The sequence below is a fragment of the Lolium perenne genome, chromosome 2 (assembly GCF_019359855.2).
Source record: "Lolium perenne isolate Kyuss_39 chromosome 2, Kyuss_2.0, whole genome shotgun sequence".
Lineage (NCBI taxonomy): Eukaryota > Viridiplantae > Streptophyta > Magnoliopsida > Poales > Poaceae > Lolium > Lolium perenne.
The window spans coordinates 146,061,445-146,133,533 of record NC_067245.2 but is presented as its reverse complement, the minus strand read 5'-3'; the positions used below and the strand labels follow the sequence as shown (position 1 = coordinate 146,133,533).

Sequence of the window (72,089 nt, the reverse complement as noted above, 5' to 3'; positions counted from 1 at the left end):
AAAACATACTTTGACGGACGAAACCAAGGAAACGTTAGCTCCTTTATTATTAGATATAGATATAGATATAGACTAGGAAGAAGCCCGTGCGTTGCTACGGCTTAATTTCATTTTAATATAGATTTCCTTATTTTATGTTTCCTTTTTTCCTTTTGTCCTCGCCTAAAAGTTGCACCAAATTGAGACATAACTGGCACGTTGCAATTCAAAACTCAGCATGGAGACCAAATGTGTAGCGGACGGACTCGAGCAAATATTACTTCACACGACACATGATTTATAATAAGTGCGATCCAGCTCAATCTCTGAAAACACGTTGGTACCAGAGGCAAGTTAGATACGTGTGGCTGAATAATCTGATCTGATTTACACCTAGCGGAAAATACCTCTTGCTCCTTGACTTTTTTTTTCCAAAGCACTCGAATCTCCAGGGGCTACCAAAAACAATCTGATTAAAATAAAGAGAAAATAATATCACAACAACGCTCAATTCTTCAGAAAAGCAGGATCGTGAACTCCAGCGTGGCATGGATTGTTTTGGCCGCTGCTCTAGCCTTGTCAGGGCCGAGGTTCCCCTTGCTCTTTCATGCCACTGTTACCATAATGTTGCCACACCAGCTGATCTTCCATCAGAAGTGCTGCTTTCGTCTGCACGTATGTGGAGCGGTGAGACTACCATGCAAAAGGGCCAGCTCCTGGTGGTGTGCTGCATATACCCAGAGGTCGTGGCAGAGCGAGCAATGGTGCCTCGGGCGGCTAAAGAGGCACACAACTTGCTCTGTCGGAGAAGACAGGGTGTTCTGCGTCATCGCGCGGTTGTCCATGTCGTCGAACTGCCGAGGGCGCTCGCCGACTCTACCAACGTCGTCTCCCAGTCCGTTTCCCCCCTTGTCCCTATGGCTCTCTCCTGGTCGGCATCTGCAGTCGGCTTCTGCTTTCAGGGTCTAACGCCCTGGTCACCCTGGTCGTAGCCTCGTAGGCTGCAGCGACGAGCAGGCTTATGGCAGCTGTTCCTTCCATAATCGATCTGTGGCAAATCGGCAACGAACGGTCTATTTCTTCCTCTCCTCTTTGTCAGCTCACATGGTGGTTCTCTGTCCGGAAATTGAGGGGATCAGGCAATGATGAAACACTTTTGCTTTTATTATTAGGTATAGATATGAGGTTGGTATCTATCTGCAAGGTGTATCACTTGTGTTTATGTTGATCTTGCGAATCCCTAAGGTGACATGTGGGAAAAAACAAAGGTGAGATGTAGTAATTTCGAGGGTTATGTGTGTTTCATGAATCTTAATGCTTTGTTTCAGACTATTCGGAAGGGTGGACCTTAATTGCTTATAGTTCCAAGTTGGCCCCGGTGAAATGGTCAAGCTGGACAAAAGATGTTATGCAAATTCTCTTAGTTAGTACGTGATGTCTACGGGTGCTTCTATTCTTGTAGACAGTGTTGGGCCTCCAAGAGCAGAGGTTTGTAGAACAGCAGCAAGTTTCCCTTAAGTGGATCACCCAAGGTTTATCGAACTCAGGGAGGAAGAGGTCAAAGATATCCCTCTCATGCAACCCTGCAACCACAAAGCAAGAAGTCTCTTGTGTCCCCAACACACCTAATAGGTGCACTAGTTCGGCGAAGAGATAGTGAAATACAAGTGGTATGAATGAATATGAGCAGTAGTAACGGCGCCAGAAAAGTGCTTGCTGGCGTGCAGTTGATGGTAGTAATATTGCAGGAAGTAAAGATGCAGTAAAACAGTAAACAAGCAGCGATAGCAGTATTTAGGAACAAGGCCTAGGGATCGTACTTTCACTAGTGGACACTCTCAATATTGATCACATAACAGAATAAATAGATAGATGCTAGACTCTACACCCTCTTGTTGGATGATGAATACCACTAACTGTGTAGGATTACACGAACCCTCAATGCCGGAGTTAACAAGCTCCACAATATTCAATGTTCATATTTAAATAACCTTAGAGTGCATAACAGATCAACATAACCAAACCAAGTACTAACATAGCATGCACACTGTCACCTTCACACTACGAAAGGAGGCATAGATCACATCAATACCATCATAGCAATAGTTAACTTCATAATCTACAAGAGATCACAATCATAGCCTACGCCAAGTACTACACGATGCACACACTGTCACCATTACACCGTGCAGGAGGAATAAACTACTTTAATAACATCACTAGAGTAGCACGCAGATATATTGTGATACAAAACACATTGCAATCATAAAGGGATATAAATAAGCACTTCACTATGCCATTCATAACAGCGAATAAGTATTCTATGAAATATAGCCTAAGAGACCCACACGGTGCACACACTGTCACCTTTACACACGTGGGACAAGGAGTCTCCGGAGATCACATAAGTAAAATCCACTTGACTAGCATAATGACATCTAGATTACAAGCATCATCATATGAATCTCAATCATGTAAGGCAGCTCATGAGATTATTGTATTGAAGTACATAGGAGAGAGATGAACCACATAGCTACCGGTACAGCCCCGAGCCTCGATGGAGAACTACTCCCTCCTCATGGGAGACAACAGCGTTGATGAAGATGGCGGTGGTGTCGATGGAGAAGCCTTCCGGGGGCACTTCCCCGTCCCGGCGGCGTGCCGGAACAGAGACTCCTGTCCCCCAGATCTTGGCTTCGCGATGGCGGTGGCTCTGGAAGGTTTCTCGTACCGTGGCTTTTCCGTATCGTGTTTTAGGTCAGGGACCTTTATATAGGCGAAGAGGCGGCGTCAGAAGGTCAACGAGGTGGTGACACAGTAGGGAGGCGCGGCCCTGGCCCTGGCCGCGCCGCCCTATCATCTGGGCCCACCAGGGCTCCCCTCTGGTGGCTCTCGGGTGTTCTGGAAGCTTCGTGGAAAAATAGGATGCTGGGCGTTGATTTCGTCCGATTCCGAGAATATTTTCTTACTAGGATTTCTGGAACCAAAAACAGCAGAAAAACAAGAATCGGCCCTTCGGCATCTCGTCAATAGGTTAGTTCCGGAAAACGCATAATAATGACATAAAGTATGCATAAAACATGTAGATATCATCAATAATGTGGCATGAAACATAAGAAATTATCGATACGTCGGAGACGTATCAGCATCCCCAAGCTTAGTTCCTGCTCGTCCCGAGCAGGTAAACGATAACAAAGATAATTTACGAGTGACATGCCATCATAACCTTGATCATACTATTGTAAGCATATGTAATGAATGCAGCGATCAAAACAATGGTAATGACATGAGTAAACAAATGAATCATAAAGCAAAGACTTTTCATGAATAGTACTTCAAGACAAGCATCAATAAGTCTTGCATAAGAGTTAACTCATAAAGCAATAAATTAAAGTAAAGGTATTGAAGCAACACAAAGGAAGATTAAGTTTCAGCGGTTGCTTTTAACTTATAACATGTATATCTCATGGATAATTGTCAACATAGAGTAATATAACAAGTGCAATATGCAAGTATGTAGGAATCAATGCACAGTTCACACAAGTGTTTGCTTCTTGAGGTGGAGAGAGATAGGTGAACTGACTCAACATAAAAGTAAAAGAAAGGTCCTTCAAAGAGGAAAGCATCGATTGCTATATTTGTGCTAGAGCTTTTATTTTGAAAACATGAAACAATTTTGTCAACGGTAGTAATAAAGCATATGTATTATATAAATTATATCTTACAAGTTGCAAGCCTCATGCATAGTATACTAATAGTGCCCGCACCTTGTCCTAATTAGCTTGGACTACCGGATCATCGCAATACACATGTTTTAACCGAGTGTCACAAAGGGGTACCTCCATGCCGCCTGTACAAAGGTCTAAGGAGAAAGCTCGCATTTTGGATTTCTCGCTTTTGATTATTCTCAACTTAGACATCCATACCGGGACAACATGGACAACAGATAATGGACTCCTCTTTAATGCATAAGCATGTAGCAACAATTAGTGTTCTCATATGAGATTGAGGATATATGTCCAAAACTGAAACTTCCACCATGATTCATGGCTTTAGTTAGCGGCCCAATGTTCTTCTCTAACAATATGCATGCTCTAACCATTAAAGTGGTAGATCTCTCTTACTTCAGACAAGACGGACATGCATAGTAACTCACATGATATTCAACAAAGAGTAGTTGATGGCGTCCCCAGGAACATGGTTATCGCACAACAAGCAACTTAATAAGAGATAAAGTGCATAAGTACATATTCAATACCACAATAGTTTTTAAGGCTATTTTGTCCCATGAGCTATATATTGCAAAGGCGAATGATGGAAATTTAAAGGTAGCACTGAAGCAATTTACTTTGGAATGGCGGAGAAATACCATGTAGTAGGTAGGTATGGTGGACACAAATGGCATAGTGGTTGGCTCAAGGATTTGGATGCATGAGAAGTATTCCCTCTCGATACAAGGTTTAGGCTAGCAAGGTTATTTGAAACAAACACAAGGATGAACCGGTGCAGCAAAACTCACATAAAATACATATTGTAAACATTATAAGACTTTACACCGTCTTCCTTGTTGTTCAAAACTCAATACTAGAAATTATCTAGACTTTAGAGAGACCAAATATGCAAACCAAATTTTAGCAAGCTCTAGGTGTTTCTTCATTAATGGGTGCAAAGTATATGATGCAAGAGCTTAAACATGAGCACAACAATTGCCAAGTATCAAATTATTCAAGACATTTTAGAATTACTACATGTAGCATTTCCCGATTCCAACCATATAACAATTTAACGAAGAAGATTCAACCTTCGCCATGAATACTATGATTAAAGCCTAAGGACATATTTGTCCATATGCAACAGCGGAGCGTGTGTCTCTCCCACACAATGAATGCTAGGATCCATTTTATTCAAACAAAACAAAAAAACAAAAACAAACCGACGCTCCAAGCAAAGCACATAAGATGTGACTGAATAAAAATATAGTTTCAGGGGAGGAACCTGATGATGTTGTCAATGAAGAAGGGGATGCCTTGGGCATCCCCAAGCTTAGACGCTTGAGTCTTCTTAGAATATGCAGGGGCGAACCACCGGGGCATCCCCAAGCTTAGAGCTTTCACTCTCCTTGATCATATTGCATCATTTTCCTCTCTTGATCCTTGAAAACTTCCTCCACACCAAACTCGAAACAACTCATTAGAGGGTTAGTGCACAATAAAAATTAACATGTTCAGAGGTGACATAATCATTCTTAACACTTCTGGACATTGCATAAAGCTACTGGACATTAATGGATCAAAGAAATTCATCCAACATAGCAAAAGAGGCAATGCGAAATAAAAGGTAGAATCTGTCAAAACAGAACAGTTCGTAAAGACGAATTTTAAAATGGCACCAGACTTGCTCAAATGAAAATGCCCAAATTGAATGAAAGTTGCGTACATATCTGTGGATCACGCACGTAAATTGGCATATTTTTCTGAGCTACCTACAGAGAGGCAGGTCGAAATTCGTGACAGCAAAGAAATCTGTAACTGCGCAGTAATCCAAATCTAGTATGAACCTTAGTATCAAAGACTTTACTTGGCACAACAAAACGCAAAACTAAGATAAGGAGAGGTTACTACAGTAGTAAACAACTTCCAAGACTCAAATATAAAACAAAAATACTGTAGTAAAAATATGGGTTGTCTCCCATAAGCGCTTTTCTTTAACGCCTTTCAGCTAGGCGCAGAAAGTGTGGATCAAGTGTTGTCGAAAGATGATGCATCTTCATTCTTACCAGGGGTGTTGGGAGTTTTCTCAACCATGCATAGTATATTGGATACATAAGTTTCAGCGGCTCCCTTTTCATTAGTCTTGGGCTTGCTACTCTCATCAAACAAATTTTCAGGAACAAGCCAAGCATAGTTATTTTCTAGCGCTTCATTCATCGCTAGGAGCTTACATGGTATTGGTGCTTTGATCTCCCCACCATCATTATTATTATTAGTGTACCTTACTCTATCCATGTCCATCTTTTCAAGGATACTAACAAAATTGGTGCAAGAACCAAGCATCTTATATTTAATAAGGACCTTTCTAGCCTCTCTTGCTATACTACCAAATTCTCTAAGAAGGGTTTCTAAAACAAAATCTTTCTTTTCCCCTTCTTCCATATCACCGAGCGTAAGAAACATGTGTTGGATTATAGGATTGAGATTAACAAATTTAGTTTCCAACATGCGAACTAAAGCAGCAGCAGCAATTTCATAAGTAGGAGCAAGTTCTACCAAGTGTCTATCTTCAAAATTTTCAACGGTACTAACATGATTGAAAAATTCTTCTATATTATTTCTCCCAACTATAGACCCACGTCCTACCGGTATGTCTTTTACGGTAAAATTAAAAGGAAACATGTTGAAATAAGTAAGCAAATATAAGTAACTAATTTTTTTGTGTTTTTGATATAGAGTGCAAGACAGTAAATAAAGTAAAGCTAGCAACTAATTTTTTTGTGTTTTGATATAATGCAGCAAACAAGAAAGTAAATAAAATAAAGCAAGACAAAAACAAAGTAAAGAGATTGGATTGTGGAGACTCCCCTTGCAGCGTGTCTTGATCTCCCCGGCAACGGCGCCAGAAAATATGCTGTTGCCGTGGGAGTTGGCAATTTCTGTGGTGTAGCTTTTCTTCAGATCCCCGGCAACGGCGCCAGAAAATAGCTTGATGTCTACGGGTGCTTCTATTCTTGTAGACAGTGCTGGGCCTCCAAGAGCAGAGGTTTGTAGAACAGCAGCAAGTTTCCCTTAAGTGGATCACCCAAGGTTTATCGAACTCAGGGAGGAAGAGGTCAAAGATATCCCTCTCATGCAACCCTGCAACCACAAAGCAAGAAGTCTCTTGTGTCCCCAACACACCTAAAAGGTGCACTAGTTCGGCGAAGAGATAGTGAAATACAAGTGGTATGAATGAATATGAGCAGTAGTAACGGCGCCAGAAAAGTGCTTGCTGGCGTGCAGTTGATGGTAGTAATATTGCAGGAAGTAAAGATGTAGTAAAACAGTAAACAAGCAGCAATAGCAGTATTTAGGAACAAGGCCTAGGGATCATACTTTCACTAGTGGACACTCTCAACATTGATCACATAACAGAATAAATAAATAGATGCTAGACTCTACACCCTCTTGTTGGATGATGAACACCACTAACTGTGTAGGATTACACGAACCCGCAATGCTGGAGTTAACAAGCTCCACAATATTCAATGTTCATATTTAAATAACCTTAGAGTGCATAACAGATCAACATAACCAAACCAAGTACTAACATAGCATGCACACTGTCACCTTCACACTACGAAAGGAGGCATAGATCACATCAATACCATCATAGCAATAGTTAACTTCATAATCTACAAGAGATCACAATCATAGCCTACGCCAAGTACTACACGATGCACACACTGTCACCATTACACCGTGCAGGAGGAATAAACTACTTTAATAACATCACTAGAGTAGCACGCAGATATATTGTGATACAAAACACATTGCAATCATAAAGGGATATAAATAAGCACTTCACTATGCCATTCATAACAGCGAATAAGTATTCTGTGAAATATAGCCTAAGAGACCCACACAGTGCACACACTGTCACCTTTACACACGTGGGACAAGGAATCTCCGGAGATCACATAAGTAAAATCCACTTGACTACCATAATGACATCTAGATTACAAGCATCATCATATGAATCTCAATCATGTAAGGCAGCTCATGAGATTATTGTATTGAAGTACATAGGAGAGAGATGAACCACATAGCTACCGGTACAGCCCCGAGCCTCGATGGAGAACTACTCCCTCCTCATGGGAGACAGCAGCGTTGATGAAGATGGCGGTGGTGTCGATGGAGAAGCCTTCCGGGGGCACTTCCCCGTCCCGGCGGCGTGCCGGAACAGAGACTCTGTCCCCGGATCTTGGCTTCGCGATGGCGGCGGCTCTGGAAGGTTTCTCGTACCGTGGCTTTTCCGTATCGTGTTTTAGGTCAGGGACCTTTATATAGGCGAAGAGGCGGCGTCAGAAGGTCAACGAGGTGGTGACACAGTAGGGGGGCGCGGCCCAGGCCCTGGCCGCGCCGCCCTATCATCTGGGCCCACCAGGGCTCCCCTCTGGTGGCTCTCGGGTGTTCTGGAAGCTTCGTGGAAAAAAGGATGCTGGGCGTTGATTTCGTCCGATTCCGAGAATATTTCCTTACTAGTATTTCTGGAACCAAAAACAGCAGAAAACAGCAACTGGCCCTTCGGCATCTCGTCAATAGGTTAGTTCCGGAAAACGCATAATAATGACATAAAGTATGCATAAAACATGTAGATATCATCAATAATGTGGCATGGAACATAAGAAATTATCGATACGTCGGAGACGTATCAGTACGCATAACTATATTTGGAGCACACACCTACACACAACTGAATTAGAGATGAGTGCTATGTCAGTTGAATTATATTACATGATTAATATCATCCACATATCACCCCATTGCTGCCTCATGCCTATGATTTTAGCCAATGCAAGTTTCACATTACTACTTCTGGTGAAAACTGGAAATCTGCTGCTTTTATTTACTATTTGCTTTTACTGCTTTGAATCAACTGCTATAAAATCACCACTTTCTTTGTGAGTTTATTGATATACATGTGTGTTTGAGAGTGACGTCTCAATTGCTAAAGTCTTATTGGTATTCTTGTGTTCCCCTTGAGTTGAACTATAAATTTGGGTAATACTTCCCATCGAAGATTTCAGCGATCCCCTGTATTTGTGGGTATCAGATGCCCATATGAATGTGTATCTTACTCATACTAGTTGAATGCCCGTGCGTTGCTACGGCTTTTCTAGTTTTTTTCTCAACGGATGTAAATATGATGCATGTGAACTCATGTTGAACTTCTTCGTCACGGAGAGAAGTTCGGGAGACAGGTAGCATGCGAGTTGCGCATTGCAAACTGAAGGACAACTGATAGGAATATTTACAAAAAAAAAAGACATTGTCCTCTTGTTGTTTCTATGCTCGGCTGGTGTTGCGGCACTCGATTGATGCATAGCGCCCGACGGTGAGGGCCATTCTCTCAATTGCGCCAGCATAGTTGTTCTGAGGCAACATACTTGAGTAACAGGCTCCGCTAGATTTCCTCCTTGTGCAATGGTTTCGCCGGATCAAGCAAAAAAAAAATTTGAAGAACCATCCGAATTGGCAATCATCTGAAATTAATACCTCACATCCTCGGGGATCAGCGGACACTCGTTGTTACCTCCTTCGAGATAATTAAGGGCGCACCACATGAACTTCTCCGGCATACCTAATCTTGAACCCTTTCCTTTTTGCCACCTGCACTTCAGGATTACATAAACCTCCATGCATGACCATGAAGACACCGAGAAACATACATTATTTTTAAAAATTAAACACACCGATCTTTCCTACATTTGATGTAGGATCACAACCATCAATATATCCTAAACCGGACTGAAAACTTGAATAAGCGGGATGAACATAAGAAGTTCAGAAGCTAAACAAGAGATCCTTTTTTTTTAACAAAAACAGGAGATCCCTTTCGTGGTTACCTAAAGAACATACAGGGCCATGAAGAACTCCATATCAACGTTGCTGGGAGGAAGGATGAGGATGACAATGAACAATATTGGTGGCATGGCAATCAATTTAATCCCCGCCAGGCGCCACACCAGATCTTCAGCCTACGGTACAGCCCTAAGGCCATGATAAGATCCATTCAAATGCTCATACGTTTTTTCTAGAAGCACAAAGAATGGGCGGCATAAAAAGAATCTTAAGAAAATTACCAAACCAAAAAGCGCAAAGGATAAAGTGATCTAAACCCGAGTGCAATACCTCTAGAAAGTCATTGAATTCCACTTGCATCCGAGGAGTTTTTTTACCTTAAGCATAAAAAATGCCCACGACAGTGCAGCTATAAGCAAAGCTAATGGCTTCAGTCATAACACAAATAGCTCAAGAAAAATTGCAGACGAAATAGCAGAATGCACATATTTTCAAACTTGTCCTTTGTATAAGAACCACCATGGTGACCAGGATGCATGAATAAAGATCAATAATGCTTAAGCGTCACCTGGACAAACAAAGTATCTTAACAAGGTAAACAATTTTGTAGGTGCTTACCTTTTCTACAAAGTTCAGAGTACAGAGGTAAAAAGCAGTGGTATACTTGAGCAGGACAAAACTTCAGATACCATGTTTCAATTCGATGAACATGAATGATGTGCATCTTCTCGATCCCTTGAATGTTAACCATAGTGAGTACAAATATTTTTACATTGTGACGAGATCATACTGGAAAATGACCTCCATCTCTTGTATTCTTTGTCCTAATAAAGCTCAAAAGCAATGAATTCCCATCGTCTTCAACACATTTGACAAATCGAGCAACTGGTGACTTGCACAAAGGTCAAGATAGCACAAACATTAATTATGTCAAAATATTTTCTTTAATAATACATCGACGGTATAGATGTTCCTACGAATGAACAACATGATGAAGTTTGTGCTAACCGATCGTCTAATTTTCTTATCAACATATTTGAAATCAATCCAGATTTGTATAGATGATCATGTCTCTGCTTAATAACCATGTATATCTTCTATTGAATTGAACCCAGTCAAATTACAACTATATTCTTATTGGACAAATATAGAAAGCACAAGAGGATTAAATTTTAACAAAAGGTCACCTGCTTAATTTAGTAGAACTTCCAACAGATTTAAAACAAGTTCAACTCCGCAGATTTGTGATAACGTGTATGACTCTCCCACGATGTAGAATTAATTAATTTAGACATGGGGGAATATATTGAAACATCCTTTAATAGCGTTAGTGCAACAATAAGAAGCTGGAATAATAAGAAGGAGAAAAAGGGATAACAAAGGTTACTGTTAATGCTATCTCTGCATACTGTATATCTACTATCTTCAACCATCCAGCCACACGTAAACTGGAATTTTCTTTTTCTGGAGTAAACTAAAAATTACCTGCAAGTTGATAATAAAAAACACTTTAAAATTGTTTGCAAAGAAGAAATGAATTTAACTGAACTAAGATAAGATACGTAAGGTGCGCCAAATGCATCCAAATAAAGCTAAAGCTAGGATCGGTGAAATGAACTTTCTGACGAACCTGTTCCAAATAATGGTTGTATGTGCACCGTCGCACCCCACCTCCCTCCATCATTGACCAAAAAAAATCAGACAATCGAGGGAGGCAGATCTGATCGGACTTTGCCCAGGAAAACTCTGCTTGTCAGATCAACCGCTCGTGTGCGTGGTTAATTCGTCCGCTCGAGGCCCAGCATCTGCCGGGAGCTTGCACGTAGCCGAGTCGTCTATGGTGGTCGCGGCAGCCGTCTTGGGGAGCTGAATTGCGGCAGCTTCAACGCACACGGAGACGGCACCGAACGCTGGCCAGGCGTCCGCGGTTGCCTTCACCTAAACCACCCGTGACGGCGTGGCGCGTGGTCCTCGCCGCGGGGCTTGGCGAGCGCCAGATCTGGGAGTGGGCGTGGGCGTGGGCGTGGTGAAGGACGTGGGAGGCGCGGGGCAATTGTGCAGGCGGAGGAGCTCCGTTCCCATGCTAATTCAATCCGGGCTTTTCTTTCCCTTGCGGCGGGACGGGATCGATGGATGAAGGGGCGAGCGGGATGCAGAGGACGGGGAACACGGAAAGCTCCATCTAGCGCTATGATCAGTTAGGAAAGCATAATTAATTTTCCATTTACTGTGTATCAAATTCCTGATTTCTTGGAATTGTTTAGATCTTACCTCTTTTCTGGGTGAAACCTGTCTAATAGCGAAAGATTGGACGTTCGAACCTCCTTGTGAAACGCGTTGTACAACCTCAGATGGAAATAAGCAGTTATTTGGCTGCCCTGATTCTTTTACATATGATGATATCTTTCCGTTAGCTAGGAGATACTATTTGTAGCGATTGGAATTATAAGATAGCATTCCTTTTACTGAATGCATGCAGCCTCTTAACATATATATGTGCTGCCAGCCAATACGAGAGGATATCGGACGGTGTGGGTTTGAGCGAAAATGTTGAGGATGATTAGACGGACAGGATGCTTCTAATGACGACCACCAAAGTGCGTTGAGCGTCAAACGACCAACTCCCATTTAATAGTAAAGATTATTTTTCTGCATCCTCATATCTCACTGATGAATTACTATTCCCCCCCGACAACTTAAAAGAGAGAATAGTCCAGTGAACCCATGAACCCCGGTCCATTTTTTATCATAAGAAACACCTTTATATTGCTTTTATCTTGTTTTCTATTTGCTGCATTATTTTAATATGAAAGTAAAAAATATTTACTTCTGTTATTTGCATCCAAAACACCAAAAACAATCAACCCTTTACAGTTTTCACTTAGTTACTTTATTTTATCTAGTTTTACTCGCTTTATTTTTAGTTGTGTTTATTTAATTACGTGAAATCTTGTGCTTGACAACCACACAGTGGAGTTAGGGACACAAGGATTTTATTTTACTTGCAGGATTACTAGAAGAAGAGAGAAGAGAATACTCTTTGCTCCATTTCCCCAGAGTTCTATTTAAACCCTCGAGTCACCCTTTTGGGGAAAATACTCTGTTGATACAACACTCTGCACTTGGAGTCCCAACGTATCAAGATCTTTTTGGCGTTGTTGCTGGGGAGTAATCAAGACACTTCATCAAGCCTGTCGACCGTCATCAGTTGTCACTAATAATTATATAGCACATGCATTCACTTTATCCCTAGTGAGGTAACAAAAGAATTGGTAAAGATGTCGTCGTGGTGAACAGACAGATGCCATAGGATGGCTTAAGTTGGGGCCGAATGGGCGCTAGAGGATTCGGGGGAGGATTTTGGTTATATGGGATGGATTTCCGGATAGATTTCCAGATGAACTAGGCCTTGGCCAGAGGTAGAAGAAGAAGAACACAAGAACTACTTCCCCCTCAGATCTTTCTATTCATTGATCCAAAGAGATTACAGGTTTCTGGATACAAGGCAGCACATATCATAACATATCATCTCATGCCCGCGATGGGGTGTGCCCCCTCTCCTTATATAGGGGAGAGGGTGGCTTACAGGGGAAGAAACCCTAGGAAACCCTAATGGCATCTTTGACTAGACAAACTACTTTACAAAGCCTCTTTGGCCACCGGTGACGTCGGTATCTCTTTAATCAGGAGGGGTGACGCCCTCCGGATGCTTTTAGCGTCATCTTCTTCTTTAGCGTCAGGGCTTCGTTTAAAGCTACTTTGCTTAGCTCATCCTTGTCCTCTAGCTCTTGAGAGAATCTTTGACCAGTCTTGCCAACGTACTACAGTGCACCTCTTACCGGTAATCCGGTATCTTCTTGGCTCATTCCGGTATATCCCTCCTGGGGATACTGGTAAAGATTTCCTTAGCCAAAACCTTAACTTCACAGCCCGGAATAAACTTTAAACCGGTATCTTGATAGCTCAAACCATCCGGTTTGGCATGCCTTTGGCATACCGGGGGTCATCCCCCCAACATTAGTCCCCGAAGCTGGTATAGTCCGGTGGATCCTATCCAACGGACCATGCCAGGTTCACATCTCTCAAGGTACCGGTTTAACCCTTCCGGCACCCGGTTCGAACTCTCCGGCATCTCCGCCAGACTTCCTCTTTCTTTCCGGATCTCTCCGGTATCTTTGACATTTAAACCTTCCTCGGTGAAGTCGAGAATTTCTCGGGTACAGTGCCTGTCAGAGACATGCGCACTGTTTCTGACGCGCCAGTGCCAGGGGTCACTTCCCTTCGGCTTCTGCACCTGCATTTAATGTGCCGCAGCGGATCCCCACCGCCGTTCTGGATCCGTGTGGCCTCCCTGTGGCTTTTTGGTTTCTTTGCGTGTACTTCCGTGCCACGTGGCGGCCCTCGGGACGAACCGTCGCGGCCCAGCGGTTGTCGGCCCACTACCTCTTCTCCCTATTTAAGGGCGAAGCGGTTCCTTCTCCACTTCTTCTCCGCATTCACAACCTGTCACGCGCTCCAAGCCCCTTGCCCGTTGCGCTCCGCCGTCGTCGTTCGCCGTCAGAGCATTGCGTCCAACGAACCTCCTCAACAACTCCATCGAGCTCCGCCGCGCAGTGAGTCTCTGCAGCGCCTCCGCTGTTGCTGCGTCGGGCGCCCCTCGGCAACCTCTGTTCCTCTCCTTCGTTTTTCGTCTTCACCGCCTGTAACTTTGCTGCATCTCCGGCGACCGTCGTCCTCAAAGTCTTCCGCCGCCTCAGGTTAGCTTCAATGCCTCTGAACCTTCTTATTTTTGCCTTCTACTTCTTGGGCCAGCAGGGGATTTACTTTTCCCTTTTTCTTTGGTTTTTCTCTTACTTGTAGATCTTCATGCGAGGCTAGATCTTGGGAAAACGGTTTGTGGGTAGATTTGGGCCCTCTTAGACTTGAATGTCCAGCGAAGAGTATCTGTCCGAACCAACCGCCAGCAGCCCTCACAGCGAAACCCCCTCCGTATCTTTTGGGGAACAAACCTCTGCCGGCCAGAATTCCGACGGATTTGAGACCGAGCTCACCCGGATGGAGTCTTCCTCAACTGCTCCTAAAGCTGATACCGGAAAGGGCCAGGAGGTCAGCGGTTCCGGCCAAGGTTCCGGAGCGGACTTGCCCACGATCACCCGCGGAGCCTGGAAGGGCTCAGATGTGACGCAGCCGGAAATCGACTGGCTGTACCGCTCCCGAAGGATACCGACACAGGTATCTTGCCCGCGCCTGAACCCGGTGAGTTCGTTGTTTTCCTCGCTCACTTCGAGCGTGGCTTCAGCCTTCCGGCTTCTGACTTCTTTCGCCAATTCCTCGACTTTTAGCAACTCCAACCTCATCACCTTCCTGGCAATGCCATTTTCTATCTGTCTTGCTATGTCACTTTCATGGAGGCCTACATCGGTCTCCTCCCTACAAAAGAAGCTTTCGCTCGCTTCTTCTGCCTTCGGATCAATTCGGTCCAAGGCAAAAACATTCCTAAGCCCAAACCTCCCATTCAATGCGGGTCTTGCATCATCGGCTCCCGCCAAGGGAGCCCTTTCTTTAAATTCTCCGGTCTCGAGTCATGCCGGGCATGGCAAGAGACATTCTTTTATGTGAGGAACAAGGGCGCCACAGATTTTATCAATCTGCCGGCCTACAATCCGGGGACACCCACGAAGGCCAACTGGAGCTACAATCCGGGGATTAACCACATCGAAACCAACCGGATTGTTCGCTTCATGGAGAAGCTCATGAAGGACACGGACATCTGCTCCGACGACATCATCCGCGCGTTCATCTCACGCCGAGTGCTCCCCCTCCAGCGTCGGGCTCACAAGATAAGCCAGATGTGTGGCCCCCGTGATCCCACCAAGATCACCGGCCTCACATTAAGCAAAGCGGACGTGGTCCTCAAGGCTAGGCAAATTTGCCAAACTGACATGCCGACGGATTGGGAGTGGGGTTTCCTTCCCCTCAGCTCCACCAACCCTCCAACTCCTGAAGTAAGAGCTTGTGCAATCTGGATTGTTTTTCCGGTAGCTTCTGGTATGTAGCTAAATATCTTTTTGTTCTTTTTCAGGCCCGCAAGCGCTTTCCTCGTATTGCCGCAGAGGAACGAGGCCCTTGCCGCAAGCGCGATTTGTACGAGGTGGATCCGGACCCTTACGTGCCCTGGACCCAACTCAAGATGGGCGGGACCCACGCTTCGCGCCCCGGTAACTTTTCATCCAACGACTCCGGTTCTGACGATGAGGTCACTGTTCTTGAGGTATTTTACCCTTTCGCTTGCTCATACATTGTCTTTCTGTAGATGCTCCCTCAGCCAGCGCCAACCCACAGGTTGTGGAACACGCTGCTCCGCTACAGGCTGAGGTTGGCCAGGAGTTCCTGGACAAACTCACCTCTCGGGGCCAGAAGAACAAGGCACCGGCGCCCGAAACCGGTACGAGCCACGCTCCTCCCACCAAGCGCCCCAAGAAGGGCACCGTGAAGCATTACCGGAAGCGAGAGATGCCGGTTACTTCCGGGTAAGCTTCTGTTTCTTCTTTCCTTTTGTTATGTGAACCTCCTTTTTCCGATTGCTTTTTCCAACTCGTTCTTTTTCTCCGTTCAGGGCTGCGCTCAAGCTTACCAAGAGCGCCACTGGCATGAGGCCGGAAAGCTCCGACGAGGCCGCCCAGGCCTCAGCTCCTCCTCAGGCAAGCCCGGTACCATCTGGTGCTGGCAAAACTCCTGCCTCCCCTTTGGGGGGCAACACAAATGCGGGGTGCGCGGCCCCTGATCCTACTCATCACCGCGTGGAGGAGGACCTTGCTTCCCCTCCTGAAGCTCAAGACACCGGCGCCAGCAACCTCAGCGCCGGCACCGAAGATGCCGGGACGGCGGGACCTTTGGTTCCTCCAGTCCCCAAGAAGAAGAAGAAGGACACTACTTCCTCCCCCTCCAAGACCATGCCGGAGCCTTCCGCTCCGGCAACCTCTCCTCCGGCAAAGGACGCATCAGAAGCTCCTGCGCCATCCAAGACCACGCCAACGCCTCCTCCGGCAAGCTCAGCCAGAGAGCCCGCTACGGCCAAGCCACCAACTCCACCGGTTGCCTCTACCGGCAAGCCAGCTGCCTCCAAGCCAACTCTGCCAGAAGGTGCCAAGCTCACCGCCCAGCAACTTGCCGCGGTGGTCACAGCAGCAAGCTCCCCTTCCTCCGGCGCGCAGTCACTTGTACTGCACACCGGCCCCGCCACCGTTGTTGCCGGCGAGACGGCGTCAGCTCAGCTGCGCCGGATCACGGAGCTCAGCCGCGGGGGAGCCGACCTGGGCCACCTGCTTGAATACGCTAAACAGAGGAATCAAGCAGATTTGTCCCCAGCGACGCTTGGCCTTGGCAAGGACATGCTGCCGGTGGTGGACCCTGTAGGCTCCCGGAGCATTGGGCAGCACTTTGGCCGGCTAAGACGTGCGGTCAAAGAATTCGACACCGCGTGGCACGATGCCAACAACAACGTGGTGGTAAGTTGCACAAAACTTCCAAGCTCTTTTAAATCTATGCCGGTTTTCACTCTTTCAAGATTATATATATCTTCCCAGTCCCCGAGTCTCGGGTTGAGAACGCAGTTCTTAGCGCGAAACTTTCTTAGAAACACAAAAAACCGGCATAGCCAGTCCCCGAGTTTTGGGTTGAGAACATAGCTCTTAGCGCGAAACTCCTTTATACCGGCATCTTCTTACCGCAAATTTTTACTTGAACAGAGCATTCTGGACGCCCGAAAGCGCCTCTTCGAGGAGCTTCTATGGGAGCACCGGGACCTCGCTGAGGCTCACAACAAGTGCCAAGGTTAGTTTCTGCGCCTTCGGCTTCTTTTTTCCGGGATTTCTTTCCATTACTTATAAATTTTTGCACTCCAGCTCTTCCGGAAGCCACCTTCGAGGACCTCCGTGGCCAGATCTCCGTGCTTAAGGGTACGAATCTCTTCTCCGGTTGTCTTGCCTCTTTTTTTTACCGGTTATTTTTCTGTTGACACTTCTTTTCCGGATTCCAGCTGACAAGGAGCGGCTTGTCCTGGAGCACCGCAAAGCTCTGGACGCCCAAGAGATTATCTCCGCTAGGATGAAGGAGCAGCTCGTGCAGGCTGAGCTCTGGCATGACCGGGAGCTGAAGGAGGCCCAGGCTGCAGCCGAATCCAAGATGGAGGGAACTCTGAAGGAGTTCACCGATTCCACCGCGGTGCTGCGGGCGGAGCTGGAGGAGGAGACCGGGGCGCGGAAAGCAGCGCAGGACCGGATCGCCACGCTCACCACGGACCAGGCTGAGTATGACCGGTTGGTCATGCAAACCGATTCGGTGGCCGTCAGTAAGTCCTTTTTCCTTTCTATCTTTTGTTTATAATCTTACACCTTCCGGCAACATGTCCTTATTTTTTCTTCTTTCTTTTCTTATAGGGCTCTTCCCGGATTCACAGCCGCACGCGCACAAGAAGGTGATGGAGCGCAGAGCTGAGCAAGCCATGAGCAACCCGGAAGCACCCTGGGATGCTTATGACCACTTGGTCGCACTTTCGGCCCGGATCCAGCACATGCGAGCCGTGGACCGGCATCTTGTCGATCTGCCCGACGTGGCAATAAAGATCTTCAAGGTGCTGTGGCCTGGGGAGGAGGTGCCGTCCAACCTGACGCTCACCTCCGAACGCCTGAAGGATGCCGGCCGGAGGATCCGCGAGTGGCAGTGCTCATCGGCCCGTGCCGGAGCAGATGCGGCGCTACGCATCGCCTGCTCTTGGTACGAAGACTTGGACCTGGAAGCCCTCCACAGCATTCGCCGCGATGCTCCCACCGACAAGGACCCAGTCCTCACCGCGAAGCGGAAGGACCGCGCCTACTGGATAGCGGAGTACGCCCCGATCCGCACCTTCATTCCTCCTCCTCCCGACGTCAGGGACTATCTCACTGACGACGAAGAAGAGGGCGTCAATGACGAGGAGGATGAAGAAGCCGGAGAAGGTGAGGTGCCTCCAGAGCAAGCCCCGGAAGCTACTGAAGCTGGTGACGCTCCTCCGGAAGCTCCTGAAGCCGGTGCTCAGCCCCTTGTTGCTTAAATATTCTCACTCTGTATCTGTCGTATCTGTTGGCTCACAAAACAATGCTTGGTTAGATTCTGCCCCGGTATGTCGGGGTCTTTGATGTAAGATAATACTTAGCGTTTCTTTTAGTTGTGCTGCAACTTATCATGCCGGTACCCTATGCTGGTAACTTATTAAGTTATGTTGGTTTGCTATCTTAGCATGTTGCCTTCGTTGTTTGCTTTTATCTTGCATTGTGAAGATTCCGGAATTGTTTCCGCATCCAATTTGATGCACACTTGGTTCTTTTACTTTGCCTCTGCCTACCTCTCTGGGTGTTTTGGCGTACAAGTTACAAAATTCTTTTGCCAAGCGAACACTTTCTTGAACTTAGAAATAACTCGAATTTTTTTTCACAAAAAACCGGTATAACCGGGGTTAGTTAAATTTTTCCGGATTGTTTGTTCCCACTCCCTCTTTTCGTGTTTCACGTGCTTAGTTCCTTCCGGTTTATCTTGCTTTCCATGAAGCCGGGTTGCGGACAGCAGCAAAGTCGAAGACTCCGGAAGGTTTAGCACGTTACTAAACCGGAAAGAAAAAATGTTCAACAAGCAACCGGTAAATTGAAAAAAATAAACACATTACATGCAATTTTAGTAGAGGCAGTCCCCGAGATTCATTCGAGGTGCCGGCATCTTTTATTCATAGCAAATAAGGTACAAAAAGGAACTTCTTACACCACAACTTCAGGAGTAGAAAGGACGCAACAAAGCTATGTTCCACGGACGCTTGGTCTCATCTCCGGATCTGTCCGCCTTTCCTTCCTTCCATTCATGTGCATCGATCAAATAGTAGGCATCATTGTGCAGAGCCTTGCTCACAATGAATGGTCCTTCCCACGGAGGTGAAAGTTTGTGGCGTCCCTTGATGACCCGCAAGTATAGGGGGTGTATCGTAGTACTTTCGATAAATAAGAGTGTCGAACCCAACGAGCAGCAGAAGGTGTTGACAAGCAGTTTCGATGAAGGATTCACTGTAAATGCTCACACACAAGTATTCAGGGGGTTTTGATATAGCAGATAAATAAAGTGCGAGTAAGTAAAATGCGAGAGAAATAATTGCAGCGAGTGGCCCAATCCTTTTTAGCACAAAGGACAAGCCGGTTTGTTTACTTATAATGACCAAACATTCTTGAGGACACACGGGAATTTAGTCTAGTGCTTTCGCTTCATATAGCTGATTAATCTTCATTGTTTTGATAAGTGTTGTGTGGGTGAACCTATGCTAATGCATCGCCCTTCCTAGGACTAATACATACTTGTGATTATACCCCTTGCAAGCATCCGCAAATACAAGAAAGTAATTAAGATAAATCTAACCACAGCCTTAAACTCTGAGATCCTGCTATCACTCCTGCATCGATATACCAACGGGGGTTCAGGTTGCTGTCACTCCGGCAACCCCACAATTAGCAAACGAATACAAGATGTACTCCCCTAGGCCCATTAAGGTGAAGTATCATGTAGTCGACGTTCACATGACACCACTAGAAGAATAACACCACAACTTAAATATCAAACCATTGAATATTACTCAACATAGTTCACTACTAACATTTAGACTTCACCCATGTCCTCAAGAACTAAACGAACTACTCACGAAACATCATATGGAACATGATCAGAGGTGATATGATGATGAATAACAATCTGAACATAAACCTTGGTTCAATGGTTTCACTCAATAGCATCAATAACAAGGAGTAATCAATACCGGGAGAGTTTCCCCTATCAAACAATCAAGATTCAACCCTAGATGTTACAGTGGTGACGAGGTGCAGCGGTGGAGATGGCGGTGTTGATGGTGGAGATGATGGTGATGATGATCCCAATGAAGTCCAGCTCGATGACGATGACGATGGCGTCGATTTCCCCCTCCGGGAGGGAATTTCCCCGGCGGATTCCTGCCCGCCGGAGAGCTCTTTTCTCTCTGGTATTTTCCGCCCCGCAGAGGCCGCTGTGTCTCCTCGCGATTATCCTCTGGAGCTTAGGTTTTCGGGACGAAGAAGTACGCGAAGGAGAGGAGGCCAGAGGGGGCTGTGGGCCCCTCCCCACAAGGCGGCGCGGCCAGGCCTGGGCCCGCGCCGGCCTATGGAGGGCCCATGGTGGCCCTCCTCGGCTCCTCCTTCTGGCTGTCTCCGTCTTTTGGAAAAATAAGATTTTCCGTGTAATTTCCGTCAATTGCTGATCTTCCGAAATATTGCATTCTGACGGTGCTTTTTCCAGCAGAATCCTGACTCCGGTGCGCGATTCTCCAATAATCATGAAACATGCAAAATAGATGAAATAACATAAGTATCATCTCTAAATATGAAATATATCAATGAATAACAGTAAATTATGATATAAAATAGTGATGCAAAATGGACGTATCAACTTCCCCCAAGCTTAGACTTCGCTTGTCCCCAAGCGAAACTGAACTCAGTAAACAAGACCACATGTTTATGGAGTGAAGAGTCGATAAATAAAATACGGACAAGAAGCATCATATTAATTCACACAAGACATTCTAGTGAACAACTTCCCAATATGATTCAACTTGAAACAAGTAAAAGGAAATCACAAATAAAGGTGCATAGGAAATCATAATTGGTGATGGCAAACTTCGTTCTTGGTCAAAGAACGGTTAACAGATTGTACTTATTTATCGAGCAGCGCTCTTATATTAAAGCTTATAGCAAAACTTGCATACTCAATCATAATAATCTCCTCATAATCATAGATAATCTTCAAAGCTATATTCATTCGGATAAAACTTGTACTAAACAAGGAAGAATAAAAGGCATGATTAAATAAATCAAAATATAGATGGTTGGATCACAACAACTCAATTGCTTGCTCAAGATGGAGGGAAATAGGTTTACTGACTCAACATAAAAGTAAAAGATAGGCCCTTCACAGAGGGAAGCAGGGATTAAATCATGTGCAAGAGCTTTTCAAGTTTTGAAATCATATAGAGAGCATAAAAGTAAAGTTTGAGAGGTGTTTGTTGTTGTCAACGAATGATAGTGGGCCCTCTAACTACCTTATCAACCAGACTTTCAAGAGCGGCTCCCATGAAGGACGTTATCTCTACCAACTAGGTAGATCATCCCTCTTCTCTTTTGTTTACACATGTATTTTAGTTTCATTATTTATAGGTGACACTCCTCCCAACCTTTTCTTTCTCAAGCCATGGCTAACCGAATCCTCGGGTGCCTTCCAACATTCTCATTCCATGGAGGAGTGCCTTTTTGTAAAATTTAGTTGCTTACTGATTGATCAGGGCAAAGCATGTGAAGAGAATTATTAATGCAAGTTAACTAATCGGGGCTGGGAACCCCATTGTCAGCTCTTTTTGCAAAATTATTGGATAAGCGGATGAGCCACTAGTCCATTGTGAAAGTCTGTCAAAAGTAAATGACAAGATCGAAAGATAAAACACCACATACTTCCTCATGAGCTATAAAACATTGACACAAATAAGGAGTAATAAAGTTTTGAATTGTTTAAAGGTAGCACATGAAGTATTTACTTGGAATGGTGCAAAATACCACATAATTGGTAGTTATGGTGGACACTCATGGCATGGATTTGGTTTAAGGGTTTGGATGCACGAGAAGCATTCCCTCTCAGTACAGGTCTTTGGCTAGCAAGGTTGATTAGCAAGCATAAGAGTTGAGGGAAACAAACAAATATACATGTGATAGAAACAATCATGCATCTTACTTGTAAGCACAAACAAATTAACTTCAGAATACTAAGCTCATAGTTGATCAAGAAAGATAATGAACTAACATATCTACATGTATTTCCTCTTTTCTACTTAAACTCAGAGTGTTGTTGCTATTGACCAATGCTAAGTTTTCCAAAACCAAAAAGATTTACTTGATGCTCCCAAAGTGATACCAATACTAATAACAAGATCAATCACATAATAGAGATTGCAAACTAAAATAAGGTGTGCAATATGTAAATGATAAAACTTCTCATTAATATTCCATAACGATAACTCACACCAAGGGATACATAGATAACCAACTAAAGAGAGATACTTCCACACTGCAAACTATCTTATATGATAACTTCCCTACTCATGATATGACACTACTTGATAGTAAAAGGGTAAAAGATAGTGATGATGTGATACCGCGGCACTCCCCCAAGCTTGGAACAAACCAAGGGGATGCCAATACCGATGATGAATTACTCCTTCGGTGATGATGGTGGATCCTTAATAAGCTTCTTGACCAGCTCCTTTAGCTCATCAATCTCGTAAGTGAGGTTGTGAATCAGCTCCGAATTTTTCTCGACGCGGTTAAGGAGTATGTCAGACGGTGAGTCCCAACTCTTAGAGTTGTTTCCCCACTCCTCAGCTTCAGGCTTCATCCTTCCTGCAGTGTTAGAACGATCTATATCCCAATTGCTAGGCAATACTGCCTTGGGAACCCTTTCAGTCTGACTATTATGAATTAGAATGTGGAAGGGTTTGTAGGTGCCTGGAGGAGATGTCCTTGGAGCTAGGTAATGACGTGGAACTCCTCCTCCGGTGCTAATCCGTGCGCTTCTCTTGGTGTTGAAAGGATTTGCCACCACTCCGATGCTTGCGACGGTAGCGCGCGGGTATACTTGCGGAACTTCCTCAACTTCTCCTTCATCCTCGCTCTCGACTTCTTCCTTCAAATTGGGGTCTTGAATATCCTCCTTCAAAGGCCCCTTGTCCTTGTTGTTGGAGACCATGGTGCTTCTAGATCAAAAACAGATCCTGGCAGAAACAGCTCGAAACAAAACACGACGAGAAAATGATATACGGACCTCCAGGGTTCCGGGGGATTATATAGCAGAAATTTTCACGACAAAAGGAAAGTACCAGGTTGAACCAGAGTCGGAGAGGGACAACGAGGCGCTGTCCTCATAGGGCGGCGTGGCTAGGCTGGGGCCCGCGCCGGCCTATGGGGGCACGCCCTCGTGCGTCTCCTCCTTTCCGTTTTGATCTCGTAATTTTTCATATTTTCGGAAAATAGCAAAAACATTGTTTAGAAAGTTAAACGCGGACTTTTCATTACCACAACTGTTACCTATTCAAAGTCGAACTCTGCAGAACTGTCAATTTGACCTTTGATGAAAGCTTCCGGAGTCACCACTTGAATAACATCAACATCTTCATTATAAGAATCTCCAGAAATATAGTGCTTGAGCCTTTGTCCATTCACTACCTGTGTGGCATCACCTTGCAGAGAACTAATTTTAATTGCCCCTGAACGGTACACCTCCACAATGACGTATGGTCCTTCCCATTTTGAGAGCAATTTCCCTGCAAAAAATCTGAGACGAGACTGATACAATAGGACTTTATCTCCAACATTAAATTCTCCTTTAATAATTCTTCTATCATGCCATTTCTTAACCTTCTCCTTAAAAAGTTTAGCATTTTCATAAGCTTCACTTCTCCATTCATCTAAAGAACTCAATTGTAGCAATCTTTTCTTACCGGCAAGTTTGAAATCTTTATTAAGTTCCCTTACAGCCCAATAAGCTTTGTGCTCTAGTTCTAAAGGTAAATGACAAGCTTTTCCATAAACCATTTTATAAGGTGACATACCCATGGGATTTTTATAAGCAGTTCTATAAGCCCATAGTGCTTCCTTTAATTTACTAGCCCAATTCTTTCTAGATTTATTAACAGTCTTTCCCAAAATAGATTTAATCTCTCTATTTGATAATTCTACTTGACCGCTAGTTTGAGGATGATAAGCGGAAGCAATCCTATGATTAATACCATACTTAGCAAGAGTTTTTCTAAAACCACCATGAATAAAATGAGAACCTCCATCAGTCATAATATATCTAGGTACTCCGAACCTAGGAAAAATAATATCTAAAATCATTTTTAAAGAAGTCTCACCATCAGCACTTTTTGTGGGTATAGCTTCCACCCATTTAGTAACATAATCAACAGCGACAAATATATGAGTGTTACCTTCCTTTGACATTCATCACAAGATAAAATAAACTTCCTTCCATCTTTGAAGAGAGTTGGCCAATAGAAACCTGATTGTAGAACTTTTTGCGCAGTTCTATCTCCGGCGTGATGTCCTCCATAAGCACTACCATGACACTTACTCAATATCTCTTGTTGTTCATATTCGGGAACACATCTTCGCATAATACCATCCACTCCTTCTTTATATAAGTGTGGGTCATCCCAAAAATAATGCCTCAAGTCATAAAAGAACTTCCTCCTTTGCTGAGCTGAAAAGGTTGGAGGCAAGTACTTGGAAACAATAAAGTTAGCATAATCAGCATACCAAGGACTATCTCGCGAGCTCACCTTTATTACAGCCAATTATTCATTTGGAAAACTATCATTAATAGGAACAGGATCATAAGTAATATTTTCCAATCTAGACAAATTATCAGCAACAGGATTATCAGCACCTTTCCTATCTATAATATGTAAATCAAATTCTTGCAAAAGAAGTACCCATCTAATAAGCCTTGGCTTAGCATCTTTCTTTTCCATAAGGTATCTAATTGCAGCATGATCAGTATGAATTGTAACTTTTGAATCAACAATATAAGATCTAAACTTGTCACAAGCAAAAACTACAGCTAATAGTTCCTTTTCAGTTGTAGCATAATTTCTTTGAGCAGCATCAAGAGTCTTACTAGCATAATAAATAACATTCAATTTTTTATCTACTCGCTGTCCAAGAACAGCACCTACAGCAAAATCACTAGCATCACACATAATTTCAAAAGGTAAATTCCAATCAGGAGGTTCAACTACTAGAGCAGTTGTTAAGGCTTTCTTTAGAGTTTCAAAAGCTTCCTTACAATCATCATCAAAAACAAAAGGTACATCTTTTTGAAGAAGATTAGTGAGAGGCTTTGAAATCTTAGAGAAATCTTTAATAAATCTCCTATAAAACCCAGCATGACCAAGAATACTACGAATACCTTTAACATCCCTCGGATATGGCATCTTCTCAATTGCTTCAACTTTATCTCTATCAACTTCAATACCTCTCTCAGAAATTTTATGTCCCAATACAATTCCTTCATTAACCATAAAGTGGCATTTCTCCCAATTAAGAACAAGGTTAGTTTCCTCACATCTCTGCAAAACTTTATCAAGGTTTCGCAAGCAATTATCAAAAGAATTCCCATAGACAGAAAAATCATACATGAATACCTCTACAATCTTTTCACAAAAGCCATGAAAAATAGCAGACATGCATCTTTGAAAAGTAGCAGCAGCATTACATAAACCAAAAGGCATACGCCTATAAGCATAAGTTCCATAGGGACAAGTGAAAGTGGTTTTCTCTTGATCTTTAGCTCTAACAGCAATTTGTGAAAACCCAGAATAACCATCAAGAAAGCAAAAATGAGTATTTTTAGACAACCTTTCTAACATTTGATCAATAAATGGCAAAGGGTAATGATCTTTCTTAGTAACTTTATTAACTTTTCGAAAATCAATGCACATTCTATACCCTACAACTACTCTTTGAGGAATGAGCTCATCATTATCATTAGGCACAACAGTTATTCCTCCTTTCTTAGGAACACAATGCACAGGACTAACCCATCTACTATCAGCAATAGGATATATAATACCTGCTTCAAGAAGTTTTAATACCTCATTCCTTACCACATCATTCATCTTAGGAATTAGACGACGCTGATGTTCAACAACGGGCCTTGCATCATCTTCCATGTTGATGGCATGTTGGCAAATAGCAGGAGAAATCCCCTTCAAATCATCCAGAGTGTAGCCAATAGCTCCTCGGTGTTTGTTCAATATTTCCAATAACCTTTCTTCTTCAAATTCTGAAAGCTTAGAACTAATAATAACAGGATATATTTTCTTATCATCAATATGAGCATACTTAAGATTATCAGGTAATGGTTTCAAATCAAAAATAGGATCTTCCTTTGGTGGTGGTATTGTACCTAGATCTTCAACCGGCAAGTCATGTTTAAGAATAGGTTGACGAAGGAAAATTTCATCAAGCTCATTCCTTTCTTCCCTAAAGACTTCACTCTCACTATCCTCCAAATGTTGCTGCAAAGGATTATTAGGAGCAACAGCAATAGACGCACACTGTTCAACTCTAAAATCATTATTAGGCAAATCAGCTTTATAAGGAGTTTTGGCAAATTTAGAGAAATTAAACTCATAAGATTCACCAGCAAATTTAGTCACAATTTTTTCCTTCTTGCAATCTATAACAGCTCCACAAGTATTTAGAAAAGGTCTACCAAAAATAATAGGACAAGTCTTACTAGCAGCAGAACCAAGTACCAAAAAGTCAGCAGGATATTTAATCTTACCACATAGAACTTCCACATCTCGAACAATTCCAATAGGAGAGATAGTTTCTCTATTAGCTAGCCGAATAACAACATCAATATCTTCAAGTTCACAAGAACCAATTTCATGCATGATTTCCGTGTAGAGCTCATAAGGTATGGCACTAATACTTGCACCAATGTCGCATAAACCATAATAACAATGATCACCAATTCTAACAGAGAGCATAGGAACACTGGCTTTCCTAGACTTATTAGGATGCAAAACAATATTAGAAGCATCTTCACAGAAAATAATATGACCATCTTCTACATTTTCAGTTACAAGATCTTTAACTATTGCAATAGCAGGTTCAACCTTTATTTGTTCTTCAGGTTCTATAGGTTTCTTTGCACTTTTATTAACCGCACTAGTTATAACAGAATACTCCTTCATTTTAACAGTGAAAGGAGTTTTTTCAATATAAGCTTCAGGAAGAATATGATCAACAATTTTAATTTCAACACATCTATTTATAGATGAATCAGTTTTATCTTTGTAAGGTTCATGATACTTATCAAAATTCTTCCTAGGCAATTCAAAATAAGAGGCAAAAGCTTTATAAAAATTTGCAACAACTTGAGAATCAAGACCATAAGTAGCACTCATATTACGAAATTTATCAGTATCCATAAAAGTTTCAATGCATTCATAATCATAATTTATACCTGACTCTCTACCTTTGTCGTTCTCCCATCCTTCAGTATTCTCCTGGATCCGATCAAGAAGGTCCCTTTTAAACTCTTCTTTGTTGCGTGTAAATGATCCAGAACAAGAAATATCCAGCAAAGTCTTATCTTGAAAAGAAAGTCTTGCATAGAAATTATAAATGATGATATTACCAGGAAGCTCATGAATGGGGCATTTGAGCATTAAAGACTTCAATCTCCCCCATGCTTGGGCAATACTCTCTCCATCATGAGGCCAGAAATTATATATGCGGCTCCGGTCTTTGTGAATTTCACTTGGAGGATAGAATTTAGAATAAAATAGAGGCACAATATCCTTCCAATCAAGAGAATCCCCATTCTTCAGCAATTTATACCAATGCGCCGCTTTATCAGACAGTGGTATAGAGAATAGTTTCTTCCTAACTTCATCCATAGCAATACCTGCACACTTGAATAACCCGCATAATTCATGTAAAAACAGTAAATGATCTCCAGGATGGACTGTTCCATCCCCTTCATAGCGTTTATCCACAACACGTTCAATAATTTTCATAGGTATTTTGTATGGAACCTCTTTCTCACCTGGCGCCTCATCCACTACCGTTGCAGTAGTAGTAGATTTTCCAAATAGGAATTCAAGAGAAGACCTCTCCATAATGAATTATAGCAGCAGGCAAAAATAAAATCAGCACGTACAGTAAAAGTTTCCCTTACCAATTCCACTTACCAATAGCGCTTCACTCCCCGGCAACGGCGCCAGAAAATAGTCTTGATGACCCACAAGTATAGAGGTGTATCATAGTACTTTCGATAAATAAGAGTGTCGAACCCAACGAGGAGCAGAAGGTGTTGACAAGCAGTTTCGATGAAGGATTCACTGTAAATGCTCACAGACAAGTATTCAGGGGGTTTTGATATAGCAGATAAATAAAGTGCGAGAGAAATAATTGCAGCGAGTGGCCCAATCCTTTTTAGCACAAAGGACAAGCCGGTTTGTTTACTTATAATGACCAAACGTTCTTGAGGACACACGGGAATTTAGTATAGTGCTTTCGCTTCATATAGTTGGCTGCTCAATCTGCTCCGGTGTATCAATCATTCTCCGTTGGTCAGCTGAGTGTTCTAAACCGAAGGGACTTCAAAGGTTGGAGAAGAAGTGGATTGAGGGAGGCTGGATTGGATCTTGCCTTGCTTACAGACATTGATTTAAAGTCATATATGTTTTATTTACACATTACCTCAAACACATGCAGGTCATCCCTTAACCCGTGCACCTCACGGGCTAGCTATATATTGAGATGTAATTAATATTTTTCAATTCATTAATTACAGGACAAACTTGTATAGATCGCAAATTTCAGAAAAGTTTTCAGAGGACATAAGATAATTAACATTGTTGAACCTATGTGTTATCAGAGTGCAAAATCAACATCAGTAATGAGGCTGGCCATCATATAATTGCTACAATATAATTAAATTTACACGCTGAGATAAATTAGAATTGTAAATCAACCGTGGCATTCATGTGGTTAGGATGCTAATCTTGGATACAGAAAAATCCATGAAAAAGAGAAGCAATAATTTATTTTTAAATTTTTTCCTCGCTATCACTTCATTATATATTAGATTGCACAACCATGAACCACGAACTGTATGTAAATGATTTTTCATAGTTGTTTCTAAATTGACAGTTCTGCATAGCTAATAGCATAAGATAATAGTATGTGAAGTGTTGTTCTATACTCAATCAGCACTAATAATACCACCAAGTAAATATACACTGGCATTCTTGTTTCAAGCCTCAAAGCCCTAGTACGTAGAAGGCTCCATAGGCATCGCTCATAGCATGATATGAAGACACTCCTTCTAAAACCTGGAACACATGTGCGAGCAAATAGGTTTATACAACATTTCCTTTGTTTTTGTGTTACCCAAAACAATAATTGAAAAAGAATGGGAAAAGCCTGCAAAAATTACTATCATTTATATGTACTGCAAATCTACCTGAACATAAGGAGTACTACAACTATCTAGATTGCCGTTTAGATTTTGTAAGAAAATGAGAATGGCAACTAAACAAAAAAATAATTCTTTTGTTGACGCTGGTAGCAACATAAAGAAGATTATGCAATATTAATGGCTAGGGCCAACCTTAATTATATTTTCTTAGAATAGTTAAAAGTAGATACCTGAGAATACATGCAAGAAATAGTATCTCCTTGTAATTTCCTTGTATAGTATATTTTTATTTGCGACACAAATTAGAACATGTCAATGGAATATGTTCATAAAGCATTAAGTGCTGAAAGAAGCATCATCTATCATCTATTTATTAACCGGGATGACTGATGCAAAAATAGGGCCGACCGAGTATTAGATACACCTAATAGTACCATGTGTTATCAAAACACTGAAGTGACAGAAGATAAATATAGAAGATATTAGATACTTACTTGGCTTTACATAATCAGCAGAGCGGCATTGGTGCTCCTATCCATAATAGAGACCGAAAGGAGTAGCAACGCCTGGATCAGCAACACAGTTGATTCTACTGCTTATTAGTTTAAACAGTGGCAACTAACAACGCAGGAAAAGTTACATCAGAAAGGGCACTTCATTATAAGCCTCGAAAAAAATAAGCCTCCACTAAAAAGTTCTGCGCTAATTCTCCAATTTATCCAATTGTATACAATATTTTCTTGCACTTTCTTACGAAAATCAAAGCAGTATATTTCTTGCTTTTTCCAGGTTTCAGTCTGTTTGCCTTTTCTAGTTCCATGTCTGAAACGTAGCTTGGGCTCTATGATCATAGACGGACACCTACATCAGGGATCAATCTGCCATCGTTGTTCCTGGCCAACGGATTTGGCGAGCATGCTCCGATTGCTCAACATGACAACACCGCATGCTGACTTCATCTGGAATTCTGCCGCCATGAACGTCGGCTGCGCAAATTGTTCTGCTCTATTAGAAACCACTCACCGTGAGGTCCAATTCTGCTTAGCTCCTGTCGTCCTCTTCGACAATAGGGAAGGATCTTTGCTCGGTCAATCAGAAATAATCATAGACGTCCCGAAGGCTCGCAGCTTGCCGTGGAACTGAATCTGGGAGATAATATTCTTTTTGATCAGGCGATTGGAGCAGCCGGCTTCATGCTTTGCGATGGAGAAAGAAGGCGCGGATGACAGGAGGAGGAGGCTCATGGCGGCAGAACATCGGGAGACTGCTTTGCGAGACTGCAGGAAGGAGATCGATCCGGTAGTCATGTTTTAGACATTTTTTTGGGGCAGACGTATCAGACTTGTGGTCGCATGCATCAAAAGAATGTATTTTCATAGATGTGTATAAAAAGAGTTGGACTCTGCATATACCATCGTGGTGATCCCACAGAATAGGACGTGGTATAATAATTAAACAAACATGCATACGTGGATTGTCACGTGCTACTCCGTATAACTAAACAAACGTTCGTGCGTGAAACAAACGTGTATGCGTGAACATTACGAATAACGATTTTCACAACTAATCTCAGCCGTAAATTTTAGATCTAATTGTCTTAATTATTCTAATGATGTGGATTAATGTGGTGTCTCGTTTGGTGCCTCTAATTAGTAAATATAAGATATAAGATTGTTTTGATAAGTGTTGTGTGGGTGAACCTATGCTAATGCATCGCCCTTCCTAGGACTAATACATACTTGTGATTATACCCCTTGCAAGCATCCGCAAATACAAGAGAGTAATTAAGATAAATCTAACCACAGTCTTAAACTCTGAGATCCTGCTATCTCTCCTGCATCGATATACCAACGGGGGTTCAGGTTGCTGTCACTCCGGCAACCCCACAATTAGCAAACGAATACAAGATGTACTCCCCTAGGCCCATAAAGGTGAAGTATCATGTAGTCGACGTTCACATGACACCACTAGAAGAATAACACCACAACTTAAATATCAAACCATTGAATATTACTCAACATAGTTCACTACTAACATTTAGACTTCACCCATGTCCTCAAGAACTAAACGAACTACTCACGAGACATCATATGGAACATGATCAGAGGTGATATGATGATGAATAACAATCTGAACATAAACCTTGTTTCAATGGTTTCACTCAATAGCATCAATAACAAGGAGTAATCAATACCGGGAGAGTTTCCCCTATCAAACAGTCAATATTCAACCCTAGATGTTACAGCGGTGACGAGGTGCAGCGGTGGAGACGGTGTTGTTGATGGTGGAGATGATGGTGATGATGATCCCAATGAAGTCCAGCTCGATGACGATGACGATGGCATCGATTTCCCCCTCCGGGAGGGAATTTCCCCGGCGGATTCCTGCCTGCCGGAGAGCTCTTTTCTCTCTGGTGTTTTCCGCCCCGCAGAGGCGGCTGTGTCTCCTCGCGATTATCCTCTGGAGCTTAGGTTTTCGGGACGAAGAAGTACGCGAAGGAGAGGAGGCCAGAGGGGGCTGTGGGCCCCCTCCCCACAAGGCGGCGTGGCCAGGCCTGGGCCCGCGCCGGCCTATGGGGGGCCCATGGTGGCCCTCCTCGGCTCCTCCTTCTGGCTGTCTCCGTCTTCTGGAAAAATAAGATTTTCCGTGTAATTTCCGTCAATTGCTGATCTTCCGAAATATTGCATTCTGACGGTGCTTTTTCCAGCAGAATCCTGACTCCGGTGCGCGATTCTCCAATAATCATGAAACATGCAAAATAGATGAAATAACATAAATATCATCTCTAAATATGAAATATATCAATGAATAACAGTAAATTATGATATAAAATAGTGATGGAAAATGGACGTATCATCCCTCAGTGCGCTGCACTAGGCGTAACACCAGATCTCCTTCCCGGAACACCCTCGGGTTAACCTTCCGGCTATGATAGCGCCTGAGGTTCTGCTGGTAAATGGCTGTTCTTGCCAAAGCCAGCTCTCTTGCTTCTTCTAGCAAGTCCACATCGTTTTCTCGGGCCTCTTTTACCTCTTTTTCGGTATAGAGCTGAACCCTTGGTGAATCATGGATGATATCAGTTGGTATCACGGCCTCTGCCCCATAAACCATGAAGAATGGAGTATATCCGGTAGACCGGTTCGGAGTCGTTCTTATGCTCCACAACACTAATGGCAACTCATCGAGCCAACATCCCGGTGTCTTTTCGAGTGGTTCAATGAGCCTCGATTTTATACCGGAAAGCACGAGCGCATTGATTATTTAAACTTGGCCATTGCCTTGCGGGTGTGCCACTGAGCACAAATCTAACCGGATGTTATTATCTTCACAGAATCGTTTGAATTCTCCTTGGGCAAAGTTTGAACCATTGTCAGTAATGATGCTATGTGGGTATCCATACCGCAAAATAACATCCTTCAGGAACTTCACCGCTGTATGCCCATCACATTTTGCGATAGGTTTTACCTCCAGCCACTTGGTGAATTTATCCACCATTACCAAGATGTGGGTCATGTTTCCCCTTGCAGTTTTGAATGGGCCAACCATGTCAAGGCACCACACGGCGAATGGCCAAGTTAACGGTATAGTTTTTAAACCGGATGTTGGGGTATGGTTTTGCTTGGCGTACCTCTGGCACCCGTTGCATTTCCGTACCAAATCCTCAACGTTTTCCATAGCAGTAGGCCAGTAAAACCCATGCCGGAATACCTTTGCCACCAGCGCCCTTGACGAAGCGTGATGCCCACATTCTCCTTGGTGGATTTCCACAAGCATCTCTTTTCCCTCTTCTGGTTCCACACACCTTTGGAGGACACCGGTGACACTTCTTTTGTACACCTCACCGTTGATGATGGTGTATGCTTTGGACCTCCGCTGGATTCTTCTCGATTCATTTTCGTCAACCGGCAAGGTGCAGTTGATCAGGAATTCCTTAATAGGTTTAACCCAAGATGGTGCTTCTCGAACTAGAAATACCGGTACGTCTATCTCCATACTATCCACTAGCATTGTTTCTTCTGGTATGGACACCGCAATTCCCGGGTTTACCGGAGCAGTCCCCGGGTTTCCTTCATCAATATCCATTGGCACCACATGCGATTCCGGTACGAAAATTGATTCCTATTCCAGACTTGGTTTGATCGATGGTGTTCTTAAGTGTGCCAAAGCTATTCCGGGAGGAATTTCCTGCCTAGACGAGCCTAGCTTGGATAAAGCATCCGCGGCTTCATTTTCAGCCTGTGGCACATGGTGAACCTCACACCCTTCAAAGAAGCCGGCAATCTTTTGCACGTGAAACCGGTATGAGGCCATGTTGGCATCTTTCGCGTCCCAATCTCCGGAACATTGTTGTACCACAAGATCTGAATCGCCGTAGCAAATGATCCGGTGTGCACCGATTTCTTTTGCGACCTTAAGTCCATGGATTAGAGCCTCATACTCAGCGACATTGTTGGATGCCCTGAAATGCATTTGCAAAACATACCGGAGCTGATCTCCCTTTGGTGAGGTGAGTACCACACCGGCACCCAGACCCTCTTTGAGCTTGGATCCATCAAAGTGCATCTTCCAATACTCTATTTTCTGTTCCGGCGGCTTGTATTGCATCTCCGCCCAATCGACTAGGAAATCAGCCAAAGCTTGTGACTTTATGGCATCTCTTCTATCGTATACCGGCACGTAAGGTGATAGTTGAATTGCCTATTTTGCAATCCTGCCGCTAGCATCTTTGTTGCCCATGATGTCTGAAATGGGTGCCTCGCTCACCACCTTCATGGGGTGCTCCTCAAAATAATGCTTAAGCTTCGTGGCGGCCATGAACACGCCATAGGTCATTTTCTGGAAGTGGGGGTAGTTTTCTTTTGAGAGGGAGAGCACCTCGCTCAGGTAGTATACCGGCCTCTGCACGGTTTTCTCTTCCTCTTCTCTTTCCACTACGACCACAACACTTACGACCCGGTTGGTTGCTGCTATGTACAACAACATGGGCTCCCTTTCCAAAGGTGAAGCCAACACCGGTGTTGTGGCTAGCATAGTTTTTAGCTCTTTGAATGTTGCGTCTGCCTGAGGGGTCCAGACAAAAGTATCGGATTTTTTCATCAATGCATAGAGTGGTAGAGCTTTTTCTCCCAACCTACTTATGAACCGGCTTAGCGATGCCAAGCTTTCGGTAAACTTTTGCACGTCTTTGAGATCTTGCGGTATAGTCATTCTTTCGATTGCGCGGATTTTTACCGGATTAACTTCAATGCCCCGGCTTGATACAAGAAAGCCAAGCAGCTTGCCGGCAGGGACACCGAAAGTGCATTTTGCCGGATTGAGTTTCATCCGGAACCTTCTTAAGTTATCAAATGTTTGCCGGAGATCATCGATCAAGGTTTCTTTTACCTTAGTTTTTATCACGACATCGTCCACATAAACTTGCACATTCTTTCCAATTTGATCAAACAAGCATTTTTCCATACAGCGCTGGTACGTTGCACCAGCGTTACGCAAACCGAAAGGCATAGTGACATAGCAATAAGCCCCGTGCGGGGTAATGAAGGCAGTTTTTATTTGATCTTCCTTTTTCAGGGGAACCTGGTGGAAACCGGAATAAGCATCCAGGAAAGATAACAGCTCACAGCCAGCAGTGGAATCAATCACTTAATCGATCCGGGGTAAAGGGAAAGGATCTTTCGGGCAAGCTTTGTTCAGGTTGGTGTAGTCGATGCACATGCGCCACACCTTTGGAGCTTTGGGTTCCTCCTCTTTTTTCTTCTCGACCAGCACCGGATTGGCTAGCCACTCAGTATGCAGTACTTCCACGATGAAGCCGGCAACCAGCAACTTCGTCACCTCTTCTCCAATGATTTTTCTCCTGTCTTCAGCGAACCGGCGTAAGGGCTGCCTTACCGGCTTCGCATCCTTCCGGACATTTAGAGAGTGCTCAGCCAGCTCCCTCGGAACACCTACCAAGTCATCAATAGACCAGGCAAAGATATTCCGATTCTCACGGAGGAAGCTGACGAGCGTGCTTTCCTATGCCTCATTTAGGCCGGCACCGATACGAACGGTACGCTCAGGGTAAGCCGGATCCAGCACAATGTCCTTTGTTTCTTTTGTCGGCTTGAATGCCGGTGTGCCCAAGTTGCCACTCATTGCTGCTAAGCTCAACTGACTGAGCCAGCGCAACCGCAGTTTGCATCCTTCTTTTTTCCTTCGCGATCACCAGCGATTCTGCCAGGTTTGACCCAGCGGAAGCGGTTTCCAGTGAGACTTTGTAGTTTCCCACCACAGTTAAGGGTCCACGAGGTGTCGGCATCTTCATTTTGAGGTACGCCGTATGAGTTGTGGCCATGAACACTGCCAATGGTCTCCCTAGCAGTGCATGGTAAGGACTCTCTAGGTCCACCACTTCGAACAGAATGTTCTCAACCCGGCAATTGTCACGTCCTCCGAATGACACATCCACCCGGACTTTTCCCACGGGCGCGCAGGACAGGCCCGGAACGATTCCGTGGAATGTTGTGTGAGTTGGTTGTAGCATGTTTTCTGTTATCCCCAGTGTATGCATTGTATGCCGGTACATGATATTTATGCTGCTTCCATTGTCTATCAGCACCTTGCTGAACTTAACTCGAGTTGTTGGCCCATGCATGATTGGGTCCACGACTAGAGCGTAGCCACCCGGGTTTGGCAAAATCTTAGGGTGATCCTTGAATGACCAGGTAATTTCCTGATCTGACCACAGCATGTATTTGGGAACTGCCGGCATCACCATGTTCACTTCCATGGAACGACCATGCATGCTCTGCCTGTCGGTTGGCTCAGTAACGAACACTACGCAGCACAAGTGCGGGTCCTTGTAAACGTTCCGGCCCAAAGGTGCCGGCGGTGGCGGTTGGTCATTGCCATCTTCCACTTGATGAACTTGTTGGTGTTGCTGCCGGTCTGGCTGAGGCTGCACCGGTAAAGCGTTTGCTCCGGTAAGTGGTTGTGGCGGTGGCAGTTGTTGCCGCAACATGTCTTGCGATGGTGGCAGTATCGTAGAACAGCCTTGCGCGTGCGCATCTTTTACCGCACCTCTCAACATCAAGTACTTGGTCCAGGAACAATCTTTTGTCAAATGGTTTGCCGGCTTAGCCGGATTCGGAGTGTGCCACCGGCATGGTTGTTCCATTGCCGATTCCATGGTATATCTTGCATGTTCTTGCCAATTCTTTTTCTCTCCCCATGGCTTCTTTTCAACCCGTTGTTTCTTAGGACCCGCCCATGGTTGCGATCCGGTTTTTTGCCTCTGGCTTCCGCTGGGGCCGGAATGCTCCTGCATCGCGGCCACCTGCTGCGGACCATATCTTCGATCCGGAAAATCTTCCCTTCTTTTGTTGTGCCGGTTATCCCTGTATTGATCTTGGCGCGGCTGGCTTGTTTGCGCTGGTTCAGCTTGTACTGCCGGTTGCATTGGGTCTCCCAATGCGTAGCTATCTGCTACCCGGATCATTTCTGCCAGAGTAGTTGGCATGTTTCTTTGCAACCTCTGCCATAACGGAGATCCTCTCCGGCATCCATGGCAAAACCAAGCAATTGCTTGCGCTTCTATTACCCCTTCACATGAATTCCTTGTTGAGTTCCACCGGGTCAAGAAATCCCGGTCTGTTTCATTAGGACGCTGCAGGCATAGAGCGAGCTGATGCGGTCTGTTTGGCCTCCGGTATGTACTGCTGAAGTTGCTCACAAAGGCTTCTTCAAAATCTAGCCAACCATTGATGCTTCCCTTTGGCAAATTGTTAAGCCAAATCCGTGCTGGTCCCACTAGGAAGGACGGTATGATTCTCACGGCCCAATGCCGATTTCCTCCACCATTTGCTGTTCCTCCGCCACCAGCGACGTACACAGCTATGACATAATCTGCCAACCAATCTTCCGGCTTAGTTGTGCCATCATATGTTTTTGTATCTCGGGGCAACTGAAAGTTGCGTACCGGTGGCTCTTCTCTCATGATCCGCGGGCCAAAGCATGGTGGACCGGGTGGTCCCTCGGCTTCAATTATCTCACAGAGGTGCACTCTGTCCAGACGGTGCCTCGCATCCCGTTCCGGTAGGCGTCTTTCCCCTACGCGTTCCCCCAAAGGGTTCCGGTAGGCTCCGGTTCGTTCCACTCCGGAATCTTCTTCATCATATCTTACCGGTACCGTGGCTCTTGCCTTCCGGTACTTCGGTGGTGGCATCTCATCAACATAAGCTACTCTGGGCGCTCGATAATTTTGCCCGGTTTCTGCTCTACCGGCATATGCGTCCCCAGCGTAAGCTTCCCCGGCATAGTCATCACCGGCATAACCGTGACCCGCCCTTTGATTTTTTCTTCCGGCCTCATACTGCCCGGCTTGTTGTTTTCCGACAAGACCCGGATCATACACGGTCATCTGCCGCGCATTTCCCTCTTTTTCTCTTCTCCTATCCGGATGGGGGGACGATGCCTGCCCATGGGACTTGCTTCCGGCGTTTTTTGTCGAACGCACAGATTTTGACGCCGCAGCTGCTTTGTTTACTCTACCAAGCTCAGCATTTTGCTCCTGAATCATGTCAAGAAATTCCCTAACACGATCTTGTTGTTTTGCTAAGGCATCTCCGCTAAGCGACTCACACAGCTCTACGGCAGCCCTAACAGCTTTTATGGTTTTATCCGGGCTACTGTACTTAGGTTTCTCTACGATGCTCAAAGATGCAGAGGTACTTTTGCCGGCAAGAACTTCCTTACGCTGATCCTGATCTAGATTGCGAGCCTTAAGCCGGTTTTCCGGCACCCTAGCGGCCTGAGCGCTAACAGAAGCAAAGCCATGGGCAGCGTTGTACTCACGTAGGGTTAGGTTCAGCTCGCGCTGCGCCCGGATGATGTCTGCGCCCCCGGAGAGCAGCTTCTTGCGCGTTGCCTTTAGCTCCACCTGAGCCGCAGCAGGGTCGATGTTCTGCGCGATGGGCGTCGCTAGCACGTTCATCGCCGCTTGGAGAGGAGTCTCCAGTCGGCTGTTTGGCCGCGCGCGTGGACTTCGCCTGCCCAGCGCCTTCTGCCGCGATCTCCTTGCCGGCGTCAACCACGCCTGCCATCATCACCTCCACTCTGCCGGTAGCGCGGCCAGCGCACAGCCACCTTGGCGGATCCGGCGCCACCAGCACCGGCGAGAGGCACTGGCGCACAGGGACGGTGCCGAAGTAGACGCGGTGGCTGCCGAACTCGATGACGCGGCCGTTCTTGAGGAAGACACCGCCATTGGCGAAGCCGCCTGCGTTGTCGTTGATGAAGTCCAGCGAGTAGATGCGCTGCACAAGCACAGACACCACCCGCTTGCCGGAGACGTTGAGGATGCCCGCCCGAATATGAACTCCAGCAAGCATCGTTGCTGGCCCCACGGTGGGCGCCAACTGTCGTCGTGGTGAACAGACAGATGCCATAGGATGGCTTAAGTTGGGGCCGAATGGGCGCTAGAGGATTCAGGGGAGGGTTTTGGTTATATGGGATGGATTTCCGGATAGATTTCCAGATGAACTAGGCCTTGGCCAGAGGTAGAAGAAGAAGAACACAAGAACTACTTCCCCCTCAGATCTTTCTATTCATTGATCCAAAGAGATTACAGGTTTCTGGATACAAGGCAGCACATATCATAACATATCATCTCATGCCCGCGATGGGGTGTGCCCCCTCTCCTTATATAGGGGAGAGGGTGGCTTACAAGGGAAGAAACCCTAGGAAACCCTAATGGCATCTTTGACTAGACAAACTACTTTACAAAGCCTCTTTGGCCATCGGTGACGCCGGTATCTCTTTAATCAGGAGGGGTGACGCCCTCCGGATGCTTTTAGCATCATCTTCTTCTTTAGCGTCAGGGCTTCGTTTAAAGCTACTTTGCTTAGCTCATCCTTGTCCTCTAGCTCTTGAGAGAATCTTTGACCAGTCTTGCCGACGTGCTACAGTGCACCTCTTACCGGTAATCCGGTATCTTCTTGGCTCATCGTAGCCTTCCCGAGATCAAACCATATAAGTTCTATGAAGGACCCGACGCCGAAAAGGGAGCCATTCGTTGCCAAATAGAGCCGCCATCCATCAGATCCATCTACACCACACCGAAGGAGATCCACCACCATAGTTCATACATTCCGTCTCCTATCTCCTCCATAGTCATAGCCACTGCCATGTAATAGAGATCTCCTTGAGAATTAACGACCATTGTAAGAATATTGTGATTTCAATCCAAGTATTTACCACAATTATTTCTATGTTTGATCTTGTATTATGTGTGAGTAGTCTTCACGGGCTACGGGTTGGGGTGCATCCTCGCAGCATTTATATGCATCTAATCTTATAAATATGTGTAAGAATTGAATAGGAGTTTTGCAATCTTGTATCCTTGTCTCTTTGCCTCGATTCGATGATCTGCAGGTACCCATCTCTATCAGACCGATCAAGGGAAGAGGTGGGATGAGTGGAGAACAGCGTGCTACCACGAAAACTCAGTGATGGAAAAGGGGGAAATAGCCGTACATGTTTAGTGAGTCATTCAGGGTCAACGGCACAATCATCTAGCTTAATGTTTTGGTCTGTATTCATTTACTTAATAATTGCTGTTACTCACGGCTGTGGGAACAATGGTTAGACCAAGAGGCTCTTGTCACCTCTGGCTTTAGGGGCAAGAGTATTTACGGATGTGCTGCTCACAAATCTCTTCTCACTATTTTATTTACTACATATTTGCACTTCATTTTTATATGTATTCATAGCTCCAGGAGAATGCTTAACCTGACATATTTCCATCCATTGAACACAACCCAATTAAGAGTCCGGTGAAAATAAAATAAAATCAACTAGCAAGTCTTGTAGACGTTTCATTTACACCATTTTAGCAATGATTCCCAAGGTTCGATTAAACCTAGGTCTTCTAGGGAAAAAGCTTATCGTACTACAATCCATAACCCGGATCAAAGTTATCATAGATATATGGCTTGTTGTCACAACTCATTACTACCACCATGTTACTCCATCTTATACACATGCTCTTGCATACAAGTTTAATCAGAACAAGTAATAAATAAATTGGTAGCAATGCATCTATTAATACATCAAGAACATAATAATGATTCAGATCTCATAGATCATCCAATAAAACAAAAGATCCACCACATAGAAATTACAAATATGCACTAGTAGGGAAAAGCCAATAGGGGCTCGACTAATGTTTTTTGTAGCAGCAGGCCGAAAAAGGACATGCCACATTCTCTTGCCAGTGCACGCTGCTGTTTTTTGTAGCAGCAGGCCGAAAAAGGACATGCAACTAGTAATGTCGTAGTGGCATCGGGCGGCCAGATATAGCACGCGACTAGTAAGCGAGCCCCGCCTGCGCCTGGGCACATAACTTATCTGAAGCGTGCGACACAGCGGGCACGCGGCTAGTATGATTTTATTGTTCGCATGCCCCGGCGGCCGCACGCTGCCACTACTTCACGACAGAGTGGAGCGACAAATAGTAGTAGCGCACCCCTGAGCGGCCCGCTGCTATTATTTTGAATTAAACCAAAATTACCAGATGCGCATTTCCTTTCCCCCGGGCAGTTCACAAATCTGTCCGCCCCACCAATCTCATTGGACGATCGCGCGCGCTGCGGCTCTGACCCTCGCCGCTCCGCACCATGCCATTGCTGGCCACCGACCATGCCGCGCCTCCATCCGCCGACCACGTCGCGCCGCACCGCGCTCACTCACCCGTGCCCACCTGGTATGCACTGCACGGCCTTCACCTGTTCGATGAAATGCCCGTATGAGTTGCCAATTGCATTGTATATGTTTGATTGGCTGCGGTGATTACGTACATGGATATGCTTGATGTTTTACATGAATATAAGTTGTTGATGTTTTGTCGGAATGTTGATAAATTTCCATTTCGACAAATTTCTAGCACTCCGTATATACATTTTTAGCAAAGGTCATGCCAAAAAAATTTCGTGATTTTCTTTTTTGAATACTAATAATTTTCAATTTTGATTAGTTAGCCATATCGTTTTGCAAAAAACGCAATGATGTTGTCGGCTGGGTCCTCTTCAAGCGGTTCACGTGGAGCCGAAGAAGAAAATGCAGACACGGTCCGCACCCTCCGAGAAGAACTTAATGTAGTTAAGTAAGAATTGGCGTCCCTGAAAGCAAACATGGCCACCATTGTCGAAAACCAAGTGGAAAATAGGGTCAACGGTACCCTTTCTATCTTGATCCAGTCAATCGAATATTGGATTGCCGTAGGTCGACAAGGGCCACATCCCAAGTACCAAGGGTCTACCGAGGTGTCTGGTTCTGCCGAGCCTGCAACACATGTTGTGTCAGATCCTGTCGCGCCCGCATCACATGTGGCGTCAGATTCTACCGAGCCTGCTTTGAAAAAAAGGGACGGAAAAGACCTAAGAGAAAGGATTATGTCGCTTGCCAAACAAACCGGGTTATGGACAAGATCTACACGAAAGACCGACAGTATCATGTGGCCGGTGAACCTATGTTATCGTGGGAGAAGTACCTAACGGTACCTGGTGATATGAAAAGTCTTCATGACACTTATTTGTATGGAATCTACAACATACCCGCTTTTTATCGTTAATGTTCCTAAGGGCTTTGACTTTGTCGATAAATACCCCACAGACGTGTTTTTCCTGAGATTTCAAGACATATTCTCCATGTTTCACATGCATAGACTCCACCGAAACTTTGTTCACCTATTTATGCTTGTTGAAGCCTACAAGTTCAGAAAAGAGCAAGAGCTATTCCCAAGCTTGGCGATAGCGAACCCCTACTACCTATATGAGAGCTACTTAGTCAACTATGAGAATAAACTCAATGCGATGTATTACATCAAAAATATCTTCTTGGTGAATAAGGATAAAGAAATGTTTGTCCTTCCTTATTTTCCCAAGTAAGTCACTTGCTAGCGCCACAAGATGCTTTCGTATATATTTATTTCATTATGTTTGAGTTAAGAATATAATGGTCTGTTTGAATTGTGTTGCAGAGAGACCAATATTGCATCCTCATTGTTTTGTGGATCCAACACTCACAGGTTGTGTATTTTGACTCGGGAAGTGCAAAAACGAAAAACTACGCCAACATCAGGAATGTTCTGGGTGATGCTCTCAACCGCTACTACTTGAAGGGTAACGACTTGAAAAGAGAAGTAGTCATAAGAGGCAGGTGTGTATTCAGCCACAAAACAGAGTTCCTCTGCGTGAAGCAACCAAAAGATAGCACGATGGAGGCATTCTACGCAATCTATCACATGTGTTAGTTTGTACGAGATCATCATCTACTTGTGGAGCCATCTAGTCTTACAACATGGGTCAAGGACTTTGCGAACTGTAGCGAGGAAGATTTCAGATTCGAGTTGTATCACATTCAGCAGAAGCTTGGGCAACTCATTAGGAAGGATGTCTGCAGTTCGAAGGGGTTGTTCTACTATGGCGCTGTAAACCAAGTCAGTTGCAGATAGAAGAGATCTGTCATCTTCAGGGCGACCACCGGGACTTCATGAGGTTTGATGGCATCCACCCGTTCCCTCGTTAATTTGTATGATGAACTTGCTTAGGTTTAGTTTTGAATGATCTATAAGTCGTGTGTTGTAAACTGATCTTGCATATTGTTTGTGCATTTGCCTTGATCTTGTTGGTTGACCTCTTGTCGTGTGTCTTTTATATTCAAATACACTTGCTGATGATTAAACTTTGGCACCGTCTAATGAAAGAGGGAGCCAATAAGACCTTGTCTACATGTCCATGCACATTGCTTGCGCATTTGACTTGGTCTTTTTTTATCTCTTCTATCGTGTGTCTTTTATATGAGGCTCATTTCTTGGTACTTGACTTCTTTTAAATGTTGTGACACTACGTCGTTTATTATGTATGAATTTGCTTTACTGACGTATGTTATTTATCTTATGCATAAAGATGCTGTCGTCGTTTACAAAGGGTAGGGTTCCTGGAGTCTATGCCAATTGGGAAGACTGTTGGAGGCAGGTACACCATTTTTGTAGCTGCATCTACATACGGTAGAACACTATGGAAGAGACGGAAGCTAGATACGCGCACTATCTAGCTGAAGAGATAAGAGTGATGAGGAGGAATCGGATGAAAACCGACTATGTCCTGATATTGCTCATCATGACTGCATTTCTCATCTATGTGCTTTTAGTTTCGACTACTAATTAACTAGCTTGTGATCGATCTTCAGTTGTTCTGACATTTGAGATCAAATAATGGTTTTGTACCGGTATAATCATATCATGTGTGTATGTGTTGCCTGCCAAAACCCACCGGCGAGCAGCGACGAGCAACACGAAGAGCCGGGAGGCTCCCAGGACTGCTGGTGGGCCCTGGTCCCTCGGGCGACGGCCCGCAAAACTCCGGCACACGTCCTGGATATTGCGAGGGCGTGCCACCTGACCTATACCTGGTCAGGAAGGTGATGGATTGCTTCAATTAGTTTCCTGCATGGCAGACACGTAAACATTAAATGAGCCTCGATCGGCTCTCAGGTTACCCTGTGAATCGGCTCAAATAGCCGATTGACCCATGGTTCATATTGGATCTACGATAGCATGGGGATCCTGCTTTATCAATACCAAGTTAAATCGATCTACGACAGTCTAAGGCTTTCACCACATAATTGGAACGTCCTACACGTAGTTGAGCCTGGCAAATGCGAAAGATAACAGAAAACTAATCCTAGAAGGGGCCTAAAAACCAACACAGAGTCGATTCCCGGAACAACCCCACTTGGATCGGCAAACCATACCTTACACACTACTGGATCGTGCAACCCGTTTGCAAGGCCTGACCATGCGGATATCAAACTAGTCCTTGAAGAACAAGGAACAACCATAACAGATCAAATCTACTAAGTAAAGACAAAGCAAGATGCTGCCCTTACACCTAAGATAGGTGCAAAGGCAGCTGGATATTTAGGGGCAGCATAACTAAGCAAACGTATCACATAAGTACTAATGTTAGCCCCAAAACATCTATGATAACAGTATTACTCGCCATCAACAAGGCTTCAGTACGAGCAATACAAAGCAACGAATAAACTGATACTGCCCAGATCGCAAGATGCGATCTGGGCAGCACGACGCTTACCCGGAAGAAACCCTCGAAACAAGGGGTGGCGATGCGCCTAGATTGTGTTTGTTGTGAACGTGATCGTCCTCCTTTCTCAATAACCCTAGGTACATATTTATAGTCCGTGGACTTTCTATCTTTGGAATAAACCTAACTGTGTACGAACCAAACTCTATCTCTTAATTCTAAACTAAAATGCGATCTACCATAATGTACAAATATACGGGCAATCTAGCCCAAATTCTCGCACGAGGCCGATTCAGAAACACTTTATGTGTATATCTTCCAAGCCCATCTCAATCACGGCCCATCTTCTGATTTGGCTAAAATCTGGTGATAACACATGCCCCCTGGTTTTGGCAATAATAATTCCAAAACCACTCTGTTTTCCTTCATCGGGTCACGCGTTGCAGAGCAGAACCGCTACAGTGCCCTTCCATCATGATGCCTTGCCTTCTCAACTTCTCCATACTACACGATTTGACAGTTTTGGCACCGCATCCTCGAAACTGCCACAGCATTGAATCATCTTCCACTGTATCCCCTTTATTTAACCTCATCCGAGCAGTTCGCATCTTCATTCTCCTGTTCCGCATTAGCAATCGAAAAAACCCTCCTCTGCAACCATGGACTCCTCCTCTGCCTCTTCGGGTCTCTCCTTCCAATCCTCCTCCTCCAGCGAGCCGGCGCCGGAGTACGGCCCGATAGCGGCATACGAGGCCCGCGCCCCGCTGTGGTGGGACGAGGTGGATTGGGACTTCGCCGTCGGGTCAGAGGATGACGAATCCTTGACCGACGGGGAGGATAACCTCCAGTTCCTCGTCGACGGGGAGTTGGAGGAGGAGAGCGGCGACGACGCCTTCTCCTGGGGCGCGGACATCTCCTCCGACGAGGAGGATGAGGCGGAGGACGACACCTCCTCCGACGAGTACTCGCCGGCGAAGCGCTTCCGCGCCGAGTCGGAGGACGATGACGACGACGACGAAGACGAAGAAAAATCCCCTGTCGACGGCTTCAGCAGCAGCGACGAAGACATCGCCGGCAGCAGCGCCGATAGCGGCGAGGATGGCGACGACGAGGGCAGCGACGGCTCCTAGATTAGGGACTACTAGAATAGGGCTAGTAGTAGTGCATTAGGCAGCAGATCCTCCTTTTGTGAGCAATCGGCTCTTATTGTAAAATCCCCCTTTTAATCAATGAAGAATGCTTCTATGTCTGGTTTTTCCGATTGTCAAAGTAGGTCAACGCACCAAGATCCGATAGCAACGCATCGGTCTTTCACCATAAAACGCCAATAAGGCCAGACTCAGTTACCTAATTAGACAGTACCAAGCAGACATTCCCCAAATTCAAACGGTAACTTGATACCTGCTCGTACCTCTAGAGTCGATGGCTGCGCATCGGCTTTTTTATTCTAAAGTCGATGTCTGTGCATCGGTTGTACTTTGCGTCCTGTTGCTCTGTAAAAAAAAAATTTACTGGCCGATTTCATGCATCAGCCCCCATATTTCACTGTCCATCATCCCACATACTTGGGAAATATTTCTTGAGATGCTGGCCGATTTCATGCATCGGCCCCCATATTTCACTGTCCATCATCCCACATACTTGGGAAATATTTCTTGAGATGCTGACCATTGACAGGCACTGGGAACTTCACACCGTTCAGCTCCTCGAGCATGTATGCATTACCCTTTAAAACTTGGTCGACCCTGTACGGCCCGTGCCAATTTGGAGACCATTTACCATACATTGCATCCTTAGTCCCCAATGGCAACACAGCTTCCAATACCAGATCACCAACGTGGAACTCCTTTGGTCTCACCTTCTTATTATACGCGCGAGCTACCTTGGCTTTGTTCTCTTTAATTTTCTCAAGCGACCACAATCTAAGTTCCGTTACATCCTCAATGCTATCACTCATCAGGGCTACATATTCTTCAGTTGTTAAATCATTCTGAAACGTAATCCGTCTCGACCCAGCCGTGATTTCCCAGGGCAATACGGCTTCTTGTCCATAGACCAGATGGTATGGCGAGGTTTTTATCGCTCCATGACATGACATGCGATAAGCCCACAAAGCCTCTGACAATACCTCGTGCCAACGTCTAGGGTACTCGTCGATTTTCCTCTTAATCAGCTTGATAAGGCTCTTGTTGGACGCTTCAGCTTGCCCATTTGCTTGAGCATAGTATGGAGACAATTGGATCAACTTGATTCCCGTGTCCTCGCAGAACTTTCTAAACTCGCGAGAAATGAAGACCGAACCTCCATCGGTCGTGATAGTCTGGGGAATCCCGAATCTATGAATGACATGTTCTTTCACGAAATTGATAACATCTTTCGATGCCACTGACTTCATAGGGACGGCCTCCACCCATTTAGTGAAATAATCTGTAATGGCCAGAACCCACATATGGCCTTTGCTCGATGGAGGATTGATTTTGCCGATCATATCCATGCCCCAACCTCGAAATGGCCAAGGCTTGATGATGGGGTTCATTGCTGATGCGGGTACGATCTGAATGCTCCCAAACTTCTTGTCGGGGGGAAGACCCCGGGTAGGGCAATGGACGCGGAGCAGCCGGCTTGAGGTCGGCCGGCTCGCGGCAAAGGCCGGCTGAGGAGCAGCCGGCTGGAGCCGTGGCCGGCTGACCCAGGAGTCGGCTGGCTCTAAGTCCTAGTCGGCCTGGCTACGGCCTTCAACGCTGTGGCTGGGCCGGCTTCTACAAGCCATATCCGACTAGGGTTTACACCCTAGACCGACTCCCGGCTGGCGAGTCTTGCACGAGAAGGAACTGGGTAGGTGGTCCGGGTTCAAAGGTCCACGCTGACCTCATCTCCCGCAAAGCGCGGGGCACTGTAGAGCAACAGTGCCACGCAGCGGGCAGGCCATCATGGCGTACATCGATCCGTACCGGCTACAGGGCATGATGGCGACATGGACACTTCCTCTCCATACCGCTGACCCTGGCAGACGGATGGGACGGGCCACTACGCCTCAACGGCTCCGTGACGTCAACGCCTCGGGAAGGAGCGGAAGCCGGAGCCGGCCAAGCCGGCCACTAGACTATAGGGACCTCTATGTAAAGTGCCAGCGCCTATATATGCTGGGCTACCCCCCTCGTGCGGGGGACGATCGATCACTTCTTACTCATTCCAGTCTTAGCGCTGCCCTGTGAGAGAGCCTTCGTCTACCTTAGCCTCCCAGGAGCATCCGGATACAGCTCTAGGAGCACCATTGTACTATGATATCATCCTATACACACATAGCAGGAGTAGAGGTGTTACCTCCATCGGAGGGCCTCGAACCTGGGTACGTCGCCGTGTCGCTCGTGCCCATACCCGCATCCGGATACCGCCGTGAGTCCACAAGGAACCACTTAGATTAGCCACCCTATGGCATATGCCGTGACGATACCACGACATTTGGCGCCCACCGTGGGGCTTTCAGCGTCCGCGGCCGGTGTCTTCATCCGGACGGGCCTCACCATCACCACCGGCGAGCGGGTCGCTTCAGCTTGATCTGGAGATTCGGCTCCCTCGACTGCATCAGCGATAACGCTGGTTGCTTCGCCGACCGGCCATTCCCTGCTGGCGGCAACATCATCAGCTTCGGCGGCTTCGACGTCTACGTCGCCACCAGCCTCACCACCGCCAGCCCCTGCATCATGCACGAGGTCATGGCAACCGGCGACGAGCTGCCCACCAAGTCCGCACGCATCCATGGCCCGGAGCTGGAGCGTCACCTCGCGGCCGGCGCGGCCGGCTCGGGCGCAAAGGCGCCGCCACCACCGTCCCGGCTGGAGGAAGTCCGGACGAAGCTGAGCACCCCGCTCACGCCTGGCGGCGACCCCACCACCATCGAGGCGGAGTTGGAGGCGCACCGCCAGCTCCTCCTCAAGCAAACCGAAGAACTGGCCGCTGCTAAGTGCCAGATGGAGATCACCCAGCGTGAGTACAACCGCGCCCACGGCCTCACTCCAGGCGGCGACGGTCCCAGCCGAGCCGGCCAGATCCGCCGCAGGGGCCGCGACCTTGGCGCCGAGATCGCCCGCGACGGCGCTCCCTCGCCGGCTCCGTCAGAGGAGCAACCCGTCTACAACACCCCCGACAAGAACATGCGTGCGGCACAAGCCGCCGCAGAAGAGCTGAACCGCCTCGAAGGCGAAGAGTTACGCCGCCAGACCAAGCGGGTGACTGAGCTGCTCAACGCAGCCACCAAGCAGGCGGCCGACCCCAGGTATGTCAATGCCCCCAGAGCTTCTCACGCTCGTGGCGCTGCAGGCAACGACAGGGAAGGCGCCAGGGACACGGCCGAGTCCTCCTCCCCAGCACCAGGTCGGCACCGTGATTCCCGGGCCACGCACGCAAGCTCGAGCCGGCCGAGCCACCAGCCGAGCGGCAGCAGCCGCAGCCGGCCTCCTCCAAGCCGGAACCAGGAGCAAGACTCCGAGCCCCGCCGCCAGCACCGGCCGGCTCCAGAAGCAAGCGGCGCACGCCAGCCGGCACGCTCCCGGCTGGGCCCGCGCATCGAGCCAACCGACGCCAGAGAACACCTCGACCGGCTGGTCGAATCCCGCATCGCGGAAGAAGAAGCGCCAGCCGGCCCAAAGTGCTTCGGGCCGCGCATCATCAACGAGCCCATGATCGACGGCTTCCAGCTCCCGCGTGACACCCCCAAGTACGACGGCACTGCCAAGCCGGAGGACTGGCTGCTGGACTACTCCACCGCAGTCGGCATCGCCAAAGGCAACAAGCGATGGGCTGTGCGCTACTCCCCCCTCATGCTGCTCGGCTCCGCCCACACATGGCTCAACAACCTGCCAGCCGGCAGCATAAACGGCTGGCTGGACTTTGAAGCTGCCTTCATCAGCAACTTCACCGGCACTTACCACCGGCCGGGTCGGCCCCAACAGCTGGAGATGTGCAAGTAGGGCCCGGACGAGACGGATCGCGCATACCTGACGCGCTGGTGTGAGATGCGCAACTCCTGCGAGGGTGTGCACGAGATCCAGGCCATCAGCTTCTTCATGGGAGGCTGTCGGCCCAACACCATGCTATGGCACAAGCTACGCCGTATCGACCCCCAGTCGATGGCCGCCTTGATGGCCATCGCTGACAAGTACGCGCTGGCTGAGGAAGCCGGCAAGCCTCCGGCTGAAATTTCGCCGGCCCCCGCCAGGCGGGACAACAACAACAAGTCGGCCGAGGGCGGCTCGCATGGCAGCCGGCGGGACAACTACCGCGGCAAGCGGCACAACGACCAGCCGGACCGCCGGTACGGTTCCACCCAAGTGGCGGCCGTGTCGGACCATGCGGCGGCTGGCGGAAGCCGGCGCCAGAAGCAAGACCGGCCCTGGAAGCCGAAGTACACCTTCGAGCAAATGCTCGACTCGCCGTGCAAGTACCACAGCGGCAAGAACCCCTCCAACCACACCACCCGCGACTGCCACTTCATGAAGCGGCTGACAAGCGGTGAACCTCTCCCGCCTCCACCCCCGCCTCCACCAGCCGGCGGGCCGGGTGGCCAAGCCGGCGCAGAGAACGCCAACCTCGAGCACCACGAGGCTAACCACGTGCCCCATGGCCGCTACTTGGCCGAGGATGCTACCTGCATCATCTTCACCTCCGAGCCCGAGGACAAGACGAGCCAGCAGAGCCGTTCCCTCGAAGTCAATGCGGTCATACCGCCGGTCCCCCAGATCCTAAACTGGTCAGAGCAGGCCATCACCTTTGATCGCCGCGACACACCGGCTGTCTTGCCGAAGCCGGGCAGCTACGCCATGGTCCTCGACCCCACCATCGGCACAACTCGGCGCAGCGTGCGCTTCTCGCGCGTCCTCATCGACGGGGGCAGCAGCATCAACATCCTCTACCGCGACACCGCCCGCAAGCTGGGCATCCAGGAGACTGAGTTGCGTCCCACCCCCACCGTCTTCAATGGCATCGTGCCAGGCCACTGCTGCCAGCCGATCGGCCGGATCACGCTGGAGGTGATGTTCGGGAAGCCGGATCACTTCCGCACCGAAAGGATCGAGTTCGAGGTGGTGGACCTCGTGAGTCCCTACCACGCGCTCCTAGGCAGGCCGGCCCTGACCAAGTTCATGGCGGTGCCCCACTATGGGTACCTGAAGATGAAGCTACCTGGCCCAAAGGGGGTCATCACCGTAGCCGGCGACTACCGCCGCTCCATGGACTGCGCCACACAGAGCTCCAAGATGGCCCAGACGCTGGTCATCGCCACCGAGAAGCAGCTCATCCACGACGCCGTCGCCCTGGCTAAGGCCGCACAGGCGGACATGCCGGCTGTAGGCAACCCGGCTGGGACGACTCACTTCCAGCCAGCCGACAACACCAAGAAGATCCTGCTCGACCCGGCGCAGCCGGACAAGTACGTCACCATCGGTGCCGGCTTGAGCAGTGATACGTCTCCAACGTATCGATAATTTCTTATGTTCCATGCCACATTATTGATGTTATCTACATGTTTTATGCACACTTTATGTCATATTCGTGCATTTTCTGGAACTAACCTATTAACAAGATGCCGAAGTGCCGATTCTTTGTTTTCTGCTGTTTTTGGTTTCAGAAATCCTAGTAAGGAAATATTCTCGGAATTGGACGAAATCAACGCCCAGGGGCCTATTTTTCCACGAAGCTTCCAGAAGTCCGAAGACGAAACGAAGAGGGGCCACGGGGTGGCCAAACCCTAGGGCGGCGCGGCCCCACCCCTGGCCGCGCCGGCCTATGGTTTGGGCCCCTCGCGCCCCCTCTTGACCTACCCTTCCGCCTACTTAAAGCCTCCGTGACGAAACCCCCAGTACCGAGAGCCACGATACGGAAAACCTTCCAGAGACGCCGCCAACGCCGATCCCATCTCGGGGGATCCAGGAGATCGCCTCCGGCACCCTGCCGGAGAGGGGAATCATCTCCCGGAGGACTCTACGCCGCCATGGTCGCCTCCGGTGTGATATGTGAGTAGTCTACCCCTGGACTATGGGTCCATAGCAGTAGCTAGATGGTTTTCTTCTCCCCATTGTGCTATCATTGTCGGATCTTGTGAGCTGCCTAACATGATCAAGATCATCTATCTGTAATTCTATATGTTGCGTTTGTTGGGATCCGATGAATAGAGAATACTTGTTATGTTGATTATCAAAGCTATGTCTATGTATTGTTTATGATCTTGCATGCTCTCCGTTATTAGTAGATGCTCTGGCCAAGTTGATGCTAGTAACTCCAAGAGGGAGTATTTATGCTCGATAGTGGGTTCATGTCTCCGTGAATCTAGAGGAGTGACAAGAACCACTAAGGTTACGGATGTGCTGTTGCCACTAGGGATAAAACATTGGTGCTATGTTCAAGGATGTAGTCACTAGTTACATTACGCGCAATACTTAATGCAATTGTCTGTTGCTTTGCAACTTAATACTGGAGGGGGTTCGGATGATAACCTGAAGGTGGACTTTTTAGGCATAGATGCAGTTGGATGGCGGTCTATGTACTTTGTCGTAATGCCCAATTAAATCTCACTATAGTCATCATGATATGTATGTGCATGGTCATGCTCTCTTTATTTGTCAATTGCCCAACTGTAATTTGTTCACCCAACATGCTGTTTATCTTATGGGAGAGACACCTCTAGTGAACTGTGGACCCCGGTCCAATTCTCTTTACTGAAATACAATCTCTGCAATACTTGTTCTACTTGTTTTCTGCAAACAATCATCTTCCACACAATACTGCTTAATCCTTTGTTACAGCAAGCCGGTGAGATTGACAACCTCACTGTTTCGTTGGGGCAAAGTACTTTGGTTGTGTTGTGCAGGTTCCACGTTGGCGCCGGAATCCCTGGTGTTGCGCCGCACTACATCCCGCCGCCATCAACCTTCAACGTGCTTCTTGACTCCTACTGGTTCGATAAACCTTGGTTTCTTACTGAGGGAAACTTGCTGCTGTACGCATCACACCTTCCACTTGGGGTTCCCAACGAGCGTGTGCTTTACGCGTCATCAAGCTAAATTTCTGGCGCCGTTGCCGGGGAGATCAAGACACGCTGCAAGGGGAGTCTCCACTTCTCAATCTCTTTACTTTGTTTTTGTCTTGCTTAGTTTTATTTACTACTTTGTTTGCTGCACTAAATCAAAATACAAAAAAAATTAGTTGCTAGTTTTACTTTATTTGCTATCTTGTTTGCTATATCAAAAACACAAAAAAATTAGTTACTTGCATTTACTTTACTTATTTCATAATGTTTCCTCCTAAGTTTGTTCTTAAAGATGTGCCGGTAGGTCGAGGGTCTATCCTTGGGAAAGATAATATAGAAGATTTTTTCACTCATATTAGTACGGTCGTAGATTTTGAAGATAGACACTTGGCAGAACTTGCCCCCACTTATGAAATTGCTGTTGCTTCTTTAGTACACGCACTAGAAGCTAGATTTGTTAATCTTAATCCTGTGATTCAACATATGTTTCTTACACTCAGTGATATGGAAGAAGGAGAAAAGAAAGATTTTGTATTAGAAACCCTTCTTAAAGAATTTGGGGGAATAGCGAGAGAAGGTAGACAAGTTTTCACTAAATATAATATGCTAGGTTCTTATACCAACTTTGCCAGTACCCTTGAGAAGATGGAAAAGGATAGACAAAAGTACACTAATAAAGTTAATTATGAGGGGGATATTAAAACATCAATACCTTGCAAGCTCTTGGGAATGTGTGAGGCACTAGAAAAGAATTTTGATTGGATTGTTCCTGAAGATTTGTTTGATGAGAGTAGCAAGCCCAAGACTAATGAAAAGGGAGCCTCTGAAACTCACATAGAAAAGATAATATGCATAGTTGAGAACACTCCGCACCCCGCTGAGAATGCACCACCCCTTGATAATACTTGATACACACTTTCTGCGCCTAGTTGAAAGGCGTTAAAGAAAAGCGCTTATGGGAGACAACCCATGTTTTTACCTACAGTACTTTGTTTTTATTTTGTGTCTTGGAAGTTGTTTACTACTGTAGCAACCTCTCCTTATCTTAGTTTTGTGTTTTGTTGTGCCAAGTAAAGCCGTTGATAGAAAAGTAAGTACTAGATTTGGATTACTGCGCAGTTCCAGATTTCTTTGCTGTAACGAATCTGGGTCCACCTCCCTGTAGGTAGCTCAGAAAATTAAGCCAATTTACGTGCATGATCCTCAGATATGCACGCAACTTTCATTCAATTTGAGCATTTTCATTTGAGCAAGTCTGGTGCCATTTTAAAATTCGTCAATACGAACTGTTCTGTTTTGACAGATTCTGCCTTTTATTTCGCATTGCCTCTTTTGCTATGTTGGATGAATTTCTTTGATCCATTAATGTCCAGTAGCATTATGCAATGTCCAGAAGTGTTAAGAATGATTGTGTCACCTCTGAATATGTTAATTTTTATTGTGCACTAACCCTCTAATGAGTTGTTTCGAGTTTGGTGTGGAGGAAGTTTTCAAGGATCAAGAGAGGAGTATGATGCAACATGATCAAGGAGAGTGAAAGCTCTAAGCTTGGGGATGCCCCGGTGGTTCACCCCTGCATATATCAAGAAGACTCAAGCGTCTAAGCTTGGGGATGCCCAAGGCATCCCCTTCTTCATCGACAACATTATCAGGTTCCTCCCCTGAAACTATATTTTTATTCCATCAGATCTTATGTGCTTTTTCTTGGAGCGTCGGTTTGTTTTTGTTTTTTGTTATGTTTGAATAAAATGGATCCTAGCATTCACTTTATGGGAGAGAGACACGCTCCGCTGTAGCATATGGACAAGTATGTCCTTGGTTTCTACTCATAGTATTCATGGCGAAGTTTCTTCTTCGTTAAATTGTTATATGGTTGGAATTGGAAAATGATACATGTAGTAATTGCTATAAATGTCTTGGGTAATGTGATACTTGGCAATTGTTGTGCTCATGATTAAGCTCTTGCATCATATGCTTTGCACCCATTAATGAAGAAATACATAGAGCATGCTAAAATTTGGTTTGCATATTTGGTTTCTCTAAGGTCTAGATAATTTCTAGTATTGAGTTTGAACAACAAGGAAGACGGTGTAGAGTCTTATAATGTTTTCAATATGTCTTTTATGTGAGTTTAGCTGCACCGGTTCATCCTTGTGTTTGTTTCAAATAAGCCTTGCTAGCCTAAACATTGTATCGAGAGGGAATACTTCTCATGCATCCAAAATACTTGAGCCAACCACTATGCCATTTGTGTCCACCATACCTACCTACTACATGGTATTTTCCGCCATTCCAAAGTAAATTGCTTGAGTGCTACCTTCAAAATTCCATCATTCACCTTTGCAATATATAGCTCATGGGACAAATAGCTTAAAAACTATTGTGGTATTAAATATGTAATTATGCACTTTATCTCTTATTAAGTTGCTTGTTGTGCGATAACCATGTTCACTGGGGACGCCATCAACTATTCATTGTTGAATTTCATGTGAGTTGCTATGCATGTTCGTCTTGTCTGAAGTAAGAGCGATCTACCACCCTATGGTTAAGCATGCATATTGTTAGAGAAGAACATTGGGCCGCTAACTAAAGCCATGATCCATGGTGGAAGTTTCAGTTTTGGACATATATCCTCAAATCTCAAATGAGAAAAATTATTAATTGTTGTTACATGCTTATGCATAAAAGAGGAGTCCATTATCTGTTGTCTATGTTGTCCCGGTATGGATGTCTAAGTTGAAGAATAATCAATAGCGAGAAATCCAATGCGAGCTTTCTCCTTAGACCTTTGTACAGGCGGCATAGAGGTACCCCTTTGTGACACTTGGTCAAAACAATGCATTGTGATGACCCGGTAGTCCAAGCTAATTAGGACAAGGTGCGGACACTATTAGTACGCTATGCATGAGGCTTGCAACTTATAAGATATAATTTACATGATCCATATGCTTTATTACTACCGTTGACAAAATTGTTTCATGTTTTCAAAATCAAAGCTCTAGCACAAATATAGCAATCGATGCTTTTCCTCTATGGAGGACAATTCTTTTACTTTCAATGTTGAGTCAGTTCACCTATTTCTCTCCACCTCAAGAAGCAAACACTTGTGTGAACTATGCATTGATTCCTACATACTTGCTTATTGCACTTATTATATTACTCTATGTTGACAATATCCATGAGATATACATGTTATAAGTTGAAAGCAACCGCTGAAACTTAATCTTCTTTTGTGTTGCTTCAATGCCTTTACTTTGAATTATTGCTTTATGAGTTAACTCTTATGCAAGACTTATTGATGCTTGTCTAGAAGTGCTATTCATGAAAAGTCTTTGCTTTATGATTCACTTGTTTACTCATGTCATATACATTGTTTTGATCGCTGCATTCACTACATATGCTTTACAAATAGTATGATCAAGATTATGATGGCATGTCACTCCAGAAATTATCTTTGTTATCGTTTTACCTGCTCGGGACGAGCAGAACTAAGCTTGGGGATGCTGATACGTCTCCAACGTATCGATAATTTCTTATGTTCCATGCCACATTATTGATGTTATCTACATGTTTTATGCACACTTTATGTCATATTCGTGCATTTTCTGGAACTAACCTATTAACAAGATGCCGAAGTGCCAGTTGCTGTTTTCTGCTGTTTTTGGTTTCAGAAATCCTAGTAAGGAAATATTCTCGGAATTGGACGAAATCAACGCCCAGGGGCCTATTTTTCCACGAAGCTTCCAGAAGTCCGAAGACGAAACGAAGAGGGGCCACGGGGTGGCCAAACCCTAGGGCGGCGCGGCCCCACCCCTGGCCGCGCCGGCCTATGGTTTGGGCCCCTCGCGCCGCCTCTTGACCTACCCTTCCGCCTACTTAAAGCCTCCGTGACGAAACCCCCAGTACCGAGAGCCACGATACAGAAAACCTTCCAGAGACGCCGCCAACGCCGATCCCATCTCGGGGGATCCAGGAGATCGCCTCCGGCACCCTGCCGGGAGAGGGGAATCATCTCCCGGAGGACTCTACGCCGCCATGGTCGCCTCCGGTGTGATGTGTGAGTAGTCTACCCCTGGACTATGGGTCCATAGCAGTAGCTAGATGGTTGTCTTCTCCCCATTGTGCTATCATTGTCGGATCTTGTGAGCTGCCTAACATGATCAAGATCATCTATCTGTAATTCTATATGTTGCGTTTGTTGGGATCCGATGAATAGAGAATACTTGTTATGTTGATTATCAAAGCTATGTCTATGTGTTGCTTATGATCTTGCATGCTCTCCGTTATTAGTAGATGCTCTGGCCAAGTTGATGCTAGTAACTCCAAGAGGGAGTATTTATGCTCGATAGTGGGTTCATGTCTCCGTGAATCTGGAGGAGTGACAAGAACCACTAAGGTTACGGATGTGCTGTTGCCACTAGGGATAAAACATTGGTGCTATGTTCAAGGATGTAGTCACTAGTTACATTACGCGCAATACTTAATGCAATTGTCTGTTGCTTTGCAACTTAATACTGGAGGGGGTTCGGATGATAACCTGAAGGTGGACTTTTTAGGCATAGATGCAGTTGGATGGCGGTCTATGTACTTTGTCGTAATGCCCAATTAAATCTCACTATACTCATCATGATATATATGTGCATGGTCATGCTCTCTTTATTTGTCAATTGCCCAACTGTAATTTGTTCACCCAACATGCTGTTTATCTTATGGGAGAGACACCTCTAGTGAACTGTGGACCCCGGTCCAATTCTCTTTACTGAAATACAATCCACTGCAATACTTGTTCTACTGTTTTCTGCAAACAATCATCTTCCACACAATACGGTTAATCCTTTGTTACAGCAAGCCGGTGAGATTGACAACCTCACTGTTTCGTTGGGGCAAAGTACTTTGGTTGTGTTGTGCAGGTTCCACGTTGGCGCCGGAATCCCTGGTGTTGCGCCGCACTACATCCCACCGCCATCAACCTTCAACGTGCTTCTTGACTCCTACTGGTTCGATAAACCTTGGTTTCTTACTGAGGGAAACTTGCTGCTGTACGCATCACACCTTCCACTTGGGGTTCCCAACGAGCGTGTGCTTTACGCGTCATCAAGCAGCAAATAGGAAAGCGAGCTCACCAGCTTCCTCCGTGAGAATCGGGACATCTTCGCATGGTCTCCAAGGGACATGCCGGGTGTACCGAGGGAGTTGGCTGAGCACCACCTCCACGTCAGGCCTGAAGCAAAGCCGGTGAAGCAGCCTCTCAGGCGCTTCGCCGAAGAACGAAGGAAGGCCATCGGTGAAGAAATCGCCCGTCTCCTAGCTGCCGGCTTCATCATGGAAGTGCTGCACCCGGACTGGTTGGCGAACCCGGTCCTGGTTTTGAAGAAGAACGGCTCCTGGCGCATGTGTATCGACTACACCAGCCTCAACAAGGCGTGCCCGAAGGATCCCTTCCCCCTGCCGCGCATAGATCAAGTTATAGACTCGACTGCCGGCTGTGAACTGTTGTCTTTCTTAGATGCCTATTCAGGCTACCACCAGATTCCTTTGAATCCGGCTGATCAAATAAAGACTTCGTTCATTACCCCGTATGGGGCTTACTGCTACACGACTATGCCATTCGGCTTGAAAAATGCAGGCGCCACCTACCAAAGGTGCATGCAAAAGTGTTTGCAGGATCAAATCGGCAGAAATGTTCACGCATATGTGGATGATGTCGTTGTAAAAACCAAGGAGATGCCTACCCTCCTTGACGATCTGAGCGAAACCTTCACCAATCTGCGAAGATTCCGGATGAAGCTCAACCCGGCCAAGTGCACGTTCGGCGTGCCAGCCGGCCAACTCCTGGGCTACCTCGTCTCTCAGCGAGGAATCGAAGCCAACCCGGAGAAGATCAGTGCCATTGAGAAGATGGAGCTGCCGCAGTGCCTCAAGGACGTCCAGAAGTTCACCGGATGCCTGGCCTCCTTGAGCCGCTTCGTCAGCCGGCTGGGGGAGAAGGCACTGCCCCTGTACCAGCTGCTGAAGAAATCGGACAAATTCGTCTGGTCACCACAGGCGGACGAAGCCTTCCGTGACTTAAAGCGCGTGCTCTCGACCGCGCCCATCCTCGCATCGCCGGCTTCAATGGAGCCGATGCTGTTATACATCGCTGCCACCAATCGTGTGGTTAGCGTCGTCCTGGTGGTGGAGCGCAAGGAAGCCGGCAAAGAAGCTGGCAAGGAGCAGTCGGTCCAGCGCCCAGTCTACTATCTCAGCGAAGTGCTGTCCCAGTCAAAGCAAAACTACCCCCACTACCAGAAAGTCACCTACGGCGTATACATGGCGGCCAAGAAGCTCAAGCACTACTTCCAGGAGCACCCCATCAAGGTGGTGGCCACGGCACCCTTGGCGGAAATCATCGGCAGCAAAGACGCCAATGGCCGGGTTGCCAAGTGGGCCCTGGAGCTAGCCGCCCACACCATCATCTACGAGCCACGCACGGCCATCAAGTCGCAGATCCTCGCGGACTTCTTCGTCGACTGGGCCGAGATGCAATACCTGCCGCCGGTGCCCGATTCCACACACTGGAAGCTGCACTTCGACGGCTCAAAGATGCGAAATGGCTTGGGAGCCGGCATCGTCGTCACCTCTCCCAAAGGAGATCGGCTGGACTACGTCCTGCAGATCCACTTCGCCGCATCCAACAATGTGGCGGAGTACGAGGCGCTCATCCATGGGCTGAAGCTGGCCAAGGAGATAGGCGTGCGTCGCATTCTCTGCTTCGGCGACTCCGACTTGGTCATACAACAAGCATCTGGTGACTGGGACGCAAAGGACGCCAACATGGCCTCGTACCGCTTCCACGTCCAGCAACAGTCCGGCTTCTTCGATGGCTGCGAGTTCCATCATGTGCCGCGAGCAAACAACGAGGCGGCTGACGCGCTGTCCAAGATAGGCTCAACCCGGCAAGCAATTCCGCCGGGGGTTGCCTTGGCGCACCTGCGGAAGCCATCCATCATACCGTCACCGGACTCGGATTCCATATTCGTGCCGGCTGACCCGGGGGCTTCTCAGCCGAACCCGGGGGCTTCATCGCCCAAGTCGGGGGCTCATCAGCCAAACCCGCCGGCTCCACAGCCGAACCCGGGGGCTTCTCAGTCCAACCCGGGGGCTTCTCAGCCAAACTCGGGGGCTTCTCAGCCGAACCAGCCGGCTCCACAGCCGAACCCGGTGACCACGCAGTCGAATCCGGAAGCTCCGAAGATGGAGGCCTTGGTGGTCAGCGTGTTTGAAATAAAATGCGTACCATCATGGGCACAAGAATTCCTCTCCTACCTCACCGATGGTGTGCTGCCCCATGACAGGGTCCAAGCCAGGCAGATTGAGAGAAGGGCCAAGGCCTATACAATCATCAACCACGAGCTGTACAAACGCAGCGTAAGTGGGGTGCTCCAGCGGTGCGTCGAGCCGGCTGAAGGGATTGAACTCCTACGGGAAATCCACCAGGGAGAGTGCGGCCATCACGCCTCCTCCAGAGCCATAGTGGCCAAAGCCTTCCGGCACGGTTTTTTACTTGCCGACTGCGCTCAGAGACGCAGAAGAACTGGTGAAGAAGTGCAACGGCTGCCAACGCTTTGCCAAGCAAAAGCACACGCCGACTTCCGCCTTGAAGACCATCCCCATTACCTAGCCGTTTGCCGTATGGGGCTTGGATATGGTGGGCCCATTCAAGACAGCCCGAGGCGACATGACACATCTCTTGGTGATGATTGATAAATTCACTAAGTGGATCGAAGCCAAGCCAATCAAGAAGCTGGACGGCTCCACAGCCGTCACATTTCTCAAGGAGATAATCGTGAGATACGGCTACCCCCATAGCATCATCACCGACAACGGCAGCAACTTCGCCGAAGGCATTTTCAAACGCTATTGCGGGGAGATGGGGATCCGAATGGACCTATCGTCCGTGGCGCATCCGGAGTCAAACGGCCAAGTGGAAAAGGCAAACGGCCTGATCCTAGCCGGCATCCGGCCCCGGCTGGTGGAGCCGCTTGAGCGCTCAGCCGGCTGCTGGATTGAAGAGCTGCCCAGCGTGCTGTGGAGCCTGCGCACAATGCCAAACCGCTCAGTCGGCTTCACACCCTTCTTCCTCGTATACGGGGCCGAAGCCGTCCTGCCGACTGACATCGAGCACGACGCGCCAAGGATCAAGCTGTACACAGAAGCGGAAGCCAAAGAAGCTCGTGAAGATGGAGTCGACCTGGTTGAAGAGGTCCGGCTGATGGCCGAATCCAGGTCCACCGTATACCAGCAAAGCCTCCGTCGCTATCATAGCCGGAAGGTCCAGTCCTTAGCATTCCGAGAAGGAGACCTAGTGCTCCGGCTGATCCAGCGGACAGCCGGACAGCATAAACTGTCATCCCCATGGGAGGGTCCCTTCATCGTGAGCAAGGCAGTAGGCAATGATTCCTACTATCTCATAGATGCCCAAGAGGCTAAGAAAAACAGGCGAACAAAACTGACGAGGAGACTAAACGTCCCTGGAATGCCAGGTTGCTTCGACCATTTTACACTTGAGAGCAGGAATGTATGTATCCCTTGTACTCCCCTTTGTAAGCTATGAAAAAGCAAGCGCTAAGAGCGCCGATTTCGACAAGTTTTTCGCGTACTTGTTTTCGCCAATTGGCTAACACCCTCTCACGCGGCCGGCTCAGTAACGTGATCCGGTTTCCGACAGCCGGCTTCCGACCAGCTACAGACCGCAACCCGGCTGTCCGGCTGGCGAGAGTAAGTGCCTAGGGAGCCGGCACGCGAAAGACGGCTAAGGGAAAGAGTTAAAGTGAATTGATTCTTGCACAACTTTTCATAAGTGTCGGACCACCGAATTCGACTCGTTCGACTGAAATATTGTCGGCCTCACCCAGCGGCCCGCTCTTGATCCGGCGACGGACCGCAAGTCGGACGTACGATCGGCAAGGGCAAAGCCAAAGAGTGGGGCGGATGGGAAAAAGCGAACAAGTTGAAAGAAAGCAAGCCGGCACACAAATGATTAACAAACACATTAAAGTGTGCCATAATGAAAGGATAATAACATTGTCTTACATATGCACCCGGCATCCCGGGGATTTAACGAATTTGTCTTGTCAAAAGCAACATGTTTAAACAAATACATTTAAGCACTGGCTGGATCAGGACCAGCCGGGGGAGCGTCAGCGTTGCCGGCTGCCGGGTCCGCCTCAGGCGCGTCCGCATCATCCTCCGCCTCCTCCTCCTCCTCGTCGTCAGAAGGCGGGTTCGGATCCTCGATGAAGATGCGCTTGTCGACGAAGTCGGCGATGGCGCAGGCGCGGGCAAGCCGGGCGGTCTTGTTCTCCGCCGAAAGGCCTTCTCCACGTCAGCCCGCCGGCACTCCAACTGATCAAGGTTGACTTCCTCATACCAAGAGAGCACGAAGGAGATGGCCATATCGGCTCCAGCACGCGCAGCCGACTCCTTCCAGTCGAGGAAGCGGTCAGGCGCCGTCTCCAGCCACTTGATGAGGTTGGCGAGGTCCTGCGGCAGCGTTTCAGTCGGCCACAGCAGCCGGATTAGCTCTTCCGCCGCCTTCCGGAGCTCCCAGCCGAGCTTGGTGATCGGCTCCACGCGGGGGGCCATGGACGACAGATAGTCCTCCATGGTGAAGCAGGCGGAGCTCTGCTCCCCAGTAGCCTTCCGGCGCTCCTCCCGCGCCTTGCCAACGGCCGCTAGTGCCGCCTCCTGCGCCTCAGGGAAGGCCGCTGCAAAGAAGAAACACATCAAAAACCCGAGAAGCCGGAAAAAGGCAGAAAAACGCAAATTTTCAAAGTAAGACTGGCGGCAGTCGGCAAGAACCGACTGCCCCCAGCCTGAAGATGGAGATTGTCAAAGTTTAAAAGACTGGCGGCAGTCGGCAAGAACCGACTGCCCCCAGCCTGAAGATGGAGATATCGAAAGTCTCAGTAAAAGAAAAGACTGGCGACAGCCGGCATGAACCGACTGCCCCCAGCCTGAAGATGGAGATTGTCGAAGTAAAAGAAAAGACTGGTGGTAGCCGGCATGAACCGACTGCCCCCAGCCTGAAGATGGAGATATCGAAAGAAATCAGTTTCTGCTGCCGGCTGCCAACCTAAGCCGGCAGCCGACGGCCGAAAGCCGGCAAAGGGGAAGGAAAAAGAAATAAGACTCACCCGCCAAGCCGCGGTCGAGCGCGCTAATCTCATCCACCCACCGCTTGGCGGTGGCCAACAGCTCCTCGGACTTGGAGGTCACCTCTTCGCGAAGCGCAAGCCGCTGTCGTTCCACCTCCTCCAGCCGCTTGCTCAGGCCCTCCAGCTTCTCCTCCCCGTCCTTCTTGAGGGCGGCCAGCTCCTTGAGGTGGTTAGCCTCAAGCTTGCGCAGCCGTGTCAGCTCCCCATCAGCCACCTTCAGCTTGGCAGCAGCAGCCCGGCCCGCCTCCTCGCTCTCGGTGCATTGGGCGCGGGCGGCCCGAAGGTCCGACTCCAGCTGTGGGACCCGGGCAGCCTCAGCTGCAAATCGACAAGAAAAGTTTTCAGCCATATGAAATCAAAGAAAAAGAAGCCAAGTCGAAAGGAAGAAAACCTTACCCTTGGCAACCTCCAGCTCGCGAGCCAAGCCGGCTCGCTCAATCTTGGCCTTGTGGTAGCTGGTCACCACTTGGTTGTACAAGACGGTGCGTCGCTCCGCAACCACCTAAAAGAAACGATCAGATGTTAGACGAAACCCGGACCGGCTCCAAGCAGCCGGCCCATGCCTCGGAGGGCTACCGGGATAACAATAAACTTGCAGAAAATAAGAAGACACCTACCTTGTTAGCATCCTCCAGCGTTGCCAGCTGGGCAATGGTCTCGGCGGCCTTGGCCTTAAGGCTGGCCCGGTAGCCGGAGAAGAGCATCTTCATGGGTGCCGCGCCAGGCTGCCCCTCCCGGCTGATCACCTCGCAGGAATCCGCCTGGTGCCACGCCTTCTCCATGGTGCCAGCCGAGCCAAGGCTGGAGTCGGAGGCGGACGTCACGTGCAGCAGCCGGGCCCCCTTGGCCACATGGAGGCCCTCAGACGGGTCCGACGGGCCCTTCCTCCTCACCAACGCCCGGGAGTCGGCGTCCTTCGGGCGCGCTGGCTCCTCCCTTGCCGGCTCCTTCCCGGCCGGCTCCTCCCTCGACGGCTCCGAAGTCGGAGGCGGCACGGTCGAAGCAGTCGGACCGGTGGGGGCTGCTTTCTCCGGCGTCGGGTGCGTTCCCTCTGGCGGTGCAGCCCCGCCAGCTCCAGCTTCAGGCGGCGCAGCCCCGCTGGCCCCAGCTCCTGTATCAGGCGGCGCAGCCCCGCCGGCTCCAGCTCCGGTCGCTGACGGCGCACCCCTGGCGGCCCCGGCCGCAGGCCCCAACAGCGGAGCGCGGCGCGGAAACAGTTCATCCAAAGTGGGCCGGTGGACCGGCTCACCCTGGGTGCCGCGGCCAGGCGCCGCAGGAGGCGCAGTTGAAGATGTGCCCGCAGGCGGCACGATCACAACAGGCGGCGCGCGCATTGAAGACTGCGGGGTCGACTCCCTCCTCTGCCGCGAGAGCGTTGGCTCAGCACGGGGAGGCGGCCGAGAGCCACCGCCCTAGGTGAACTTGATGGCAGCCCTAGTCGAACAAACAAGAAAAGATAAATAAAAAGAGAGAGGAAAGAAAAGGAATCAAACAATGAAGAAAAAGGACTCACCCGGCTGCCTCTGGAACCTTCTTGGGCTCCACCCGGCGCTGCTTCTTGGCCCTAGCCTCCAGCTTAGCCGTGGACCCGCCGCCGGCTCGTTTCCTCCCCCTGGGCGCAGAAGTTGCCGAGGCGCCAGGCAGCCTCGAGCGCAGGGGCACCGCGGGGATAGGCCCCGTACCGGACTCCGTCGGCTCCTCATGCTCCGGCTCGTGCTCCGGTGAAGGCGGCGGGTTGTGCTCCCCCTGGCCGCCTTGGTCCGGCACCTCCGGCAGATCATCGTCGCCGGCTTGGTCGCCGGCTTGGTCAGCCAGGTCAACATGATCCGGCGTCCAGATCTTCTGCGCCAGGTTGCCGTCCTCAACACCTTGGCGGTCGAAGAGCTGAAAGCAAAACAAAATAAGTAGCAAGTCGGCCACGCAGCCGCAAGCCGAAAGTCGGCCAAAACACCAAACTTACCAATTCAGGCGGCGATGCCCGGTCGTAAGGCGGCAGCCCCCAATCCCAGTTCTCCGGCATGTTGGCCTTGGTGATGTTGTTCACCCGGCGGGCAACCTGGGCCTTGGTGAGCTCCACCTTCGACGTCCGGGTTGGATCAAGCCGGCCGGACATGTGCCCAATCTTGTGGACACGCCTCTGGAGCGGCAGCACCCGGCGCTCGGTATAAGTGCAGAGGAGGTCCTCGGCAGTCAGCCGGCCCCCCGTGACGCACTCTCCCAAGAAGTCCCACAGAAGATTCACCTCCACGTCCGGGTCCGTCGTCCTGGGGTTGTGGCCCCAGTTGAGCCGGCCGACTGGCGGAGCCGGGTTGTATTCCGGCAGGTTGAGCCGGTCGAAGGCTGGGTTGTCGTTCCACACATAGAAGAACGACATCTGCCAGTTCTTCACAGAATCCACAGTCGGGATCCTCGGAAAAGACGTACCCGTGCGAGGATATATGGAGGCGGCACCGCAGGTCCTCAGATGGCCTTCAGTCGTCTGCGCCTTGATGTAGAAGAGCCGGCTCCAGAACTCCACATCCGGCCACAAGCCGGCGTAGCCTTCCATGAAAGCCACGTAGCAGCTGAGGAGGATGAAGGCGTTGGCCGGCAGGTGGTGAGTCTGCAGGCCGAAGAAGTCGAGGAACCGGCGGAAGAAGTTTGAAGCCCGCAGGCCCAACCCACGGTCGAGGTGCGCTCCGAAGACCACACGTTCGCCGGGTTCCGGCCTGGGCTCCATCTCGACGTCGGGCGCCCTCGTGATCACCCCCGCCGGAATCCGGCAGAGACGCACAAGCCGCTCGATGTCATCCTCCCGCATGTAGGAGCCCCTCCAAGAGCCGCTTGGTTGGGCCATCGATGAAGAGGAAGAAAAAGAAGACCACGAGAGGCGAAACGGTGAGGAAGAACCGCTCCTCGCCGGAGGAGAGCGCGGTGGAGAGGAGCGTACCATCGACACGCGCGGCCCCGTGGCGCCGGATTGGCGGAGTGGCGGCGGCGGCTCGGCGGAGGAACGTCGGGGCGGCTGCCCACCGGAGTTCGCCAGGGAAATGGTGGAGTAGCCGCGCCGGAACGATGAAAAGCTCGAACGAGAGAAAGAACGGAGTGGGAGCGCGAGGAAGAAGAAGGACACCTCGATACCGCTCCGGGGGCATTTATAGCCACCTGACGCGCCAGTTGCGCGGCCACGTGGCGATCGTGGGCCACGATTGGGATTTACTGCGGCCTTAACTACCCCCCACGACGGCAGCGGTTACTGGAAACGGGCGCGCCACTTCCTCCACGACCGCACCGGATCCGGAGGAAACATCGATGTGACCATACGTAACGGCAACAGGAGCCAGTCGTCAGACCGGTCAAGTCGGGCGGAGGGCCCGAGGCGGCGGAGACACCGGCGCACCCAAGCCGGAGCCGGACATTAAAAGTCCACCCGGCCCCAAACTCTCTCAGCAAGGCGGAGACATCGTCAACACTTGCGAAAAAGCGAAAGCTGCAGAAGCAAAAATAGCGTTCGGCTGGAGGCAGCCGGACAAAGCAAGCCGGATAAGGGCGCAGCCGGCTGAATGAAAATCCTCAGTCGGCCCCTTCAAGTGCCGCTGAAACACATTCGAAAGATAAAGCCAGGGAAATCTGCCTAGGTCCCTCTTAAACGCAGGACCTTGCCAGCTTCGGGGGGCTAGTGTCGGGGGGAAGACCCCGGGTAGGGAAATGGACGCGGAGCAGCCGGCTTGAGGTCAGCCGGCTCGCGGCAAAGGCCGGCTGAGGAGCAGCCGGCTGGAGCCGTGGCCGGCTGACCCAGGAGTCGGCTGGCTCTAAGTTCTAGTCGGCCTGGCTACAGCCTTCAACGCTGTGGCTGGGCCGGCTTCTACAAGCCATATCCGACTGGGGTTTACACCCTAGACCGACTCCCGGCTGGCGAGTCTTGCACGAGAAGGAACTGGGTAGGTGGTCTGGGTTCAAAGGTCCACGCTGACCTCATCTCCCGCAAAGCGCGGGGCACTGTAGAGCAACAGTGCCACGCAGCGGGCAGGCCATCATGGCGTACGTCGATCCGTACCGGCAACAGGGCATGATGGCGACAGGGACACTTCCTCTCCATACCGCTGACCCTGGCAGATGGATGGGACGGGCCACTACGCCTCAACGGCTCCGTGACGTCAACGCCTCGGGAAGGAGCGGAAGCCGGAGCCGGCCAAGCCGGCCACTAGACTATAGGGACCTCTATGTAAAGTGCCAGCGCCTATATAAGCTGGGCTACCCCCCTCGTGCGGGGGACGATCGATCACTTCTTACTCATTCCAGTCTTAACGCTGCCCTGTGAGAGAGACCTTCGTCTACCTTAGCCTCCCAGGAGCAGCCGGATACAGCTCTAGGAGCACCATTGTATTGTGATATCATCCTATACACACATAGCAGGAGTAGAGGTGTTACCTCCATCGCAGGGCCTCGAACCTGGGTACGTCGCCGTGTCGCTCGTGCCCATACCCGCATCCGGATACCGCCGTGAGTCCACAAGGAACCACTTCGATTAGCCACCCTATGGCATATGCCGTGACGATACCACGACACTTCTGACACGCTTGACACCCTTTATAGTACTTAAAACAATCCTCAAGCATGGTGGGCCAATAAAACCCCGATCGCCTGATCAACCATTTCATCTTATGAGCCGATTGGTGAGTTCCACAGGCACCTTCGTGTACCTCGTGTAAGAGCTGATTTGACTCGGCTGGTCCCAAACATCTGAGAAGTAACCCTTCCAAAGTCCTGTAGAACATGGCATCCCCAATAAGGACATACTTCATGGCCTTGTACCTTATCCGTTTAGGTGCCCCCCGAGCCGAATCTTTCAAGTAATTGAAGATATCGGCTCTCCAGTCATCCAGTTCCAGGAACTGTACCTGAACCTCGGCTCCACCTGCTACGTCCTTGTAGCCTGACGCCATCTGTGCGAGATCGTTTGCCTCGGTATTTTGCGACCTCGGGATCCAATTGAAGTTTATGTACCTAAATTGTGCCATCAGCTCACGGCATTGCATCCATAATGGGAAGAGCGACTCGCTCTCACATTTGTATTCCTCTGTGAGTTGGGAAATCACCAATTTGGAGTCTCCAAAAAGTTCCACTGCTTCTGCCCCGGCTTCCAATAGCAACTCCATTCCCTTGCGTATTGCTTCATACTCAGCGACATTGTTGGTGCAAGGGGTAGGTAACCTGATGGAAAAGGAATATGTTGCCCCCCGGGGCGACACGAGTAGAATGCCGATGCCGTAACCATCATCACAAACCGATCCATCGAAAAACATGGCCCATGCACGCACAGGCAATGCTGCTATATCAGTGTTGATTCGTTCAGCAATAAGATCGGCCAACGCCTGTCCCTTGACTGCTTTCGAAGGCTGATACCGGATATCAAATTCCGATAATGCAAACATCCACTTACCGAGTCGGCCTTTCAACACAGGAGCCGACAGCATATGTTTGATGACATCTGATTTGCATATGATGACAATTTCCGCTGACAGCAAGATGTGATGAAGCTTGGTGCAGGTGAAAAATAAGCAGAGGCACAACTTCTCGATCTCAGGGTACCTAGTTTCTGCATCCAACATCCTTCTGCTGAGGTAGAAAACAACTCTCTCCAGACCATCATAAACTTGCACCACCACTGAGGCGATGGAAGTGTTAGCTACTGACAAGTAAATATAGAATGGCCTGTCTTGCTGGGGCGGCACCAACACAGGTGGCTTCGTTAGATACTCTTTAATCTCGTCAAACGCTCGTTGTTGCTCTGCCCCCAGCGAAACTCCTCGTCACATTTAATTTTTACCAATCCCATGAACGGCTCAATTCGTCCTGACAGATTGGAGATGAACCTTCTGACGAAGTTGATTTTGCCGATGAGACACTGGAGTTCCTTCTTCGTGGTAGGTGGCTTCATTGTTCGCACTGCCTCCTGACTTTTCAGGCCGATCTCAATTCCGCGTTCATGAACCAAGAAACCCAAGAATTGACCGGCCGTAACACCAAAAGCACACTTCTTTGGATTCATTCTTAGCCCGAATTTTCTAGTTCGGTCCAGGACGTGTCGCAAATCCTCCAAGTGTCCTTCCACTGAAACAGACTTGACTACCACGTCATCAATGTAGATCTCCACCAACTTGCCGATCAAATCATGAAAGATGTAATTCATGGCTCTTTGGTATGTTGCGGCGGCATTTTTCAGTCCAAACGTCATGACTACATATTCAAACAAACCCACCGAACCTGGTACTCTGAATGCAGTCTTGTGTATATCTTTTGGAGCCATAAAAATTTGGTTGTAACCGGCATTGCCATCCATGAAACTTAAAACCTTATGACCAGCTGTTGTATTGATCAATGTCTCTGCTACCGGCATTGGATACTCATCCTTTGGAGTGGCTCTATTGAGATCTCGAAAATCTATGGCGACACGCCATCGGCCGTCCTTTTTCTCTACAGGTACGATACTAGAAATGCACTCAGCATACCTGCATGGCCTGATGAACCCGGCGTTCAACATTTTCTCGATCTCTTTCTTGACTTCTTCTAAAATTTCGGCCTTCATCTGTCGTGCTCGCTGCTGGAACGACTGAAATCCTTTCTTCAGAGGGAGCCGATGCTCAATGATGCTCCTGTCTAACCCGGGCATCTCTGTGTAATCCCAGGCAAAGCAATCTGGGTATTCTTTCAACAAAGCTATCATTAGGCCCCTCAGATGCGGATCCAACTTTTTGCTGATAAATGTTGGTCGTGGCTTATCCCCAGGACCAATGTCAATCTCTTCTAACTCATCAGCCGATGTAAACCCATACCCTAGCTTTCCGTCGCCTGCTAGATCGATGCTGAACACAGGCAAAACGTATGGTGAGGATAATTTGGGTCGATTGCTGGAATCGGCCTCCTTTTCGATTGCATTGCTGAATGAAGGTTTACAACTTATTTGTGCTTCAACACGGGAGGGAGTCTCCCTACTACGACTACGTGACATGCTTCAGGTGAGATCGTTGCTTTTTATTTTTTGGGGCCGATCGCAGGGATCGGCCTTGCCCCGTACGTCCATTGACCTTGGTCTTGCTACTCTGTCAGGCCGGTGGATAAGACCAGCCTCACCCCGTTTTTTGTAGCTTCGATGCGCTCACAGCCGTCCAAACTAACTCCAGAGATCGGCTCTTGGTCGTCTGCGTCCCAAATATTCATGCCAGCTAATGAGATCTCGATCGAGTCATCTGCATGAACGACCTCCACTTCATCTCCATCCCACTGTATCAGGCATTGGTGCATTGTGGATGGAATGCAGCAGTTGGCGTGAATCCAAACCCTCCCTAGCAGGACAGCGTAGGTGCTTTTGCTGTCGACGATGAAGAATGATGTAGGGATGGTTTTTTGGCCCACGGTTAGATCCACGTTCAGAACACCTTGCGCTTCTGATGCTTGGCCGTTGAAGTCGCTTAGTGTGACGTTGGTTTTGATCAGATCTGCGTTAGAGCGTCCCAAACGCCGTAGCATGGAGTATGGCATTATATTGACTGCCACTCCCGTGTCAACCAACATCTTGCTGACAGGCTGCCCGTTGATATAACCTCTCAGGTACAGGGCCTTCAAATGTTTGTAGCTCTTCTCTCGTGGCTTTTCAAAGATAACCGGCCGTGGACCACAGTCAAACTGTGCTACTGGCACTTCTTCGGTTCTTGGAGCACAAAACTCCGACGGAAGTATGAACACCATATTTGTGCCAGCCGATGCCTCCGCATCGGCTTTCATTTGTTTGGGGCGCCATTCTTTCTTCTGTGGACGGACCTCCGCCTCCAAAGTTTGCTGAATTTTCACGGCCAAATCAGGCCGCGCTTTCCTCAACGTGTATAGGTACTGTGCCTCGGCTTCCTCCAAGCTACGTAGCCGCTGAACCCTACGCTTTTGGGAATGACTGAGTCCATCAGGGCACCACCTTGGTCGGTGGTATCTATCTTCTTCTTCATCTTCTGACTCCTCGAAATCTTCCACTCGAGACGACTCAGCTTGTCTGTTCTGAGATGGGAGAGGCCCTAGATGCTTGAACACTGAAACCTCACTTGCGCCCTTCTTCTGCTGTCTACATTCCGGGTAGTTGTCGATTGTAGGCAATCGGCTCATTCCTGAATCCCAGCAGTGCTTAAAGAAAGGAGAATCCCAGTGTCTGTCCATGTCTTCCTGCTCTCTTGACTTCCCCTTAGCGCGGTGCTCATATCTTTCGTCGTCTTTATCACACCGACGATATTTTCCGTTGTCTGCATCAGACCGACGATATCTTTCGTCATCTATGTCGTACCGCCGGCGTCGATCGTACTGATGCTCATATTTGTTAAGGAGATGCGCAGAGAGCGGTCGTTGATACCGCACGTTTCTCACTTGTTCCTCGGTGATGTACCGTCTATCATCATGTCGGGGCCGGTCGCGTGGGCCGACCTCCTCCTTTTCCTTGCCACGGGAGTGACCGATTTCTTCTTTATCCTTGCCATGGCGATATACAGGCCCTGCCATGTTAACATCGAATGAGAAACATGGCTGACGCCTCGTGGAGTGATTGAGTTCCACCATGTTGACGCCAGGAAACGGTTGCGTGTCCACTTTCATGGCAAACTGACCAAGGATCAAACGGCCTTGTTCTATCGCCGTTTGGATCTGCCAACGCAACTCTTTGCAGTCGTTGGTGATATGGGTGAACGAGTGATGCCACTTGCAGTACGGTCTCCCGTTCATTTCTTGCGCCGTAGGGATTTTATGGCCTTCGGGTAACTTCAGCTGTTTTTCCTTAAGCAGTAAATCGAATATCTGCTCAGCTTTGCTTATATCAAAGTCAAACCCTCTTGCTGGCCCTTGTTGTTTCACCCATTTTCAGGACACGGGAACTGCCCCCCCAGCCTATTCAGCCACGGCTACTTCCTGGCCTTCTGCAGAGTCCTCGACTTCTTCTGTCTCGACCAGGCCTATCGGGCGTTTGAACTTATCTTGGTACAATTCTGGGTGGCGCTGCTCATACAATGTTAACTTCTAGACCATGTGCGCCAGTGAATTGTATTCCACTTGGAAAGCCAGATCCTTGATCGGCGCTGCGAGGCCCAACGCTGCCAGATCGACTGCTTCTTTCTCAGTTAAACGAGCCGAATAACATCGGTTCTTGACAGTCCTG

General features: G+C 47.9%; 1 pseudogene; it reads right to left on the bottom strand.

Moving 5' to 3' along the window:
• Positions 1-22,835: 22,835 nt before the first annotated feature.
• LOC139835618 (uncharacterized) lies at positions 22,836-63,702 on the bottom strand (annotated as a pseudogene).
• Positions 63,703-72,089: the final 8,387 nt, after the last annotated feature.